This window comes from Xenopus laevis, chromosome 1S, assembly GCF_017654675.1.
Source record: "Xenopus laevis strain J_2021 chromosome 1S, Xenopus_laevis_v10.1, whole genome shotgun sequence".
NCBI classification, from domain to species: Eukaryota; Metazoa; Chordata; class Amphibia; order Anura; family Pipidae; genus Xenopus; species Xenopus laevis.
Window position 1 is genome coordinate 22,104,982 of NC_054372.1, and position 72,089 is coordinate 22,177,070.

Below are 72,089 nucleotides of genomic sequence, written 5' to 3' on the forward strand. Positions count from 1 at the left end.
AGAGAAGACACACTAGCAATTTTACATAACAAAATGTTTTATTTTCGTAAAATTACGAACTGTGCTTGTTTAAATGTGAAACTGAAAATGGCTTAAAATGTACTTTTTATATTAGCATTCTAAGTTTCCGTGGCTAAATGTGGACTGTGGTCCATATCATGTCACTTAAGCATAATTTCCCAGACTTCCTATTTCTTTACTCTTGGTTCCACCTCCCATACCTTTGATGTGCATTGGATCTTTTACTCTGTAACACTGTGGTTACTTTATTTCTGCTGTAATGATTGGTAAAGATCCAGTATGCAATTCATTATAAAGGGCTTATATGTGGACTGGTACACACATTTTATTTTCTCAGTTTCATTTCTACTGTTCAAAACAGAAACCTGTTTCTTTTAAATGCCAAATAAAAGGAACTCTCCTCTTTCACTACACCATGACGTACATGAAGACCTGCATTAGAATAAATGTGGTTAGTTTCACTGCATTCAGGGACTTTTGCATTCTATATCATCCTATACATTCCACACTGTGAAGTGATGTCTCTCCTACATACCATGTTTAATCTTTTTTTTTGTGTTCTTAATACTCAAGCCAGGCTAACTTTAACAAGAATTTAGCTTACCAATTTGATACTCTTATCCCATATGCTTTTGTTTAAAAACAAAAAAAAAAAAAACGACTGAAGGCGTGAGTTCGTATTCTGAATGATGCCAGCTGTTTGGCAAAGAATCTTGATATGGGGCAAAAGTACTTTGACCTTTTTAGTCGTAAGGCCATTTTTAAAGAAGAAAGAAAGCAGAGACAGTTTGTCTTAAAGGGACCCGGTCATGGGAAAAATGTTTTTTTTTCAAAATGAATCAGTTAATAGTGCTGCAACAGCAGAATTCTGCACTGAAATCCATTTCTCAAAAGAGCAAACAGATTTTTTTTATATTCAATTTTGAAATCTGACATGGGGCTAGACATTTTGTCAATTTCCCAGCTGCCCCTGGTCATGTGACTTGTGCCTGCGAGAGAGAAATGCTTTCTGGCAGGCTGCTGTTATTCCGTCTCAGTGGGACATGGGTTTTTACTATTGAGTGTTGTTCTTATATCTACCAGGCAGCTGTTATCTTGTGTTAGGGAGCTGCTATCTGGTTACTTTCCCATTGTTGTTTTGTTGGCTGCTGGGGGGGAAAAGGGAGGGGGGTGATATCACTCCAACTTGCAGTACAGCAGTAAAGAGTGACTGAAGTTTATCAGAGTACAAGTCACATGACTTGGGGCAGCTGGGAAATTGACAATATGTCTAGCCCCATGTCAGATTTCAAAATTGAATATAAAAAAATCTGTTCTTTTGAGAAATGGATTTCAGTGCAGAATTCTGCTGGAGCAGCTCTATTAACTGATTCATTTTGAAATTTTTTTTTTTCCCATGACAGTATCCCTTTAAGTCTACTAGAAAATCATGTAAACATTAAATAACCCCAATAGGCTGATTTTGTTTCCAATAAGGATTAACTATCTTAGTTGGGATCAAGTACAAGCTACTGTTTTATTATTACAGATAAAAGGGAAATCATATTTCCTTTGGATAAATTTCATTTTTATTTGGATGAAATTGAGTCTATGGTAGATGACCTTTCCATAATTCTGAGCTTTCTGGATTACCGGGTTACCTGAAAAATGCATGTCACACATCACACTGAGTAGTTCATGCCCATCTGATGGTCTTGCTGCTCATATCCCGGTGTGACTGCAAAAAAAAAAAAAGGTCTCTCCAGGACAAAACGGAATTGGGTTATCTTACTACAATGTTTTGTCCAGTGAATTATCGAGTGATACTGACAGAGTTCCCTTCATTGATCCATCAGTAACACTTTAATGTAATTAACAAAGAGATTAAACATCTTGTTGGGGAACTTTGCATCCCACACATGTAAAGTCCCTTCCCTCCCACTGTAATCTTTACCAGACATTTGTACTTTTTCTTAGCAGACAAGAGAAGCCTAATAGGATAAATGTTAGACAGAAGCATAGATTTTCCCCTTGAAAAACGGATATGCTTTCTTTTTTTTTCTTAATATTTTCAAGTTCAGAATTTAGTAAAGCTTTCGCTACTTTTTTAGGAATTAGGATGTTTGTTCTGATTCTTAGTTAATCTTTCCTGGCGTTCTTAATTTTGTTCCATATTTTGGATATTGTTCAGTAGGTGCATTATAATAATCTCGGAGAAAAGCTTTAAGCCAGCGTATACACCCGGATACCTTTATTATACATTTGTACAAACCAATGTGATTGGATGCATCTTGCTATTTAACATGGCATTTGTGCAGTATGGGGTTTATATAAACTCTTATCTAGAATGCCCAGTACCTGGGGTTTTCCTGATAAAGGATCTTTCTGTAATTCCGATCTCCATACATTATGGGGCAGATTTATTAAGGGTTGAATTGAAAATTCTAATTTTCAAATTTTTTTATGGTGAAAACTCTCAAATTTGAATTATCCAAATTCAATTTGAGTTTTAATTCGAATTTCGAGATTGATCATACGCTGCTCCTTTAAGATTTCAAATTTGACTATTTGCCACGAGTTCATAAATAAGTCAATGGGAGAGGTCTAGGGACCAATCTGGATGTTAATATCCTTCCTGACATTCAAGTTTTTTTCGGGAGAAAAAACTCGAATCTAGCTTAGTCTAATTTGATTCGAGTTTTTAAATCAGTAAGTTTTGCAAGTTTTAGTTATTCAATGTTATTATTAAATAATCCCCCAATCGAATTTTGAGTATTTTCGAATTTAAAGGAGTTTAAACTCGCTTGAATTCGAAATTCGACCTTTGATAAATGTGCCTCTAAGTATATTGAAACATAATTTAAACATTAAATAAACCCAATAGAATTGTTTTGTCTAAAATAAGGATTTATGATATCTTTGTTAGGATCAAGTACAAGGCAGTGTTTAATTATTACAGATAAAAAGTAAAACATTTTTTAATTATTTGATTAAACTGGCGTCTTTGGGAGATTGTCTTCCTGTAATTCGGAGCGTTCTGAATAATGGGTTTCCCGTATTGGATCCCATTCCTGTATTTGGTTCACTAGTTAAACGTTGTATTAAATATTCATGGAATCGTGGCTGCATTGCTGATAGATCAATGTTTTTATATGTTAGCAGCCATAGGTTGGCCCGAACCAAAAATTTCTGGAAACCACTGCTCTAGACTCATAAGAAAATAGGTTTTCTTATGTGCAAATACTTTCTGATTGATGAATTTTTTTTTGAACATTAATAAAAGCAGCTCTGGAAATCCCATACTGGTTTTTTTTACTTTGACTCTTTGCTTTTCCTCCTCCTCATCCATCTTTCTTTCTAACCTTGACTCAAAGTTTGGCTTCGCTAATGGTGAGTGGACCTGTGGGAGTTCATTACAGTCAAGAGGAAAGTTTCTGTTTTGGGATGTTGGATTTTACTTAGTTAAGACTGTTACCTCATCAATTACTGAGCTACCTATGCGCCATTCAGAAGAAAAAACTTGAGTGTAAGGGATTTTTAATATGCAAAAATTGTCAAATAAAAATGGGACAATTTCTCTCTAGTCCTATTATGAAATCTACACTTAATTCAGTACCCCCTCCCTCAGTTCATAACAAGGTTAAAGTAGTAAATATGGCTGTGGTTGTAACTGGAACCGAAACAGATAATTTGCATTTGCTCTCCCGTTTGGATGACAAAATGTCTGAACATATCATTTAAATGTGATCTGCAGGAATCGGTTAAGGTAAAACAACTGAATCTCAAGAAAATGCTGTTTTAGGCTTTTTGTGTCATTTTAAGATCCAGGTGTTTTCTTCTAGTGATTTTCATGGTGGAAGGCATTTTTTAGTTGTTTTTTTTTTATGAGAAGCGAGTTCATGCTATTGCCAAAACATCTCATGTGACAGTAACCTTAAAGGGGACCCGTCACCCAAAAAAAATATTCAATATCCTATTTTATCACATTAGTCAATCAAAATGAACTTTAATTACACTTTATAAATTATTTGAATCTTTTTTCCTTCAGTCTGGGATTTCAAAATTATAACAAGTAGGCAGGAGCCATTTTGTGGACACTGTTATTAAGACAAGCCTTGTGTCATCTCAGAATCTTATTTGTGCACCAGAATGGGGGACCTGATGTCCATCCCCATGCCCTGGTTACACAATTAAATGGTAAAGAGAACGGGGGGGGGGAGTTATGTGGAGAGCAGTAACATCTAGGAAGTGCTGAATGGAAAGTGAAAGTAATTGTCTGCCCTGCCTCTATGCCCAGGGGTGGCAGACAATATTTGATTGACAGCTGAGATTTTTAAATAGCTTACATCAGCTATGAATCTTTCTACCTTCCCATTTTTCCGTTTTTAGGCTGCTGGGGTTAAAGGGAGGGGGTGATATCACTTCAACTTGCAGTAAAGAGTGACTGAAGTTTATCAGAGCACAAGTCACATGACTTGGGGGCAGCTGGGAAACCGATATGTCTAGCCCCATGCCAGAATTCAAAATTTAAATATAAATACTCTTTTGAGAAATGGATTTCAGTGCAGAATTCTGCTGGAGCAGCACTATTAATTGATGCATTTAAAAAAAAACAAAAACCTTTTTTTCCCATGACAGTATCCATTTAAAGTGCCATTAATATAAAAGGAACCCTAAATGTAGCAAAAGTTTTTTTACAAAAAGGATTTATTTATTTTGTACAGTATTGATATAAACTGTGTGCTTCCTCTGCCTCAGCTTAATGTTTTTTCTTACTGCATACTGAACCAAGCTGTATGTCAGTGGTGCCTTACAATGAGGCAGCAGGGAGCATTGGAATGCCTAAATCTGCTTCATTAGATAGATTGGTAAACCTTTGTATGTGGGAGACCACCTAAAACAATGTAATTGTTGACCACTTCCTGGGTTATAGAACAGTCCTTTCAAAAGCAATAGCTTTCCCCTTGATGCAGCCAGGGAAGTGACCGGTGCAATTTTTCTGAACTGTTATTTTTATCACGTAATGTTTTAAAGAGTTAATAAAAAAAAAAGTACAGGTATGGGATCTATTATACGGAAACCTGTTATCCGAATTATGGTAAGGCTGTCCCCATAGACTTCATTTTATCCATATAATGCAAATATTTAAAAATGATTTCCTTTTTCTCTGTAATAATAAAACAGTTCCTTGTACAGATATGGGATCTGTTATCCAGAATCCCGTTATCCAGAAAACTCTGGATTAATGGATGGCTGTCTCCGTAGACTCCATTTTATCCAAATAATCTAAATTTTTAAAAATGGTTTCCTTTTTCTCTGTAATAATAAAACAGTAGCTCAACCCCAACCAATATATATAATTAATCCTTATTGAAAGCAAAACATTTAACATTGACATGATTTTCTAGTAGACTTAAGGTATGAAGATCCAAATAATATATAGAAGGATCCATTATCTGGAAAACCCCAGGTCCCGAGCATTTTAGATAACAGGTTCCATACCTGTACTTATGTAGTTGAGTGTACTGGAAATAAGAATAAATTAATAGCTGGTATTTATGTGTTATAAAGTGTTTTAAAAAAGTAATTTCCCCCCCCCCCCCGAATATTGTATGCATCATGAATATATTTATTAGCTCACAGATTGTTTTGCCAATGTTTTTGTCTCTAGGAGACGCCCCTGATGTTACTGTCAACTTAACCAAAGAACCCAACACGTAATATTGTCATTTACTTTTTTCAGCCTGCATTATGTGGTTGCTAAACCAATTTGTGGAAAGTAAATATTAAGTTTTCATACACCAATTTATGTGCTTCAACTGAAATGCTGCTTCTGCTCACCTTATTGCTGAATGTTTGTTACATAAATGTGCGTTGTCTCTTGAAAAGTTAGAAAAAAAATGTTTGCAAAAGATTTTGCAGTTTTTCAACTGTATACATGTTTTTCTCCGTGTTCCAGCAAAAACAAAATGTGACTTTGATAAATTTAAATAATTTTGTTTTTAATGGGGTTTTTTATTTTTCCTGTAAAAAATTTTTTAAATCTGTGAAAATGTGGTTCAAAATTAAAGGAGAAGGAAAGGCTAAAATGAAGTAAGTTTTATCAGAAAAGTCTATATAAATACACCAGTAAACTCTCAAAGTAATGCTGCTCTGATTCCTCTGAAACACCACATTTCTTTCTTTCTATTGTGTACACATGGGCTTCGGTATCAGACTTCCTGTTGTCAGCTTTAACCTGCAGGACTTGGGCTTGAGCATGCTCAGTTTGCCCCTCTCCCCATCCCCTTTCCCTCCTCCCCTCCCTGCTGTAATCTGAGCCCAGAGCTATGAGTGAACAGGGAGAAACTCAGGCAGGAAGTGATATTGCACCAAGCTAATATGGCAGCTGCTATCCTAAACAGTTTCAAGAGCTGTTTACTCAGGTATGGTAAAGCATTCTGCAGAATAAATAGTGTTATATAGTCTTATAGCTTGCACTGCTATGGCTAATCTATTGGACAATAAACTGCTTCTGTAGCTTCCCTTCTCCTTTAAAGGGGTTGTTCACCTTCCAAACACTTTTTTCAATTCAGTTGTTTTCAGATTGTTCCCCAGAAATATGATTTTTTTTTTTAATTACTTTGCATTATTTACTTTTTACGGTTTTTCCAAAATCTAAATTTAAAGAATGTTCATGTCTGTGGTGTGTCTGGCGGCTCAGTAATTCAGGTGCAGACTCTAAACTGTTACAATTTTTCAACTTTAAGTTGATATATTTCTCAGCAGCATCTCTGGAGTATTGGCAACTATTTTATCAAGTCTAACAGCTGCCTGTAATGAAACCCAGAGATTCTGCTCAGCAGAGACGAAGATAACAACATTTATCAACTAAATGTTTCTATTTAGAACAGTTTACTGGGTTCAGAAGGTGAAAAATTACACTTCACACTTCAATATTCTAAAACCGGTGACACATAAAGAATAGAAAGTCATTGGAAAAAGTCATTATTTCTGGTGATCTATAACTAGTTATTTGAAGGTGAACAACCCCTTTAACCACTAAATATCAAAATATTATTTTTTTTTTTATTGGCTGTGAGTTGAAAGGAGAACAAAACCTAAAATCACAGGGGGGTTCCATTGATCCTAGTTGCTCACCTCCTACCCTTGACTGGAACACCACCATTTCAAAAAACACTCAACCCAGTGTAAACTATGCCAAGCACAAAGATGCTGTCCCAGGAATCCCTTGTTTTGATTCTAGAAAGGCATATGCATGGTACAGAAATATAAGAAAATGATTTACTCTGCTTGTCCAGGGCAGGAGGGGGATCTGAAAGAAGCTGGCAGTATGGTGCTTAGCACAGTGTACTCCAGGGCCAGTGCATATTTTGGAAGAAATAAAGCACCAGCCCTTAGTGATGTGCTAGTCGACAAAAAGTTGACCCACACCCGTCCGTTCCCTACCCGCACTTCTATTTATAGACTCGCACCCAAGCTCCCATATCTGGCATCACAAAAGGGGGTGGCGCTGTCTATAGTCATGTTCTCAGATGGTTTCTATTTCATTTAAATCTTTTATTTGTGGTTTTTGAGTTATTTAGCTTTTTATTCAGCAGCTCTCCAGTTTGCAGTTTCAGCAATCTGGTTGCTAGGGTACAAATTCCCCTAGCAACCATGCATTGATTTGAACAAGGGAATGGAATTTGAATAGGAGAGGCCTGAATAGAAATAGGAGTATTCAATTAAAATGTAGCAATAACAATAAATACGTACACGTACACAGCATTTGTATTTTAAATCGGGTCAGTGACCCCTATTTGAAAGCTGCAAAGAATCCAAGGGAGAAGGCAAATAATTCAAAAATTATAAAAAAAAATAAAATAAATAATTATGAATTGAAAGGTTGCTTAGAGTTGGTCATTCTATAACATATTAAAAGTTAATTTAAAGGTGAACCACCCCTTTAACTGCAATAAAGTTAGTTTGTTATTGTGGTATAACAGTTGTATTAGTGGTGCCCTAATCTCTGTACAGTATACAGAAATAATGTTACTTTTTCAAATCCAATTTGTAAAGGAAGGCTGTAAACAAAAACAGCAAAGTTTTGACAAGTTTTGTAGTCGCCTGTATTAGTTCAATTGACCCATTGCTGCCCCGGGGCAACTGTCAGATGTCTTAAGTAAACATGACCTAGTGTCAGCTGCTAAATGCCACTTACCCTGACAGGACAGTGTTTTCACCCCTCTTGAAATCTAGAGTTCCTGAACTTTATGCAGTCATCTCCCCTTTCTTGTCTCTGTAATCGCCTTGGTTCTCAGTAAAGAGGAAATGCTTCCACCTACAATATGCGGTTCCATTTCTTACTTCACAAGTGCAACTAAACAGCATTTGAAATCTGACCTTGACACTTATGTATGAGGCAGGGCTGTGAGCAGGTTATGATGGACTGGAGGCTCCATACCTTGTTTAGAAATGGTTTCAGGTAGGAAAATGTTTTGCTGTTGGTTTTGATAATGATTTCTGTTAATAAGCTCTTATAGATTTCCCTTCAATCTTGGCACTGTGGTCAGAAAGTCTTTTTTTTATTCTTAATTTGAAGTTGTCCTTGCCTTTCCGCTTATCATTGGAAAAATCACTTTGTGGTACAGGTGTGGGACCTAATATCCAGAATGCTCGGGACTTGGGGCTTTCCGGATAACTGATATTTCCGTAATTGCGGTCTTCATACCTTAAGAGTTGTTCACCTTTCTGTTAACTTTTATTATGACGTAGAGAGTGATATTCTGAGACAATTTGCAATTGGTTTTCATTTTCTAATTTTTTTTGTGTTTTTCGAGTTATTTAACTAGGGTCCAAATTATCCTAGCAACCATGCACTGATGTGAATAAGAGACTGGGATATGAATCCGAGAGACCTGAATAGAAAGATGAGCAATAAAAAGTAGCAATAACATATGTGTAGCCTTACAGAGCATTCATTGTTTAGATGGGGTCAGTGACCCCCATTTGAAAGCTAGAAAAAGTCAGGAGAAAAGAGCAAATGATTCAAAAACTATAACAAATAAATAATAAAGACCATTTGTAAAGTTGATTAGAATTAGCCATTCTATAACATACTAAATGTTAACTCAAAGGTGAACGTCCCCTTTAAGTCTACTAGAAAATCATGTAAACATTAAAGGGGTTGTTCACCTTCAAACAACTAGTTGTATTCAGAGAGATCACCAGAAATAACAACTGTTTCCAATTACATTCTATTTCCTAGGTATGACTGTTTTTTAATATTGATGTGTAAAGTGTCATTTTTCATCTTCTAAGGGACACGGCCGACTTGGATGCGTTTCCGATTATCTGATACAAACGCTGCACGCTGCGTCTGCATCCGACAATTGTGTTGCATCGGACAAACGCTGCGACACCATGCGACTTTTCTATTAATTACTTTGTTTTCCTTCGCATCCGACTTGACACGGGAGTTTTGTTGGCCAGAGTCGGATCAGACGGAAACTCATCCAAGCCGCCGTGTAGTCCTACCCTTAAGCAGCTCTGGGAAGGGGGGTCGCCGACCCTGTAAACTGTTCTAAATTGATAAATTTAGTTGATACATTTGTTATCTTTGTCCCTGCTGAGCAGAATCTCTGGGTTTCATTAAAGACAGCTGTTAGAATTGATACACTAGTTGCTAATATTCTACAGACACTGCTGAGAAATGTATCAACTCATTGTTGCAAAATTGTAACAGTTTAGAGTCTGCACCTGAATTACTGATCTGCCAGACTGACTCGAACATTCAACTTAGATTTTGGAAAAACAGTAAAAAATAAATAATGGAAAGTAATTGAAAAAAGTATACTAAAAACAACTGAAATGAAAAAAGTGTTTGGAAGGTGAACAACCCCATTAAATAAACCAAATATACTGGTTCTGCTTCTAATAAGGATTTTTGTATCAAGTACAAGGTACTGTTTTATTATTACAGAGAAAAAGGAAATCATTTTTGAAAATGTAATTCAGATCTATGTGAAAAACAGGTTTGCAGATGATGGATCCCATAACTGTACTGTGCAATTTGACTAGTCCTCTCTTTTTTTTTTTTAATTACAGTTTTGCAAAGGAAGACCTTTATTAGCAGGTTTATTACCCTATTGCACAAACATTTTGCTTGGAATAATGCAACTGCAGATGTTGTGTACAGGGAATATTACCTCCTCTGTGTAATATCACTGCTGTTAAGAAGCCCCTTGCATTTTGCAGAAGCAGCTGATAGAGGGAGCTCAAAGCAGAACTATGAGGCCCCTTTATTGTGCTTATTAGTGCTCATGTTGACAAATGATGGTAAAACAGTGGAAATGTAAAACTATATGGGGCAAAATATCAAATCACTCTTCAGCAGACGTCATAAGATATAAGGCTTGTAATGTATGGTTTTTATTGTGATGTTAAGTTCTTGGAAATAAAATGGGTTTGAACTGATTTTGTAGCAGGGTTCGAGTTAATTTTTTATTGCTTGTTAATTGTTATCACAGTCTAGGTAGAGGAAAAGAGCATCACTACTGTAAAGCTAAATATATGTGTGTGTAAATATAACATTATATAAAAGTTATTTCTTATTTTCAAGCATTATAAGAACATTGATGTTTATTTTGTTTTAAAGTTGTAAACTTTAAATACTTCCATAGACCATGTCAGCCAGTTATATGTTACATACATCTTGTTCACCTTTGAGGTATGTTATAGAATGTCCAATTCCTAGCAACTTTGCAATAGGTCTAAATTATTTTATATTATTTTAGTTATTTGCCGTTCCAGCTTTCAAATGGGGGTCACTGACCCCATCTAAAAAACAAATGCTCTATAAGGCTACACATTTATTATTATTCCTTCTTTTTATTACTCATCTTTCTATTCAGGCCTTTCCTATTCAAATTCCAGTCTCTTATTCAAATCAATGCATGATTGCTGGGGTGATTTGGAGCCTAGCAACAAGATTGCTTAAATTGCAAACTGGAGAGCTGCTGAATAAAAAGCATACTAGCTCAAAAACCTAAAATAATAATAAAAAATAAATCCAATTGCAATTTGTATCCGAATATCACTGTCGACATCATACTAAAAGTTAATGTAAAGGAATTGTTCAGTGTAAAAATAAAAAGTGGGTAAATAGAATAGGCTGTGCAAAATAAAAAATCTAGTTAGCCAAAAATGTAATGTATAAAGGCTGGAGTGACTGGATGTGTAACATAATAGTCAGAACACTACTTCCTGCTTTGCAGCTCTCTTGGTTTCCACTGATCGGTTACCAGGCAGTAACCAATCAGTGACCTGAGGAGGGGCCACATGGGTCATAACTGTTGCTTTTGAATCTCAGCTGAATGCTGAGGATCAATTGCAAACTCACTGAACAGTTATGTCCCATGTGGCCCCCCTTAAAGTCACTGACTAACTCGAAGTTAGAGAGCTGAAAAGCAGGAAGATGGGTTCTGGCTATTATGTTACACATCCAGACACTCCAGCCTTTATACATTACATTTTTGGCTAACTGACTATATTAGAAACATTTTTTATTTTGCACAGCCTATCTATTTACCCAGTTTTTATTTTTATACTGAACTGTTTCTTTAAAGGTGAACAACCCCTTTTATTGAGTGTTTTCAATGGTTCCATTCTGTCGATGCTTCTATTCTCTGCCCTGGTGGTTCTGTCTTGTGTATCAATGTACCGTATTTACCCGAGTATAAGCCGAGTTTTTCAATAATATAATATTTTAGTTGTAATATTGGTGTGTAGGTGCATCTCAGGTCATTTTGCCTGGTCATGCGTTTTCAAAAAAAGCCAGCACTTTAGGATGGAACTGCTTTCTGGCAGGCTGTCTCCTATTCAATGTGAAGGTGTCGCAGTGGGACCTGAACTTTACTTTTGAGTGCTGTCCTTAGATCTACCAGGCAGCTGTTATTCGTTACTTTCCCATTGTTCTGTTGTTAGGCTGCTGAGGGGAAAGGGAGGGGGCGATATCACTCCAACTTGCAGTACAGCTTTAAAAAGTGATTGAAGTTTATCAGAACACAAGTCGCATGACTGGGGTCCGCTGGTAAATTGACAATATGTCTAGCCCCATGTCAGATTTCAAAATTAAATATAAAAAAATCAGTTTGCTCTTTTGACAACAGATTGCAGCAGAATTTTGCTGGAGCAACACTATTAACTGATGCGTTTTGAAAAAAACAACCCATTTTTTCCCATGACAGTATCCCTTTAAGAAGATATGCAGTTGGTAACCATACAAACTGAAGTTCATGTTTACCATGTAGAGGAACCAGTTTAGGATGCTAAAGGCTTGAGGGCCAGATTGTATTAAAAAAATGACTCCCAAAATATCTTTGAATGTCCCACAGGCCTCCAGTTGTACTTCATTTCTCTGGGGGAAGTCCTTGTTTTTTCTGTACAGCAGCTTATATTAAAAACTTAGATGTAGGGACAGCAAGTGTGACTTTTAGCAAGTGTGAGTAAGGAAATGATCTTACAGAAAATTAGTAAGTAGGATAAATATAAAACTGAGTTTTACACTTGGCTGGACTGCACTGTTGAGCAGTGACTATTTAGCAGAAGTTAAAAAAACGAGCATGGAGTGTTTATTTCCATTTTCAAAACCGCAAATATGTAAATCGTTGAATACGTTCAGTGATCAGTAAACCTGTCAAAAACATGTTGAGGGGCAGATTTAGCAGTTGTTTGCAGCCTTCCTGATATTCGATTTTTTTTTTTTTTTTCAGAGAAAAAACCAGAGTCAAATTTTTAAAATTCAAATCTAATTTGATTCAAAATCGGTTTGAGTTTTCAGGTCGAGTCCATTCATCCGAGTTATATGTTTATTTTTTTAATAAGTTGTGATTGGTCGAATTTGAAATCTGTGGCAGTTTTTAAAAGCTTGCATGAATTCGAACTTCGATAAATGTGTCTCTAATTTTGTTGATTAATTATTTTGCATGTAATTTCTGCTGTTTCATAGTCTGACAAGCATAATATATATTGCACGTTGTACTTCTGTGAAGGCAGATACTATCACCTGCCAATTGTATTTCAAGTAGTTCAAGCTGAGGGTTTGCCTGCACCCGAGGTCCTTCCAGGTGCAGACGGAGCATGAGCAGAGGGGCAGTGCATGAGTGGATTATTGGCCTGAGTTTATCCGCAACCCGCAATCCGCATTCATGTGGCCCTAGCCTAAACGAAGACCCTGGTCACACAGAGCGTTGGCTGCAATTTGTAGGTTCGTGGAGAGAACCAGATTCACTGGGGATCATTTATAAACGCTTTGCAAATTTGCCCCTGGGCAGTATCCCATAACAACCAGTGATTTTTTCAGCCAGCTGCAGATGGAACACTGAAAGCAATCATCTAATTGGTTACCATGGGTTACTGCCCAAGTGCAAATTTGCCCATTGTTTATAAATAACCCCCCAGTCTTCCACAGCTCCTTATAACTGCACTGAAAGGCACAGATTCTGCACGAGTGTGGCTATTCAGAGCGGCCCAGGCAAAATAGATTCACTCTCAAGCCCTAAATTCCTTACTGTTCAGATGAATCCCAATAGCTTTGCTTTACTAGTAGCAAATGTATGCTTCAGCCCAGTGTACTTCTTTGTAATATGTATCTTGAGATGTAAGAGAGAGAGATTAATATGGGTCCCATCAACCCATTGCCTTCGGTCAGTTGATAAGCCTCAATGTGGCTTGTTTGATTAGCAGTCAACACCTTTATTTTGCTTATTTATATAAATGTTATCCAGTATATAGATATATTCAGTGTATATATAGGTATAGATATTTAGATAGTGATGTGACAGACATGACATCAGAACTCACAGTTTATAACTGATGACATCAGAACTCACCGTTCATAAGGATATAATTTACAAGATATTGTGTATTTTATATATTTATATATATATATATATATATATATATATATATATATATATATATATATATATATATATATGTATAGTGAATAAAGTACCCCCTCTTGTAAATTATAAGGATATTATCAGTTACCGAGGCGTTTCATGACCATATAAAAATACGAGGCCAAAGGCCGAGTGTTTTTATACAAGTCATGGTACTCCGAGGTAACTTCTAATATCCTCATATTTTGCAACTGGGGGTATTTTATTTATTATAATACACAAGTTTTAGTGAGTCATGTGACAGAAATGACATCAGAACTCTCCGTTTATAACTGATGACATCAGAACTCACCATTTATAAGGATATAATTTACAAGATATTCATGGCTTTTGTGTAAAATATATATATATATATATATATATATATATATATATATATATATATATATATATATATATATATATATATATATATATAATACACAATATCTTGTAAATTATATCCTTATGAACGGTGAGTTCTGATGTCATCAGTTATAAACTGTGAGTTCTGATGTCATGTCTGTCACATCACTATCTAAATATCTATACCTATATATAAACTGAATATATCTATATACTGGATAACATTTATATAAATAAGCAAAATAAAGGTGTTGACTGTTAATCAAACAAGCCACATTGAGGCTTATCAACTGACCGAAGGCAATGGGTTGATATATATATATGCGCTGTTGGTGTCCGCACTCAGTATTTGCGAAGCAGAGGTGCACGATCAATATGTATGATACAGAATATTGAAGGATCACCACACTCTCTCCATTTCGTGAATTAAGTGTTTTTGTTGGTAACACAGCATTATATCCGATGTTTCGGTCACGGTAAATGCTTTGCATGTAATATTTCAACAAACAAGGGAAAGTTGAGCTCACCACTAATTTTTAAAACCATTAGGCGGGGGTGCAATGAGGCTGTGACCACAAAATACATATAGACAAATACAAGAGTCCTCTGCACTCAACCCATTATCAATATATTTAAGACAGAGACATTTTGTGCATACTGCTACTGAATAATGCCTTACCCTTTAAACAAAACAGGGATTGTTTGTCCATATATTGCAATATATTTAAGCTGGCCAACTATGTCAAAATCATCCCATATCTGGCCAGTCCTATGCTCAATTTTCATCTGATTCATTAAGAATTCTATTGCTTCATTATACATTTTACAAAGGGACTAAGTTTTACCTGCAACTTACTAGCTGCTTTCAAAGTAAAACTCCCAAACTTGGCTGCCCTTTTATTAGACACCAGTGGGATCACCTGACTATAGCTGGGAAGGGTGGGAGCTACAACATGGAGCTGGTCACTGCTCCTGTATAACTATAACAAACAAGGGAAAGTTGAGCTCACCACTAATTTTTAAAAACATTAGGCGGGGGTGCAATGAGGCTGTGACCACAAAATACATATAGACAAATGCATTATATATATATATATATATACACACATACACACACACACACACACACATTGCCGTTTCCTGCAGAACTGTATTTTTTGACAGGAGCAGCAGGACATCAAATGATAAATATTAAAGGTGTTGGTTCACCTTCAACTTTTTTTTCAGTTGGTTTCTGATTAATCACCAGATATAAAGACTTTTCTAATTACTTTCTAGTTTCTATTTGTCACCCTTTTTCTAAAATTGAAGTGTAAAGTTTCATTTTTTACCTTCTAAAGCAACTCTGGGGTGGAGGAGGTGTAGCCCACTCTTTAACTGTTTTAAAGGAACAGTAACACCAAAAGCGGAAAGTGTCTTAAAGGAAAACTATACCCCCCAAACAATGTAGGTCTCTATTAAAAGATACTGAGTAAAACAGCTCATGTGTAAAACCCTGCTTCATGTAAATGAACCATTATCATAATAATATACTTTTTTAGTAGTATGTGCCATTGGGTAATCATAAATAGAAAATTGCCATTTTAAAAAATAAGGGCCACCCCCTGAGATCGTAAGATTCACTGTGTACACATACAAACCACATGTAAGGTCACATGAGCCAATTAACAGACAGAGTTCTGCCTTTTGCTTCCTCACTTCTTCCTGTTACAGTTAGTGTTGTAGTATTTCTGGTCAGGTGATCTCTGAGGCAGCACAGATAGAGTCACGAAATGGTGGCTCAAGGCAAGAGATGTAAAAGGGCAATATTTATGTAAATATATATTCCAGTTTGGTAAGATTCTTTAATATGTCATTCAATTTGATATAAACTATCTGTTGCTTAAGTATTCATTTGGGGGGTATAGTTTTCCTTTAAGGGAATGACAATTTAATGTAGTGTCTCCCTGCACTGGTAAAACTGGTGTGTTTGCGTCAGAAACACAACTCATTATATTCAAGCACAGGATACACGATGGATAATGGATTAGTTCAGAAGACTCTCATTGTATACTACAGAGCTTATCTGTTATCTGCTGTGTATCCTGTGCCTTTTCTCAGTTTTCAGCTTTAAATGGCTGCCCCCATGGCTACACAGCAGCTTGTTTATATAAACTATAGTCGGGTTTTTAGCAGTGTAGCACAACAGTAAATCGTATTTTCATAACATTAAGGGGCAGATTTATCAAGGGTCTTATTGTAAATTAGAAATTAGAATTTTCAAGGTTTTTTATGGTCAAAATTGACTAGGGAGTTCGAATTCGATTCGAGTTTTTAAATAAAAACAAATTCGATTTTTGAGATTTATCATACTCTGGCTCTTTAAGAGCTAGAATTCGACTATTCGCCACCAAAAACCTGCAGAATTGGGAGAGGTACAGGGGATAATATGGAGTTGTTTGCAGCCTTCCTGACATTCAAATTTTTTTTCAGAGAAAATTGAAAATTCGATTCAAGTTTTTGGGTTAATTTAATTCATCCGAGTTTTAAAGATTCGACTTTTTTTTAAAAAAAATTCGATTGATTTTGTTTGTTTATGGGGAGTTTTTAAAAACTCCCATGAATTCGATCTTTGATGAATGTGCCTCTAAAAGACTTTCATTTTTTGGTGATACTGTACCTTTAAATTGATACATTTAGTTGATACATATGTTATCTTTGTCCCTGCTGAACAGAATTCATGAGTTTCATTACAAGCAGCTGTTGCTAATATTCCACAGGTAATGCCATGAATTGTATCAACTAATTGCATCAACTAAATGGAGCAAATTGTAACAGTTCAGATGCTCCTGTATTACATTGTAAACTTACATTTTGGGAAAACGATAAAAAAATTAAAGATGGGAAGCAATTGAAAAAAGGTTTTTGGTTATGGTGAAGAATCTGAAAACTCAACTCAACTGAATAAGGTGTTTATAAGGTGAACAACCCCTTTGATTGTACCTACATGTATTGTCCAACAGAATGACTTCATTACATTTGAGACAAAGACATTGTTGCAGGGTTAAAACTCTAAAAAGGCAGAATGTATGATAGACCCAGGTTGTGCTTGAGCAAGTTTGTTACAACACTTTGTGATGTTTCATTTGTTCATTAGAAAATGTTAAGGTAAATTGTCGGTTGTGAAGGCCCTGCGTCATCATAATCCAACATTGCTGCACTATACAGAAAGCTCTAGGCCACTTCTCATAGACTTCATTATAGTCAAATAATTAACATTTTAAAAAATAACTTCCCTTTTCTCCTTAAAGGGATCCTGTCATCGGAAAACGTTTTTTTTCTGAAACACATCAGTTAATAGTGCTACTCTAGCAGAATTCTGCACTGAAATCCATTTCTCAAAAGAGCAAACAGATTTTTTTATATATTCGATTTTGAAATCTGACATGGGGCTAGACATTTTGTCAATTTCCCAGCTGCCCCTGGTCATGTGACTTGTGCCTGCACTTTAGGAGAGAAATGCTTTCTGGCAGGCTGCTGTTTTTCCTTCTCAATGTAACTGAATGTGTCTCAGTGAGACATGGGTTTTTACATTGAGTGTTTTGTTCTTAGATCTACCAGGCAGCTGTTATCTTGTGTTAGTGAGCTGTTATCTGGTTACCTTCCCATTGTACTTTTGTTTGGCTGCTGGGGGGAGAAAGGGAGGGTTGATATCACTCCAAATTGCAGTACAGCAGTAAAGAGAGACTGAAGTTTATCAGAGCACAAGTAACATGACTGGGGGCAGCTGGGAAACTGACAAAATGTCTAGCCCCATGTCAGATTTCAAAATTTAATATAAACAAATCTGTTTTCCCTTTTGAGAAATGGATTTCAGTGCAAAATTCTGCTGGAGCAGCACTATTAACTAATGCGTTTTGAAAAAAAACATGTTTTCCCATGACAGTATCCCTTTAACACCCAAAAAGGAGGGAGTAGTAATGTTTAAATGCTTGTTGTGTGCTTTCCCTTTTAATAGAAATATAAGAAGTAGAAGCAGTTACAAGAATACATCCCAACTTCCATTTTTGAATGTCTGGTTTACTTAATCTGATGGCATTATAAATTTCACTTTAGAGAGATGAAAGATAGAAAGGGAAAAAAATTTAAAATCCTCAGAAGTACCAATAGTTTTTTGCCATGGCCCTTGCTTACACTGTACAAAAAAATCTGCTAATCTAAGTAGAACCCCCATTTTACATCCCCTGATTTTTTTCCCTCATTTTACATTGTTGTTTTGTGGTCCCACCTATATATTATGCATACTACATTTCCCTGATTTTAAATTTTCCTGGATTTTACACCTTTTTTTTTTCTGATCCCCTGAAAAACATAAAATGGGGGTTCTACTTTATAGAGGAAATAGAGACTCTGAAACTGCTGGAGCCTAGGAACGATAGGGGGTCCCAGGGGACTTCATAAGCAGTTTCAATGGGGCAGATTTATTGAGTCCAATAGTAAATTTGAATTTTCTATTTTTTTTTGGTCAAATCTCTAAAATTCGAATTTTAAATTATCCAAACTCGATTAGAATTTTAAATTAGAATTTAGAGATTTATCAAACCTATACCCTGGGAATAATTCAAATTCGACGATTCGCCACCTAAACCGCAATGAGTTCATGTATAAGTGAATGGTAGAGGTCCAGTGACCAATTTTAAGATGGAAATAGCCTTCCTGACATTCAAGTTTTTTTCTGAGAAAAAACCTCAAGTTCAAGTTAAGTCGAATTCGATTCGAGTTTTCGGGTCGGTAATATTAGTTTGTTTTAGCTATTCGATTTTATTCCTAAACAACCTCACAATCGAATTTCGAGTATATCTGAATTTATTAGGGTTAAAAAAAACTTGCATGTATTCGAAATTAGACCTTTGATAAATGAGCCTCCCTTTGTATAAGGAGAATATTTTAGGCTCAGGTTTTTTTGCTGTGGGACTAAAAGACTAGGGGGCCGATTCACTAACTTCGAGTGAAGGATTCGAAGTAAAAAAACTTCGAATTTCGAAGGTTTTTTTTTGGGCTACTTCGACTACGACTTCGAATCGAAGGATTTGAAGTAAAAATCATTCGACCATTCGATAGTCGAAGTACTGTCTCTTTAAAAAAAACTTCGACCCCCTAGTTCGCCATCTAAAAGCTACCGAAGTCAATGTTAGCCTATGGGGAAGGTCCCCATAGGCTTTCCTAACTTTTTTTGATCGAAGGATATTCCTTCGATCGTTAGATTTAAATCCTTCGACTTCGATATTCGAAGTCGAAGGATTTCAATTCCCAGTCCAATATCGAGGGTTAATTAACCCTCGATAATCGACCCTTAGTGAATCAGCCCCTAGTCTTTTTACTCCTGAAAATGTCATGTAGTGGTCACTCAATATTATAATTAACTAAATGGATCACAATATAAACACGGGGTTATTTATCAAATTGTGTCTATATCTAAAAAAAAAAAAACCCAGCTCCTAATGAATTCTATATATGGCACTCTTTCAGGTTAACAGTCTCTTTTTAGTAACTTTAGATGATTGCAGTGGACCTCTTTCAGGCAGCTTGGTGTCCAAGGTTACTGAAAATGTGTTTCAATGCTTCGGTTTTTATTGTCTTGTCATGGTTTTACACAGTCAACATTGATTTACTATTCAATGAATAAATAGAAAACCAGGGTGAGGCAGCGATTGCTTATGTTTTCCCATTCTCATGTAATTTTTATGTTTGTTTATAGGAAGTTTGGGGAGAGGCCTCAACCCAAACGTCTCACAAGGTAAGCTTTTAACCATTATCACACAAGTTCAGTATCCTCTTTAGCTGTTTAAATATATTTTGTTATTAAAGGGTTGATTGATCTTTATTTTAATTTATAGAGGTATGGAATCCGTTATCTGGAAGCCCCTAATCCATAAAGTTCCGAATTACGGAAAGGCTGCCTCCCATAGACTCCATTATAATCAATTTATCCAAATCTTTAAAAATTATTTCCTTTTTCTCCATAATAATAAAACAGTAGCTTGTACTTGATCCCAACTGAGATATAATTAATCCTTATTGGAACAAAACCAGCCTATTGGCTTTATTTAATGTTTACATGATTTTCTAGTAGACTGAAGATCCAAATTACAGAAAGATCTGTTATCCGGAATACCCCAGGTCCCGAGCATTGTGGATAACAGCTCCCATACATGTACTATGTTATAGAATGGCTTATTCTAAGTTGGTCTTCATTTTTCTTTTTTTATTTAATAGTTTTTTTAATTATTTGCCTTCTTTTGAGTTTTTCCCAGCTTTCAGGTGTGGGTCACTGACCTTATGTAAAAAAAATAAGTGCTCTGTAAGGCTTTAAATGTATTGTTATTGCTTTTTATTACTTATCTTTTGTGACTGGTGATGGAGGATCAAAATTCTTGTGAATTAAATGTGATGTCTGTCATATACAATATGTTCAGAATAATAGCAGTTCAACATCGCTAACCTGGTCAAGTCACTGTTTTTGGTAGAGATTATATTTCTACATGGTAAATAATTTAACTAGTAGGTGTAGTAGAGTAATAGAAACCCATCAGACCCAACAGTCATGACACGCTGCTGATTCTGTGTCACTGAATCATTCATTGAGGCTTGTTCAATATAATAGCAGTGTTTAAGATAATTTGTTCTAGATAATAGCAGTGTGGAGTTCAATTAGTGCGCTTATTCATTCTGTGAAAAAATAGGTTTCAATTACAGCCCTTATTTAAGGATGGAATGAACATATGTTGTCCATGCTGTTTATAGTGCGTTTTCTGCTTTGCTAAAATGATCTCAAATGCTTTAAAGTGGCTAACAAAACCTAAAAGACGTGTTAGAAAACTGAAAACTACCATTCGAATGGATAGAAGAATGGCAAAGACTCAAAGAAGATCAAAGACTGTGTAAAGTTACCTTTTATACTGTTACAATTAGAAGACACCTATGCGAGGCCAAGCTATCGGCAAGAAGCCCCTGCGAAATCCCATTGTTGGGAAAAAAAGACCTGCTGAAGAGCTTACAATTTGCCAAAGAACACATTGACTGGCCTAAAGAGAAATGGCACTACATTTTGTGGACTGATGAAAGCAAGATGGTTCTTTTTGGGTCTAGGGGCCACAGACAGTTTGTCAGGCGACCCCCAAACACGGAATTCAAGTCAAAGTACACTGTGAAGACTGTGAAGCATGGTGGCACAAGCATCATGATATGGGGATGATTCTCATACTTTGGTGTTGGGTCAATTTACTTTTAGAGGTCATGTTGTCTTAGAAGAGGAAATGCCCTTGAAATGGGGGTTTCAACAAGACAACAACCGGGAACACACCAGTAAAAGAGCAACATCTTGGTTTCAGACAAACAAGATTGAAATTATGGAGTGACCAGCCCAATCTCCGGACCTTAATCCAATAGAAAACGTATGGGGTGACATCAAAAATGCTCTTCCTAGGCAAAACCAAGAAATACAGAAGAATTGTGGAATGTAACAGGTGTCAGAAGTTGGTGGACTCCATGCAACACACATGTGCAGCAGTTCTCCGATACACTGCTTATACAATTCAATATTAGTTCATTCATTCAAAGGAAAGAAAAATATCAAGTTTATACAGTGAATGTTTGAGTTTGTAAAGAAGAATGCAGACACTGCTATTATTTGGAACAGTCTAATATTCCCTTTAACTTCACTTTCTGTAAAGGAAAAACCCACATTTTTATAGTCTTCTTAATTTTTTGATTTGGAATGGAATGTGCAGTGTTCTCAATGCATTTGTATGTATGGAAATAAAAGCTATCACAGGTATGGGACCTGTTATCCAGAATGCTTGGGACCTGAGCTATTCCGGATAATGGATCTTTCTGTAATTTGTCTCTTTGTATCTTAAGTCTACTAGAAAATCATGTCAACATTAAATAAACCCAATAGGCTGGTTTTGCTTCCAATAAGGATTAATTATATCTTAGTTTGGATCAAGTACAAGCTACTGTTTTATTATTACAGAGAAAAAGGTAATCATTTTTAAAAAAAATTGGATTTTTTTGGATAAAATGGATTCTATGGGAGACAACTGTTCAATAATTTGGAGCTTTCTGTATAATGGATTTCCGGATAATGGATCCCATACTATGTTAGCATTTTGAGCATTATTCACTTTTTTAAACCCACTTCTATTATTCTGAACACAACTGTATATACAGTATATATCTCAGTCCAGTAAGTCTTGTTGTGGAGCTTCCTGCTCCTTTCTGTAATTTTGATATGCATTTGTACTAAATAAAAAGTTCAATACTTTTTTGGTTGATTTTTGTAGAGAAGCATGTGTGTGTGTATATATACACACACATCAACTTTCATCGCTAATTAAAATATTATTTTTACATTAGTGTAGCTAATCTCACTCAGATCTTCTGTTTTCTTTTGATACAAACTGTATTTTGTTGTTGGGTTTGAAAACCTGCAAATGGCATATGATTGTATTTTCTGTGGTTTACGCCAATATACAGATTGATTACTAAATACACCCTGCATTTCATGAGTGTTTGTGGTTTACAAAGCTTTCTCACCCTGTAACAGGATTTATCACATCTATAAACCACAATACCACCTGCTTATTCAGTAAGACCGCCCTTAATGTTTGGTACCTGTTTTTCCTTCACCCAAAAGCTGTTCTTTTTTTTTATAGTGCAAGAAAATGTAATTTTATGCATATTTGCTGTAAAATTTAATTTGTATTAAAAAGCATTGTTTGGCTGATAACCCTGCGTTACTAGCTCAGACTCTTACAATAATGTTTAAAGACGTGAAGAAGAATAAACTTCTGCTGTATTATTTTAAGTAGAACCAGGGAACAGGACAGGATAAATGCAACCTTCAATTGCAGTACTGTGGAGTATAATAGGTGTTTATATTTATAAATCATTTTAAAACCATTATAATTTTATTTAATGTATATTGGAAAGTTGCATGCAACTATGTTTTCTATCGTGCAAAGGATCCTTCGCCCATTGGTGGAGGGCCCCTTTTAGAAAAGCTAACTTGCATTTAAAGGGTTAGTGACATGTTGTAGGTTTTAACAGTACTGTGTCACTCTGCCTGTATAAATCCTGTAGGTGCCCCCCACCAATCCCCTGAATATGTCTATCCTGAATATGTTTGGTTTAAATGCACTGTTCTGTTGTTTGTCAGGAAGTTAAGCGTTTAATGAGGCCCTTCTTCCTTCCTCCCTGATTGATGAAGTGTAAATTGTCATTGCACCCTTTACATTGGATTCTTTCATTTGACAGTAGGAGATGACAGTTAAACAAGCATGGAGGACAAACAAATATGCTAAAGTGAAACGGCCCAAACATAATGGAGCACAATTAGGTGCTTGATTGCAATAACAAATCACTCTTTGCCAAATTGGGCAATGTGTCTTCAGGAGTAAAATAGTTCCGCAGAGTCACACTGATTAGCTGATTTTCACTAATTAAAGGAAACTTTAATCCACCTTTGCATCCCAGTTAATAGATCATTAAAGAAGGCTGCTACAGAAATGTGATGGAGGTGCAGTTGTTCACACTGTATAATGAATGGTGGAGTCCAAACTCTTTACACGAGGCGGCCCATTTATCAAAGGTCGAATTTTGAATTCATTTGAGTTTTTTTTTTTAAAAAAAAACCCCATGAACTCAAAATTCAGCCAATCGAAATTTACTAATTCAAGAAAATCTAATTTGTTAAACTCGGGTGAATAGGATCAACCCGAAAACTCCACTCGTTTTTTGTCTGAAAAAAAACTCGAATGTCAGGAAGGCTGCAAACAATTCCAAATTGATCCCCCTGGACGTCTCCAATTTGGCAGGTTTTAGTAGGTGAATAGTCTGATTCAGGTTCTTAGAGTATGATAAATCTCAAAAATCAAATTCAAATTTTTTCAACAGCTGGAATCGAATTTGAATAACTCCCTAGTTGAATTTTGAATTCAACCCTTGATAAATCTTCCCCATAGTCTTGTAATCTTTTCCAGCTCTATGGGCATCAGCAACTCTCACTGAGGTCCTCAAACACCTCCTTTGTTTGAGCCACGATATACCTCCACAAATATGTGTGGCCAGGCTTTGCTGGATCCCAGTACTTTAAATAAAACAGGTCTCTCACTCACACCTGATTGTCATCCCACTGACCGAAAACACCAAACTTCAAATTATGGGATAATCCCAAATATACTTATTTTTGCCACATGCAGATATGTAATTGGAACCTTTTTTGTCAGTAAGTACATGACCAATTCTTTTTTTTGTTTTTTTAATTTGTTAAACTACGTTTCTTCATCTATTTTTAGGACTTCTTTGAAAATCAAATGATTTAGGTAAAATTCATATAAAAATATAGAACATTTTAAAAGGTTCAAAAACCTTCACGCACCACTGTACATAGCAGAGCTTATAACAAATACTGCAATAAAAGAGAGGGCTTTGATTTAGAAAAAATACTTTTTTACACATGCAGTATAAAAAATAAACAGTGTCAAATCATATTACAGGTATGGGATCCGTTATCTCCCCATTATCAGAAAGCTCCAAATTACTAGGCTCTATTTTATCCAAATAATCCAAATATTTGAAAATTATTTCCTTTTTCTCTGTGATAATAAAACAGTACCTTGTACTTAATCCAAACTTAAGATATAATTAATCCTTATTGGAATCAGAACCATCCTATTGGGTTTTATGTACTTTATGAATACTGTATATACTCGAGTATAAGCCGTCCTGAGTATAAGCCGAGGTACTAATTTTACCTCCAAAAACTGGGAAAGCTTATTGACTCGAGTATAAGCCTAGGGTGAGAAATGCAGCAGCTTCTGGTAAGTTTCAATCAAAAAATTGAGGGTTTCTGCTCCCATTGGAGATGCCGGTGACCATTCTTGGATGCCGGCGAATATTCTTGGAGACTATTCTTAGACGCCGACGACCGTTTTTGCGTTTGACCCGAATATAAGCCGAGGTAGAGTTTTTCAGCATATTTTGGGGGCTGAAAAACTCGGCTTATACTCTAGTATATATGGTAACCTAAAACCAAATTTATGGGTGTGCCTGTTGTATACAACTTACAGTTTTTAGCAAATATTTAAATTAATTTTTTAGTGCATATTTTTTATCTTATTAAAAGATTAGATATGTGTAAGAATGTATCTTTGTATATTTCGCCTGTAAGCTGGTAGTATTGTTCTGTCTGATTTGATATAAACTTGTGAAACTGAGAAACTTTAAGCCACAACACAGTTTTGTGTGTTTTCTGGGCGTATTTGGATATTAAAAGATCTCAAGGTGTGAAGATAAAAACAGAAATCAAGAGCATATTAAATCTACAAAGCCCATATATGATAAACACAAATAACACCCATCATGTTCACAAGCTATGGACAGTGTTGGAACAAAAAGAGAACATTTTTAATAATTTGAAAAAAAAAACCTCAAATGAATCTTGACATAAAAGGAAGTTAACTTTCCAAACACCTTTTCAGTTATTTTATAATAGCACAGGCATGGAATCCGTTATCTTGAAACCCATTATCCAGAATTAAGGGAAGGCTGACTCCATTTTATCCAAAATAATCCAAATTTCTAAAAATGCTTTCCCTTTTCTCTGTAATAATAAAACAGGACCTTTTATTTGATCCCAACTAAGATATAATGAATCCTTATTGGTAGCAGACTCAGATTATTGGGTTTATTTAGTGTTTACATGATTTTTTAGGTGACTCAAAAGTTTGAAGATCCAAATTATGGAAAGATCAGTTATCCGGAAAACTCCAGGTTCCAAGCATTCCAGGAAAATGTAAAATCAGGAAAATTTATTGTGCAAAATATATATGTGGGACCACAAAACTACAATGTAAAATGAGGGAAAACTTAAAGGGGAACTCCACACAAACATAACTGATGCTTTTTGAAAAGTAAACATAATTTCAAGCATCTTTGCAATAAACATGAATTTAGAAATATGCAGACTTTTCATGGTTTTTAATGGTTTCTGACAGTTCCCTAAGCCTAGCCCCATGCTCTCCTTCTGATCTGTCTGACTACTTTGCTGAGCTGACTGACTACTGTTACTTTGTATCAACAGCCATCTGTCCTCAGCCTGCATCTTCCAAACCCCACAATTCCCTGCAGTCGTGATTTCAATAAGGAAAGGAACTTCACAGTGCAATGCATTGTGGGTTATGTAGTTCCTGCATGCTGTCTGTAAGCTGTGGATAAGTTGTTACAATTTGTAACATCAGTGTTTAGTCCCTCCTTCCCTGCCAGGATTTCAAATGACGCAGAAATAGAAGAAATGTTAAACAGCTGGATTTCAGCATAGAAAAAGGCATTTATTCATACTTTTTGAAGAAATGGGTAACTGTGATGAGTATATTAGGGGTTTTTCTGTATTATGGGCCTCTTTATCAAATTTTGGTTTGGAAGCCAGAGTGCCCCTTTAAAATCAGGTGATGTAAAATTGAGGTTCCACTGTATTGTTATTCCTTTGAAACACGTTAATTTGTTGATATTGCTGTTTACATGGTTTTCTACTAAGATATGAAGATCCAAATTACAGTAAGATCAGTTATCCAGAAAATACCAGGTCCCAAGCACTCTGTATAACTGGTCCCATACCCATTTAATCTGATTGCTGTTGTCCCATTTAACCTAACTACCAGACAATGGTTTGAATGATGACTGGAAAATAAATAGAATGTGTAAATAAAAGGATAACAGTATAAAGCAAGATAGGAGCTTCACGCACACGTGCGTTATACAGTGTTATGCTCATTTATATTATGAGAAACACATATCAAATCACAATCATAACCACATAAGAAATATACACATATCAGCAGTTTGTAGTTGAAGGGCAGAGGTGCATGTAGGTTCTGTGCCTAGGCCCCCCCCCCTTCTTTTGGAAATTGTTGCATGTGCAGATGATCCAGCAATATTAGTGTATGTGCAGATGATAAAGCTATATTGGTGTATGTGCAGATGATAAAGCCATCACCAAATTCCTCCATAGAGATTCCTCCCTCCGTCTCTTCAGAACTAAACCCAAAGGCTACCTCATGGAGCACTCACACATCACTTGAACTGCAATGTCACCCACTATGGCCTGCAACACTTAATAGCCTTTTATTTGTGTCTGTAAGTTACCCTCCCATTTAAATTGTAAGCTCTACGGGGCAGCGTCCTCCATCTCTTATCTCCTACATCTCTTGTCTCCTACATCTATGCTCTTAAAGGGGTTGTTCACCTTAAGTTTTAGTATGATATAGATAGCGATATTCTTAGTCAATTTGTAATTGGTTTTACTTTTTTTATTGTTTGTGGTTTTTGAGTTATTTAGCTTTTTATTCAGCAGCTCTCTCTTTGCAGTTTCAGCAATCTGGTTGTTAGGGTCCAAATTACCCTAGCAACCATGCACTCATTTGAACAAGAGACTGAAATATGAATAGAAGAGGCCTGAATATAAAAATGAGTAATATAAAGTAGCAATAACAATAAATGTGTAGCCTTACAGAGCATTTGTTTTTAGATGGGGTCAGTGACCCCCATTTGAAAACTGGAAAGAAGTTTAAAAACCTTTATCAAATAAATAATGAAGACCAATTGAAAATTTACTTAGAATTAGCCATTCTATAACATTCTTAAAGTTAACTAAAAATTCAACCATCCCTTTAACATTTATTGTAACTGTACCTTGTATTCATTATTGTGTACTTATTTGTTGTTATTATTGCAATCACCCCCTGTGTTTTAAATGAATGATAATATAATCTATTGTTGCCCTGCACTGGTATAACTGGTACATTTGTTGCAGAAACACTACTATAGTTTATATAAACAAGCTGCTGTGTAGCCATGGGGGCAGCCATTGAAGCACAGGATACACAATAGGTAACAGCTAAGTTATGAGGAATCCAACTGTATACTACAGAGCTTATCTGTATCTGCTGTGTATCCTGTGCATTTTCTCCTTTTCAGCTGTAAAAGGCTGCCCCCATGGCTACACAGCAACTTGGCTTTATAAATGATTGTAGAGATTCTAAAGCAAATGCGTCAGTTTTACCAGTGCAACACAACAGTACATTATACTTGGTTCAACCTGCTGCAGTTGTCATTCCAAAGACCTGACCTGAGAATTTTACAGGCAATTTTATTTTTAAATAGCTTTGGTTGTCACATTAAAAGCCTGCAGGCACCACACTATATTTTGTGTACACATCCTGCACTCCTGTTTTTAATGTCAATTTTTTATTTAATTCGTAGGGAAGCAATGAGGAATTATTTGAAAGAAAGGGGGGATCAGACAGTACTTATCCTTCATGCTAAAGTTGCACAGAAGTCATATGGCAATGAAAAAAGGTATGTGTTTCATTTTAAATCCATCATACACCAACATTTTCTTTATTATGCAAAATAACAAATATTTGTGTATATAATATATGTTTATTTTCTTACAAGCATCATTTATAAATCTTAATGTTTTTGACAAGAAAGACGCTTTTTTTATGGCACAGCTCATAAAATATTAATAAATACAAGTGATGAGTTTAGTTTGATTAAGTCATGTGAAGGTGTGAAAGCTGAGACTTTGTTTTCCAACCAGACTTCAGTTATTAGCACTATTTTAAAGGGGTTGTTCATCTTTAAATTAATTTTTAGTATGGTTTAGAGAGTCACACTCTGAGACAACTTAAAATTGGTTTTTATTTGTGGTTTTTTTAGCTTTTTATGCAGCAGCTCTCCAGTTTGCAATTTCAACCATCTGGTTTCTAGGGTCCAAATTACCCTAGCAACTATGCATTGATTCGCGTAGGAGACTGGAATATGAATAGGAGAGGACTGAATAGAAAGACCATTAATAAAAAGTAGCAATAAATATAAATGTGTAGCCTCACAGAGCATTTGCTTTTTAGGTGGGGTCAGTAATTCAAATAATTCAAAACCTATAAAAAATAAATAATAAAGACCAATTGAAAAGTTGCTTAGAATTATCCATTCTGTAACATACTAAAAGTTAACTTCAAGGTGAACCACCCCTTTAACTAATAGTAATTTAATAGAGATTTTGCCATTTTCAGTAATTCTAAAAAGTGGCCATGAATAGAAGACAGAGTAAAATCAGCCAAGGGCATTGACATATTTGTCAACATATAGTAAGTAGGCTTTATTAGTCAAATCAAGTCCTTATCAACTGTCACTAGAAATACCAGGTTATCCAGGAAGTCATAATATCCATCTGACTAGCTTGATTTGCCTGAACTGAACCCCCTTAGCTTGTATCTAAATTCCACTAATTAAAATTTAAATGTTCAGATATACACTCTTGCCATACACCTTTCCATTAGTACAGGTATAGAATCTGTTATCCAGAAACTCGTTATCCAGAAAGCTCTGAATTACGGAAAGGCTTCTCCCATACACTCAATTTGATCCAAATAATCCAAATATTTAAAAATAATTTCCCTTTTCTCTGTAATAGAAAAACATTACCTTGTACTTGATCCCAACTAAGATATAATTAATCCTTATTGGAAGCAAAACCAGCCTATTGGGTTTATTTAATGTTTAAATGATTTTCTAGCAGACTTAAAAAAAAGATCCAAATTTTGGAAAGATCTGTTATCCGGGAAACTCCAGGTCCCGAGCATTCTGGATAACAGGTCCCATACCTGTACAATAAACTTATAGCCTATTATAAGTTTAGAATAGGCAGTATAGAAATGCTAATAATTCTGAAACCACGCAAAACCGGTAATGATGTCCATATGAAACATGGCTTCCAACATTATGCTTTTAGAAAATCGTATTCCCTGTATGTAATAAAAGGCACAAAGTTTGCCCAGGTGCAGTAACCCCATAGCAACCAATTAGATGTTTAAACAGATAATCAGTACATTTTGGGGCACATTTACCTAGGGTCGAATATCGAGGGTTAATTAACCCTCGATATTCGACCGTCGAAGTAAAATTCTTCAGCTTCAAATATTGAAGTCGAAGGATTTAGCGCTATTCCTACGATCAAACGAATAATCGATTAAATCCTTTGAATCGAACGATTCGAAGGATTTTAATCCATCGATCGAAGGATTTTCCTTCGATCAGAAAATTGTTAGGAAGCCTATGGGGACCTTCCCCATAGGATAACATTGGCCTCGGTAGGTTTTAGGTGGCGAACTAGGGTGTCAATGAATTTTTTAAAGAGACAGTACTTCGACTATCGAATGGTCGAATAGTCGAACGATTTTTAGTTTGAATCGTTCGATTCGAAGTATTAGTCGAAGGTCGAAGTAGCCATATTCGACCATTCGAAATTCAAAGTATTTTTTCTTCTATTCCTTCACTCCAACTAAGTAAATGGGCCCCTAATTCTTCTGAATGGTTGCTATAGGGGAATAGGCCAGTAGCAAACTTTGTGCTGCTTATTACATAACCCCTTAAATGTTAATTTGATTTATTGATGTCATCAATAGAAGAAATGATCCACTACACCACTGTTTTAATTCTACAGTTAAACTCCCCGGTGAGCAGTTCTGCAAAACAGGCTTGCCCTTCATAATCAATATGGATGTTGAGGGGTTGGACTGATTGGCTTCTTCTTTATTGAGTGATGCACTTATTTATTTGCATATAATACAAACTATATATGCAGTGTGTCAGAGCAAAGACTTATAAAAGCCGTTGTTAAGGATCCTGTGCACTGTTGATACTAACCAATTTTCAAGATTTTGGCTGCAGAAAACCAAAGGTGTAAATGGCTGACGTTGAAGTTTTGCAGGCTTTTTTAACCTTTCCTACCACATCCTGTAGTGGTATATATCTCCAATTAGCGCTTGTGAGGTTTCACTCAAAGTTGTATATTTGTACTAATGATGATTTTTGATATGGGCAGAGGAAGAAGGACATTGTTTTAAAATTGCCCAGCATGTTTCTGTACGTTTGCTTGCCAGAATTTATGTATGGGGTTAAAGGGTCCACAAATCATTTGCCTGTATATTTTATTCTTGTAACAAGATACATGAAAAGTTCCTTAGTTTAATTCAAAGCATGCCTTATTCATTTCTTTTAGGGTCCAGGGTGTGCTCTGTAAAGGAGAAGGAAAGCTACCGAAGCAGTTGAAGTTTATTGGCAATAGATTAGCTACAATAGTGCAAGCTATAACACTACACTTATTCTGCAGAATGCAGAACAGCTCTCTGTGTTTGTTTAGGATAGCAGCTGCCATATTAGCTTGGTATAACATCACTTCCTGCCCGAGTCGCTCCCTGTTCACTCATAGCTCTGGGCTCAGATTACAGCAGGAAGGGGGGTAAGGGGAGGGAGAGAGGAACAAACTGAGCATGCTCAAGCCCAAGCCCTGGAGGTTTAATCTGAAAACAGGAAGTCTGATACAGAAGCCCATCTATACACAATAGTAGGAAAGAATGCTTTGCGTCTTTTGACAGAGGACTCAGAGCAGCATTACTTTGAGGGTTTACTGGTGTATTTATATAGACATTTCTGATAAAGCTTACTTAATTTTAGCCTTTCCTTCTCCTTTAAAGGAACCGTTCAGCATAAAAAGAAAAACTGGGTAAATAGGCTGGGCAAAACATTCTAACATACTATAAAGGCTGGAGTGACTGGATGTCTAACATAACAGAACACTACTTCCTGCTTTTCAGATCTCTAACTCTGAGTTAGTCAGTGACTTTAAGGGGGCCCACATGGGACATAACTATTCAGTGAGTTTGCAATTGATACTCAGCATTCAGCTCAGATTGAAAAGCAACAGTTATGACCCATGTGGTCCCCCCTCAAGTCACTGATTGGTTACTGCCTGGTAACCAATCAGTGGAAACCAAGAGATCTGCAAAGCAGGAAGTAGTGTTCTGACTATTATGTTACACATCCAGTCACTCTATTTATACATTACATTTTTGTCTAACTATATTGGAATTTTTTTTATTTTGCACAGTTTTTATCTTTATAATGAACAATTCATTTAAAGGAGTAGGATATACAAATCCCCTGGTGCTGTTTAAAGTAGTAGGATAGGATATAAACAATTACCATAAATATTACCAGAGCATACAAAGTGTTTTGGAAGGCCTCGGTTAAAGGGGTTGTTCGACTTCCAAACATTTTTTTCAGTTCAGTTGACTTTTTTCAATTACTTTCCGTTTTTATTTTTTACTGTTTTTCCAAATTCTAAGTTTTTAAAGTTGAATGTTTGTGTCTCTGGTGTTTGAGTCTGGCAGCTCAGTAATTCAGGTGCAGACTCTAAACTATTACAATTTTGCAACATTTAGTTGATACATTTCTCAGTAGCATCTCTGGAGTATTAGCAACTATTGTATCAATTCTAACAGATGCCTGTAATGAAACCCAGAGATTCTACTCATCAGGGACAAAGATAAGAAATGTATCAACTAAATGTATCAATTTAGAACAGTTTACAGCAGGGATCCCCAACCTTTTGAAGCCGTGAGCAACATTCAGAAGTAAAAGGAGTTGGGGAGCAACACAAGCATGAAAAATGTTGTTGGGGTGCCAAATAAGTGCTGTGATTGGCCATTTGGTAGCTCCTATATGGATTGTCAACCTACATTGAGGCTCTGTTTGGCAGTGCACCTGGTTTTTATACAACCAAAACTTGCCTCCAAGCCTGGAATTCAAAAATAATCACCTGCTTTGAGGCCACTGGGAGCAACATCCAAAGGGTTGGAGAGCAACATGTTGCTCACGAGCTACTGGTTGGGGATCACTGGTTTACAGGGTCGGTGACTCCCCTCCCAGAGCTGCTTTAGAAGGTGAAAACGTCTACTCTCACAGCTGTTGTGCTGCAGTTGCTGAAGTCACTGGTTTAGTTTGTCAGTGGATAAGTTTGTGTTTTTTACAGACTTTTGCAGCTTTGAACACTTTTAGCTGCTAGTAATGGTCTGTGCTTATGGACCAAGGTAATTCCCCTGGCCTTGTGGCTCTTACCTATTAATTGACCTTCACAGTGTGAGCCTGCCCTTTTCACATTTAATCCAATTAGCCGGCAGCTATTAAAGAAAGAAAATGTGCCCCACAGACTGAATTCTTCAACATAAACTATAATATTAGCAGAGAATGGAAGTCAAAGACCCCCAGTTGAGCTGGTGAATACACAATGTTCTATAGTATGTATGCGTGTCCATCTGGTGTACTGGATATTTGGGTAATCAAAACCAACATGATGGTGCAGCATTGTAAGTAGCATATGCCAGTATCATATGCAAGACACACAAGATCGAGATGGCTCACTGGGGGTATGAACATATTTGAAACACCCTGTTTTTTAGGGCACACCAATCACTGTAGCAGCGCACTCCGGGATCTTTTAAGAATTGCTCGCTTGCAGGTTACGGATAAAAATAATCTTCATTATCACATCTTATGATCATGATGAGGTCTGACGCGTTTCGTGTCTACGCACTTCATCAGAGACCTCAACCCTCGACATGCACGTTAATTAAACCCAAAGTAACCCGCCCAAATGATTGATACATTAACCATTACAAGTTCATTTGTATAAAAAGAGACTTTACAATCGCAGCAATTAAAACTATTAACTTTATCAGATAAGTTGTAAAAAATTCAGTTCATGCATCTATGAAATTTCATGTTTTAATCAATATATCAATTCCATTATATTATGCTTCGTGATTTAATGTAAAGTTTACAACTTTTGTGATTTTAAGTATAATTTACAACTTTATGATATAAATCCCCTCTGGATAATTGTTCTTTAACCTTTTCCTTTAAATGTGGATTGTTTTGTGTAATGTACTTTCATAATGCCTGTCAATGTTAATGATATTAGGGATGCACCGAATCCACTTTTTGGGATTCGGCCGAATCCTTCATGAAAGATTCAACAAATCTATGCAAATTAGGGGCAGGGGAAGGAAAAAGGGGGGGAGAAATGTTTTTTACTTGTTTTGTGACAAAAAGTCATGTGATTTCCCTTCCCACCCCTATTTTACATATGCAAATTTCTATTCGGTTTACCCATGCACAAGGATTCTGCTGAATCCTGCTGAATCCTGCTGAAAAAGGCCAGATCCCGAACCTAATCCCTATACCTGTTTAGTACTGCCTTTAGTGATTCATAAGTAGTAAGCAGATTCTGTAAAAGAACTAGAATTAGTTATTGGTGCCAATTGGTTTATCCCTGTTATGGAGTTTGAGCATGTGCTTAGCTGCACCTCTAACTGAACTCTTTAAAGGGGGTTCTTCACCTTTAAATTAACTTTTAATATGATGTAGAGAGTGATATTCTGATACAATTTGCAATTGGTTTTCATTTTTTATTATTTGTGGTTTTTTAGTCGTTTCAGCTTTTTATTCAGCAGCTCTCCCGTTTGCAATTTCAGCAAATTGCTAGGTTCCAAATAACCCTAGCAACCATGCTTGGTTTGAATAAGAGACTGGAATATGACTAGGAGAGGGCCTGTATATAAACACAAGGAATAAAAAGTAGCAATAACTATAAATGTGTAGCCTTACAGAGCATTTGTTTTTAGGTGGGGTCAGTCACTCCCATTTGAAAACTGGAATGAGTAAAAAAAATTAATAAAAAACTATAAAAAAACATAATGAAGACCAAGTTGCTTTGAAATGGTCATTCTATAACATACTAAAAATAATTTAAAGGTGAACAACCCCTTTAACCAATCTCTCTTGACAGTAGTCGTGCAAAAGGATTGGAGACTGCAAGTGTAATACCACTTCATTAAAAGGTAGCAGGGAACTATATGGTAACTGTAGATTACGGAGTCTGACAACACAAGGGGAAGATAACTGGCTCACTACAAGGTAGTTAATAGAATCAGTGTGCTCTTTAATGTAATGGGGTTTCCAACATTCACGTCTGCATACATTTAAGTAAAAGAGAACAATATTAAGCAAAGCTTAATCTGATTTTAAAAGTTACTAGGAAGTATTTTGTTTACAGTATGTACTTTTAGTCAGTGAGAATGGTGCTGTAAAAAAATGCTTACTGCTTTGAAAATATTATAGGCACAAATTTTATATCACCATGGGGCTGTCTGTTTATTTCATCTAGTGTTACCCAGGAAATAATCAGTGGTCAGAAATCCCATTGTTGTGTTATATCAAACCGAGAAAAGGAGAAGGAAATAACAGCAGAAAAAAAACAAGTTCTTAGGAATTTCCAGGCAAACTGTCTTTAGAATAGTTTTTCACTATAGTTATCCTTTCACACGCTGATCTACCACCCTGATCTACCACGTCGGCATCTTATTGGCTTAATGAAACCAGCTGTCTGTCTTGCACTTTGACTCACTCCAATGATCTCTAATGTGATCCGTACATGAAATTTTCTACCTACAGTGATAGAGACCCTTTACCTTTTTTGGTCAGTGTCATAATTTTGCCAAGGATAACCTCGTTTTCTCCCTAATTTAAACAGCCTTTGCATTCTATACAGACCTGTACAATGCAAAGGCTATACGGAAGCAGGATTATTCTCCTTTGTCATTCCTGGTCAATCACTGTGGCAGCGCACTCCCGACCTCCACAGGAAAACTGCCAAAGTCAGTATTTAAGTTAAAAAAATATCCCCTTCTACCTATTTTTTGGCGTTGGAAATAGTATTGGATGTGCTTTGTCTTTGCTGCACAGAATAAATGCCCTAATGCAACCATAAAAGTGTCTTTATAGCATACAGGAATGGGATCCAAATTATGGAAAGCTTCATTTTCCGGAAAACCCCAGGTCCCGAGCATTCTGGATAATGGGTCCCATTCCTGTATAAATTACATTGTTAAACATTGCTTTAAGTGAATTCCGATGTTACAGTAATAGATGTGTTTTTTTTGTGCCTTTTCATACCAAATAAGGATTCAAAGCTCAGACAGGAGAAGTTCGGCTTTTCTTTGTGTGTCATTAGCTCAAATCATGTTTGTATGGCACATTACACAAGTCATCGTTTTCAAAGGAAAAGTAACCCCCCCCCCCCCACAAAAATGTAATCCGTGAACAGCCTCTTTGAATTTTTTAGATACCTGCCACTCTGGTTGTTAAAAGGTTAAATCAGTAAGGCTGCAGCATCCCCTTAATCACTTAGAATTCCTTCTCCTTCTCCAAACCCCCTCAGCTTAACCATTACAGTGCTCAACCCCAGCAGAACTTTTTATCAAAGTATGTTGTACTTGTGTAAACCTGCATTGCTCTATACAGCATACATGTGCTGTTTGCACATGTCAATGGTACTGATGATGGAGGGGTATATGCAATACAAATTATGTGGCTTAGGTGGGGAAGATATTGCCAACAGGCCAACCTCGTTTTCGGCTTGATAATTTACAATAACCTGTAAGCTTAGCTTCTCAACAGCTGCTCAGAGCCCACTGAGCATGTGAGTGTCGCAGACTATTTCCAAGATAGTGACCCCCTGTGACAAGTTTGAAGTCCTGGATCATTGCTGCAATTGACCAGCTGAAACTTTCGGCTGGTGCCTAAGTTCAGTATATAAAATATGGCATTTTAGCCATATTCATTTTTAAAGTTTAGTTCTCCTTTAAAGGGGACAACACCCCCCCCCCTTTCACATGCGTCTCCTCAGCCAGTTTAATCACACCCCCAGAGTTTTCCCCAGGCCATGGAATCGGAGCAACAGGGGTGATGGGCGAGCAGAAGAATACCCACTCAAAGCCAGAACCAAATTGGTTCCCACGGTGTGTATGCTTCTAATTAGGTAAACTCACAGGACCTGTGGGTCAGATGGGTTCAGGGTGTCTCTTTACATTGGGCAGGTACTAGTGGTGGGTCAGGATTGCAGGATCTCAGCCGCATTTAATTGATATAATTTTGTTTAATTGATTTATTTTTGTTTAATTGATTAGCTGGGCCCCCCATCTTTCTGAGAGCTGCTGACTTTGGGAAGGCATGGACGTTTAAGGGGCCCTGGCCACCAATTTTCTCATAATGTGGTGGGGCCCTGGCCACCAATTTTTCTTTTCTCATGTGGGGTCCTAGCCACCAATATTTTTTAATGGGGGGGCCCTGGCCACAAATGTTTTTTTTATGGGGGGCCCTGACCACCAATATCTTTTTATTTTTTATTAACATGTGGGAACCCTAGCCACCAAAACCAATATTGTTTTTTTACTGTGTGGTGGGGGGCGGACCTGTGGGGGTGGGGAGGGTGGACCTGTAGGTGGGGCTTACGGTGGGTGCAGCCCAGGGGGCCCTGGAAATTTTCTCGTATGGGGCCCTGCGATTTCTGATGGCGGTCCTGATGTCCGTGCTTTAGTGACTGCCAAATCCATTGTACTGCATTGTAAGACAGGTATGGGGCAAGCAAGCACCTACTGGGGGTGTAATTGACACAGTTGGGGGGGCAGAGTGTAAATAGAAGAGGGGAATTTATTTTTGTTCCATTAAATCCCTTCATGCTTTTGACCCATGCCACACTGCCTTTTTACTGTCAAAACGTGGCAGGGCAAGATTAGAATTCACTGGAAAACAAAGGGTTAAAGGGGAACTCCGGCTTCCAAACCAAACTTTGATAAAGAGGCCCACATAACACAGAAACCCCTAATACTCATCACCGTTATTGGTTTCTTCAAAAAGTATGAATAAATGCCATTTTCTATGCTGAAATCTATCTGTTTAACATTTCTTATCTTTCTGTATCATTTGAAATCCTGGCAGGGAAGGAGGGACTAAACACTGAAGTTACAAATTGTAACAACTTCTCCACAGCTTATAGATAGCAGGAACTACATAACCCACAATGCATTGCACTGTGATGTTCCTTTCCTTATTGCAATCACATGTGCAGGGCATTGTGGAGTTTGGAGGATGCAGGCTGAGGACAGATGGCTGTTGATACAAAGTAACAGTAGTCAGCCAGCTCAGCAAAGTAGTCAGAGATAGGGATGGGAGAATTTTATCGCCTTGGTTCGATACGGAAATGACACCCATAGACTTATATGGGGTTGCTTTAAAAAAAAAAAAACGTCACACGGCAAAAATTCCCCTCCCATACACTTTAATGGGCGTTGTTGACATTTCGCCAAAGCCTAGTCAGAGAGATCAAAAGGAGAGCAGGGGGCTCAACTTAGGGAACTGCTCCAAACCTTTAAAAATCATGAAAATCTGCTCATTTTTTAATTTTTTAATTTTAATAATGCAAAGTTGCTTGTAATTGTTTTTACTTTTCAAAAAGCTGAAGTTATGTTTTTTCGGAGTTCCCCTTTAAGCCTGTTTCACAAGAAATAAAGTCTTACTGGTCTGAGAACAGATCATTGAGTTCCATTACTATTTTAAGCAACTTGCTTTCTGTGTGTAGGCTACTGTGAATAAATGAGCTGCGCATATCATGTGAACAATTGTGCCATCTAGTGGTAGAGTTTAAGTAGATGTCCCAGTGTAGATACACGAAGAATAAAATTAGAGTACACATTGAAAAAATGATGGTGCTGGTCTGGGCAATTTCTGGAAAGGAAGGAACACGTCTGTGTAAAAAATCAATGCTTTGGTATTGGCAAACTTCTCCCCTTATAAAATGCTACTGGCATGGGGGAGGATCAAGCACATTTAAGCCAATGCCTTGGTATGGAGACACTGACCCCGAGACATGCAGTTACGGAGGGAGATGCCAACCCAGAAAAAACTTGTACAGAGATAAACAGATAGGACCACCATATGGGGTTTACCTTGACGTGGTACGGTGGCTTATCAATTTTATGATCCTAGTTCTGTAACTAAACACCAGTTGTGCAAAATACATGCATTAGCTCAAATACTTAATAATTTATTTGTGAAACAGGGGACCAGCAAAAGTGCCTTGCTCAATTTTTTCTTCTTCCCTTTTTTGTATGTTTGTAACTATTCTGGCCAGATCAGCCGCACTTTGTATTTTTATTTGGCCATCGAGTGTTCCCACAATTCCCCCTTTTTTGAAAAAATGAAGAGGCAACAGCATCTTGTCTTTCTACTCGTGAGCTCGTGCATACGGCCATTTTTTCCTGTGCTCCCCTGTGTTGCTCTTTCTTCCGTTCAGCAGCAGGGGAGCACAGGAGTAGAAACACTCCATTATTGGAATACCAAGCATACTCACATTTTTTGTGGCCAAAACTGTCAAATTTGACTAGTGAATTGATAAAATTCGATTAGAGTTTTTTTTTTGGTTTTTTTTTTATAAAAAATTTGATTTTCAAAATTTATCATACACTGACCATTTAAGAACTTAAATTCGACTATTCACCGCCTAAAACATGCCAAATTGCTGTTTTAGCATATGGAAGACGTCCTGGGATCAATTTGTAGTTGTTTGCAGTCTTCCTGACATTCAAATTTTTGTGCAGAAAAAACTCGAATTGAGTTTAAAAAAATCGAATCGAATTTGATTCGGGCTTTCGGGTCCACAGTATTCACTGGAATTTGAAAAATTCTATTTTTTTTTTTTTTTAAATCTTGATTCAAATTCCGAGTTCATGGGAGTTTCAATAAAAATAAAAAAAAACTCCCGTGAACGCAAAATTAGACCCTTGATAAATCTGCGCCTAGCTTTCATGCATAGTATGTAATAACTACAGGTATAGGATCTGTTATCCAGAAACCCCTTCTCCAGAAAGCTCCGAATTACAGAATGGCCATCTCCCATAGACTCCATTTTATCCATATAATCCAAACTTTAAAAAAAGGATTTCCTTTTATTCTATAATAATAATAAAACGAGAAAAAGATATAATTAATTCTTATTGGAAGAAGAACCAGCCTATTGGATGTATTCAATGTTTACATAATTTTCTAGTAGACATTAAAATCCAAATTACAGAAAGATCAATTATCCGGAAAGACCCAGGTCCCGAGGATTCTGGTCCCATACCTGTACTGAAAATTGCCTTCCTGACTGCTCAGTCATTTTAACTATGTCTTGCAGATTTTTTTGTCCCCCTCCCTGTGTCTATCTCATGGGCAGCGGATGGAAGAAAAAGAAAGAACAGATGGAGAGGGACGGCTGCTCAGAGCAGGAATCCCAGCCTTGTGCGTTCATTGGAATTGGAAACAGTGAGCAAGAAATGCAGCAGCTGAACCTGGAAGGAAAGGTATATTCTGAGAGCAGGGAAACAGACTTGCATAGTTTCTTGTCATGGGCAGAGAATCTGTCTAAGTGCTATTTGCAAGGTCCCCCCTCAGTCCTATGAAATCAAACAAAAAAATGCATTGCAACTTAAAGGGCTTGTTCACCTTCAAACAACTAGTTGTTTTCAGATAGATCTCCAGAAATAACAACTTTTTCCAATTACTTTCTATTTTCTATCTGTCACCGTTTTTCTAATATTGAAGTGTAAAGTGTCATTTTTCACCTTCTAAAGCAGCTCTGGAGGGGTGGTCGCCGACCCTGTAAACTGTTCTAAATTGATACAGTAAGGGGCAGTTTTATCAATGGTTGAATTTTGAGTTCATGGGAGTTATTTAAAACTCCCATAAACTCAAAATTCAACCGACTGCAAATTATTAAAAAAAAAAAAAAAAATTTTTGAACTCGAGTGAATAGGATCGACCCGCAAACTCAATTTGAATTGAATTAGATCCGAGTTTTTTCTCCAAAAAAACTTGAATGTCAGCAAGGCTGCAAACAACTCCAAATTTATCCCAGGACGTCCGCCATAGGCTAAAACAGCAATTCGTCAGGTTTAAGGTGGCGAATAGTTGAATTCTTAAAGTGTATGATAAATTTCGAAAATCGAATTTTAAATTTTAAAAAACTCAAATCAAATTTTAACAGTTCCCTAGTCGAATTTGACAGTTTTGGCCATAAAACAACTCGAAAATACGGATTTTCACTTCGACCCTTGATAAATCTGCTCCTTAGTTGAGCAGAATCCCTGAGTTTCATTACAGGCAGCTGTTAGAATTGATACAATAGTTGCTAATATTCCAGAGATGCTGCTGAGAAATGTATCAACTAAATGTTGCAAAATTGTAACAGTTTAGAATCTGCACTTGAATTACTGAGCTGCCAGACTCAAAACACCAGAGATCGGGACATTCAACTTTAAACTTAGATTTTGGAAAATCAGTAAAAAATAAATAATGTAAAGTTACTGAAATAATCTTTATTTCTGTGGAAGAATCTGAAAACAACTGAACTGAAAAAAAGTGTTTGGAAGGTGAACAACCCCTTTAATAGGAAAAAAAGTTTATTTACAGAAAAAAAAAGTTACAAAATAATTTTCCCTACGTGTTTCGAATGTGAACCGGAGACACGGGGAGAGAGAGGTATTAATATGTTCGCGTGCAGCTCGTTCTGCCGTACTTATTTATTTATTTTTTAATTTCTGTTCCCCTGATGATGACCGGTTCACGGTCGAAACGCGTAGGGCAAAGGATTTTCTGATTTACTGTAAATTAAATCTTTTTCTATTAAGAGTGTGCAATCCAACTTTGCATTTCTTTGATTACATACACATTGGAGACGTTTTTGGGCAGCCTCCTGTTGGACCAGCACCTTGAATTGATACTGAGTGTACTCCTTGTTACCTTTTTGTGGTCTATGAAATCAAACAGACAGATGCATCGTGTATGCAGTGTGCTGGGTGGATGTGTGAGCATCTTTGGTTGATATATCTTTCTTTCTCCACAGAACTATTGCACTGCCAAAACATTGTACATATCAGACTCAGACAAGAGAAAGCACTTCATGTTATCAGTAAAGATGTTCTATGGCAATAGTGACGACATCGGTGTGTTTTTAAGCAAGAGGATAAAGGTCATCTCCAAGCCATCGAAAAAGAAACAGTCACTGAAAAATGCAGACTGTAAGTACAACGTGATTGTCTTAATTAATCCACTTTCTGAACGGACTGTGGAGCGAACATTTCTGGTTATCTTTTTCACCCTCTGGGACACTCTGCACATTTTGACTTGTTACATATTTAAAGGGGAACTATTGTGAAAATGAAAATTTAATATAAGCTTCATCATACTGAGATAAGAAACTTTCTAAATACAATCAATAAAAAGTGCTGCATCGTTACTGAAATAATAAAGTTTATATTCACTATTCCTCTCTCAGCATCTGTTTCTCCTCATTTTCTTTTCATTCAGAAGTTGGGTGTCAGATAAACCAATATATCTTATAGGGGGCTTCCTTTAATAGCAGATGTATTAGAGCTCACTCTATTAACTGATTCCAGTATAAACAAAATCTAACTAAATAACTGCATTTTTTGCACAAATTCTGCATGTAGAGAGACATGATGTCTGGTGATTTTAATAGAGTGAGCTTGAATACATCTAGGAAAAAGAAGCACCCTATAAGATATATTGGATCTAACTGTCAATGAATATCTGACACCCAACTGCTGCATGAAGAGATAATGAAGAGAAACAGATGCTGAGAGAGGAGTAGTGAAGATAAACAATTTCAGAAATGGTACAGAATTTTTAATTGACTGTATTTAGAAAGTTTCTTATTTCAGTATGATGAAGCTTATATTACATTTACATTTTTCGCGATAGTTCCCCTTTAATAAGCTTATGTATTTATTTGTTTGCACACCTCCGTACAGCTGGTTTCATTCACAGCACAGCACCCTATGTACTAGGCTTAGGTATCCTTACACTGAACTTGTGTGCTATAATACAGCCATCTGCATTTGCTGCACCTTCATACATATATATATATATATATATATATATATATATATAGGGGTTGTTCACCTTCTAGCAATTTTTTTTTTATTTCAGTTGGTTTCAGATAATTCACCAGAAATATTCATTTTTTTTTTTTTTTTTTTTTTTCAATCACTTTCTATTTGTAACCATTTTTATACTATTGAAGGTTAAAGTTTAGTTTTTCACCTTATGTCTAAAGCAGCTCTAGAAGGGGGGATCACCAATTCTGTAAACTGTTCTAAATTGATACATTTAGTTGATACATTTCTTTTCTTTGGCCCTGCTGAGCAGAATCCCTGAGTTTCATTAAAAGGCACCTGTTGCCAAAAAAGCAAAAGGCTAAAAGAACCCGCACTCCGGTTGGGGGAGTTTTTGTGCCCTTAAAAGGCAGCTGTTAGAATTTATACAATAGTTGCTAATATTCCAATTGTATCAACTAAATGCAGCAAATTGTAACAGTTCAGAATCTGCTCCTGGATCACTGAGCTGCCAGACTGAAACACTAGAGACAGGAACATCTTTTTAACTTCAATTTTGGAAAAACAAATAAAAAATGGAAATCAAACTGGAAAACAAGTCTTTAAATCCCTAAATTGTAACTATTTGTATGACAGATAATTAGGGATGCACCAAATCCAGGATTTGGTTCGGGATTTGGCTAGGATTCTGCCTTTTTCAGCAGGATTTGGATTCGGCCAAATCCTTCTGCCTGACCGAACCGAATCCAAATCCTAATTTACATATGCAAATTATGGGCGGGGTGGGAAATCTTGTGACTTTTTGTCACAAAACAAGGAAGTAAAAAAGGTTTTCCCCTTCCCACCCCTAATTTGTATATGCAAATTAGGATTCAATTCAGTATTCGTACTAATCTTTCATGGAGGATTCGGGGGTTCGGACGAATCCCAAATAGAGAATTTGGTGCATCCCTACAGATAGTCAAAGCGCTAAACCACATTCATCTTCATATTCATTCGTAGACTATTTGATAACATATTCTGCAGGCATCCAGCAATAATTTGTATGCCAGACTGAAAAATAAATACCGTATATACTCGCGTATAAGCAGAGTTTTTCAGCACCCAAAACAAGCTGAAAAACGCCTCGGCTTATACGCGGGTCAGTTAAAAAAACGCGATTCTGACACGTTCCTATAAAAATCATAGGAACGTGTCAGTATGAAGAAAATGCTGCACATAAAATATTTCCTGCAAAGGCGCCCCCCCCGCAAATCCGCCCCCAGCCCTGTGCACCTTTCTCAGCCGAATCGGTTCCTGCACTGACTGATCTTCCGGGTTGCTTCACTGACGCAGGGCTGGGGGCGGAGCGATCCTTCCATTGGCCGATTACAGCCAATGGAAGGATCGCTCCGCCCCCAGCCCTGCTGGGGCCAACTCTAATATTGCCTGAAAAGTAGAAATAAAGAAAAAAATAATAATGGTTGACAGCTGTTAATTTCACCTGGCCCAAGTTTGTGTAAAAAATCTTTCCTTTGTTGGTCAAATTGGAAGCAGCAGCTGGCGGCAGGTATTGTTGCCAACCACCAACATGTATCTTTTCATTTCCCTGTTAATTCGGAGCTCTGCTGTGACATTATAAACGACTTCTGAGGAAATATAGGGAGCTGAGATGTGTAACTAAGACCACAGAAAGTTTTATTTTGTATCTAACAAAAGCAGCGGGCACAGGTAAAATGTTTGAGGGAACTATCCACCACACTGAGTCCAGCCCCTTCTAATTTAGTTACACAATCTGCTCGTCGCTCCCACAATGCAGCTAGGTAATACGCGTACGTTAAGTTGTGACGCCAGTCTCGCGTGATGACATTTGCGCGATTTTTAATAGACGGAAAAGGTTTGGAGTTTACAGCCTTGGAGAAGGTGTAAGTAGCGATTTGGGACTACGGGCAGTGTAAGGGAAAGCGGAGCTGTGCATTTATGTCACGTGGATTACAGGGTGAAGTTTAGCCCCAGGCTATCCAGTCGCCTCTATTGGGACGAAAACTGCTCTATATGTACACAAAGTGGCTTAGGGTAGAAAGATGCTGGCACCATAGCAATGGCCCTGTGCTCACACATCTGTAATTCAATGACAGCAGGGGGCAGGTAACCCGCTTTAACACCCCAAATTTTGCTGATCTGGCTGTAAATTCAGTCAATGTTCGTGCGTTTCTTAAATTATATTGGAAATACTCTATTGAAAGTGTCACATATCTTGCGTAGAGAATAGTTTTCCAGCATTCGTTGATGTCTATTCCTATGGCAAAGCCTTGCTGGGAGTTGTAGTTCAAGTTCAGCTGGAGAAATTGCTGGTTAGACAGTGCTGCGTTGCATGCTTATCTTTCCCTCTGGCCCAAAATGCAGTCAAGTTGTACTTGCTAATGGCTTCTGATTAGTGATGGGCAAATCTGACCCGTTTCTCTTCACCAAAAAAAAAAATATATATAGACACAGAGAGTCTTTAGCTTTATTTCTCACCCTAGGCTTATACGCGAGTCAATAAGTTTTCCCAGTTTTTGTAGGTAAAATTAGGTACCTCGGCTTATACACGGGTCGGCTTATACACGAGTATATACGGTACTGACCCAGAACGGAAGCACAACATAAGGCAATGAAAGCACACTGGGGGTTATTTATAAACACCGGGCAAATTTGCACCGGGCAGTAACCCATGGCAACCAATCAGATGATTGCTTTCAGTGTTCAACCTGCAGCTAGCTGAAAAAAAAGCTAATCACTGATTGGTTTCTATGGGTTACTGCCCAAAGGCAAATTTCTCCAGTGTTTATAACTGAGCCACAGTGTTTTACCCACGGTGCTTACAAAAGGAACTTAAGTAAAGTCTCTCTCTTTTTTTTGCTCCAGGCTATTCAGCCAGATAAACAAGCCACGTGCATTTTACTCGCGCTACATACAGCCTTGGATTGCTGATTATTCCATCTAAGCCTGGGAAGCTTTGTTTTTAGATAGCATTTTTTTACTTCAGCTATAAACTGTGTTTGAACGTATTGACCTATAGCAGCACTGTATTTGTCATTAGACAGGTCCTGGCACTTAGTGGCAGTTCCCATTGAATTTGGGGTGTTTTTTAAAGCTATTACACTAAGAGCTGGATCGACCTTGAATATTTAATTTTTTTTTATATGTATACCATTAAAGATTTGTCTATTCAGTTACATTGGTATGTTTTATATTCCAGTATGTATTGCATCAGGGACAAAAGTGGCACTATTTAACCGGCTGAGATCGCAGACAGTCAGTACAAGATATCTGCACGTAGAAGGCGGCAACTTCCACGCCAGCTCGCAACAGTGGGGAGCTTTCTACATTCACCTGTGTAAGTAGTTACTGCACCAAAGCTAAAATAGATTATGTGCTGAAATACAGCTTGTAGAATCAACCTTTCGCTAAAGCTGTGATTGAGTAAAGCCATTATTTAGGCCAAGGTGAGACTTAGCTCTGGTTCCGCTGCTCTCAGACTGCATCTTTTTCAGCTCTGTGCCCCATCCCTGTACAATGGAACCACTTCCGCTTGCGTGCAGGCACATGCAGCAGAGTGACAGTCAGTCCAACTATGTAAAAGCAGCCATTTTCAAGGCTGAGCTTCTCTCCACTCTGCTGTGTGTGACTGCATGCAAGCGGATCCATATATCTCAGCCTGAAAAATAAGCATGCTGAAAGGAGCAGAGCCAACGCTCTCTGCCCTTAGTCTTAAGGGATACTGTCACGGGAAAACACACACACACATATATAGATAGATAGATATATTACCCTCCTATTTCATTCTTTTCATTCGGATATTTATTAAGAGTTACATAAGAAATAGATGTTTAAATATAGCAAAATACATTTTCTCATAAATCAATATTTAAGTAATACTTTCCATGGAACAGAATGCTAACAATGGATTTATGGATTTAAACCATACTGGGCAAAAACATCACTAAAAGTAGACTTGTATTAGTAAAGTATGGGCACTCCTGGACTAGACATATTGTCAATTTCTCAGTTGCCCCCAGTCATGTGACTTGTACTCTGATAAACTTCAGTCACTCTTTACTGCTGTACTGCAAGTTGTAGTGATATCGCCCCCTCCCTTTCCCCCCAGCAGCCTAATAGAACAATTGGAAGGTAACCAGATAGCAGCTCCCTGACACAAGATAACCACACTTAATAGTAAAATCCAGGTCCCACTGCGACACATTCAGTTACATTGAGTAGCAGAAACAACAACCTGCCAGAAAGCAGTTCCATCCTAAAGTGCAGGCTCTTTCTGGAAACACATGACCAGGCAAAATGACCTGAAATGGCACCTACACACCAATATTACAACAACAAAAAATTACACTTGCTGGTTCAAGAATTTTATTACGTTGTAGAGTGAATTATTTGCAGTGTAATTTAGAAATAAAAGCTACACCATAAAAATCATGACCGAATCCTTTTAAGATAGAACATTTGTTGAGGGTTTGCCCCCGTCTGTATGAGCTCTAATAGTCCCAGCTGCATCCACAATTGATTTGGTGACTGAATCTTTCCTCCTCATTCTTGATTTTGTTTTCATCTTTAGTGGATGATGAAGAATCCGAAGGAGAGGAATTCACAGTGCGTGACGGTTACATTCACTATGGACAGACGGTGAAACTTGTATGTTCGGTAACTGGCATGGCACTCCCAAGACTGGTAAACTTTCTGTGTAATTTTAAATAGAAACAGATAACTATTTTAATATATTTATTTAAGTGGTGTCATAAAAAAAGTCAACACTAAGGGGCAGATTTAATAAGGGTCGAATTGAAAATTCAAATTAGAATTCTCAAATTTTTTCAAAACTGTCAAATTCAACTTGGGACTTATCTAAACTCGATTCAAGTTTTTTTTAAAAAATTCCAATTAGATTTTCGAAATTTATCATACTCTGGGCCTTTAAGAAATCGACTATTCGCCACCTAAAGCCTGCCGAATTACTGTTTAAGTCGGCGGGAGAGGTTTCGACTTTCGAGTTTTTTTCGGAGAAAAAACTCGAATTGAGTTTTTTCTAATTGAATTCGATTACAGTTTTCGTGTCGTTTAAATTGGTTTCAGTTTTAATAATTCGATTTTATTAATAGTCGAATTTGGATTCATTCAAATTTAAGGGAGTTTAAAAAACTCACAAGAATTCGAAATTCAACCCTTGATAAATGTGCCTCTATTATTTAGCAATCATTACTAAAGAGCATTGTCTGGTTTGTGGCATTTTCATATGACCAAAATGCGTTTTCCTGAGAAGCACCACATAAACCTTCATGCTAAATCTGTCACGGTGAAGGAAATGATTGTATTTGTGTCTTATTTTGTGCTGCGGTGTGTGATTTGACACAGAGTCAGCATTAATACAATATTTAGGATTTTATCCTACAAATGAAAAAGATGCATAGTTCAGATCCAGCCAAATACCTTAAATGATTTGAATAAATACCAAACCAAATCCTAACACTTAATTTCTCCAGAGTGACAAAGTATTGTGGGTACTAATAGAACGTGTCAATAAAGGCTCAAACTAAGTGTCTGACAAAAAATGTGGTATCTCTCTAAAACAAAGTTGAAATAAGGTGACACAGGCCTTAAAGTTTGCAGACTTTTCACAGTTTTTTTTAAGATGAAATAAAAATATAATTCTTGCAGATTATTCGCAAAGTGGATAAACAGACGGCATTGTTAGATGCAGATGATCCTGTGTCCCAGCTTCACAAATGTGCGTTCTATCTGAAGGATACAGAGAGAATGTACTTGTGCCTTTCTCAGGAAAGAATTATCCAGTTTCAAGTGAGTTGGTTTTTCATGTCTTTATCAATGCATGAAAGGGATTTGCATGCTAGTTGTATTGCTTTAAAGGAGTAGGAAACGTTCAAACAAAATAAGCTTTATCAGAAAGGTCTATATAAATACACCAGTAAGCCCTCAAAGTAATGTTGTTCTGAGTTCTCTGTCAAAAGAAACACCACATTGTGTACACATGGGCTTCTGTATCAGACTTCCTGTTTTCAGCTTAAACCTCCAGGGCTTGAGCATGCTCAGTTTGCTTCTCTCCCCCTCCCTTTTCCCTCCTCCCCTTCCTGCTGTAATCTGAGACCAGAGCTATGGAGTGGCTCAGGCAGGAAGTGATGTCACATCAAGCTAATATAGCAGCTGCTATCCTAAACAAACAGAGAGAGCTTCTAGAGCTGTTTACTCAGGTATGGTAAATCATTCTGCAGAATAAATATAGAGTTATAGCTTACATTATTGTGGCTAATCTATTGGCAATAAACTGTTTCAGTAGCTTTCCTTCTCCTTTAAGTGGTTGGTTATTGATATCGTTGTTGAAATAATTTCTTCCCTAGAGCTGGTCTTTGATGAAATCAAATATAGCTGATTCTACTGGTATTAGCCCTTGGGATTTTAAGGATGGAGCCCTTAACAGTACACAGATTGTATGAGTGTTCTCCAATTTTAGAGGTGATTGATTGCAATGCCATAGAACTAATAAGGACATACAACCAACAAATACTGCCATGCTTAAGTATTCACCTCCCTTGGACTCCTCCCACTAGGCCCCTCCTGCATTTAGCCATGATAGCTGCAGCTCCAGTGTTGTGATTGACATCAGAGGAAGACTTACAAAGGTCTCTGCGAGCTATTGCTGTTATTATAGTAAGGACAAGTATAATGCATATTTTTCAGTTTGCAAACACACTTAGAGGCACATTTATCAAAGGTCGAATTGTGAATTCATGTTAGTTTTAAAAAACTCTCCTAAACTCCCATAAATTCGACCAATAGAAGTGTATTTAAAAAATTTAATTTTTAAAACTCTGATGCATTAAATCGACCCCAAAAACTCAAAGTGAATACGATTTGAATTGAAAGAACTTGATTCGAATGTCAGGAAGGCTGCAAACAACTCGAAATTGATCCCTGGACATCTCCCATTGACTAAATTGCTGATTAAAACAGCAATTCGGCAAGTTTTAGGTGGTGAATAGTCGAATTTGAGTTCTTAAAGGGCCAGAGTATGATAAATCTCAAAAATCAAATTTAATTTTTTTTTAAAAAAACTTGAATCGAATTTGAATAACTCCCTAGTTGAATTTGATCATAAAAAAACTAATTCTAATTCCAAATTTTCAATTCAACCCTTGATACATGTGCCCCTTAAAGTGAAATAGGAATGTTTAACTCTAAGCTCACATTTGCTCAGCTCGTGCCAACCCTTAAAGGAACTGTAGTAACAGAAAATGTAAGTATGTAATGTAAGGAATGAACATATACTGTAGTGTTGGTAAAACTGGTGTATATTACACTATTGTTTTTTATAAACAACTGCTGTGTAGCCATGGGGGCAGCCATTCAAGCACAGGATATACCGTACAGATAATTTCTGAAGACTCCCATTGTTTACTACAAATCTTATCTGTTATCTACTGTGTATCCTGTGCCTTTTCTCCTTTTTCACCTCTGAATGGCTGCCCCCATGGCTACACAGCAGCTTGTTTATATAAACTATAAGCCATTCAAGCACAGGATACACAGTAGAGAACAGATAAGTACTACTATAGTTAGTTTATATAAAAACCTGCTGGGAGTCTTCAGAAATTATCTGTACTGTGTATCCTGTGCTTAAATGGCTTCCCCCATAGCTACACAGCAGCTTATTTATATATACTATAGTAGTATTTATCTGGTATCTGCTGTGTATCCTGTGCCTTTTCTCCTTTTTCAGCTTTGAATGGCTGCCCCCGTGGCTACACAGCAGCTTGTTTATATAAACTATAGTAGTACTTATCTGTTCTCTACTGTGTATCCTGTGCTTGAATGGCTTCCCCCATAGCTACACAGCAGCTTATTTATATAAACTGTAGCAGTACTTATGTTATCTGCTGTGTATTTTGTGCCTTTTCTCCTTCTTCAGCTTTGAATGGCTGCCCCCATGGCTACACAGCAGCTTGTTTATATAAACTATAGTAGAGTATCTGGAGCAAATACACCAGTTTTATCTTTACATAGGGACATAGATGCTCTGGCTGAAGTGACATCCATATAAATCTTTGGCACGCTTTTCAATTAATCAATGTAAGGCATTTCTTTATTATACTGACAGTTACATCATTATGTATATTTTAAATTCTGACACTTGCAAAGTATATAAACTGTTCACACATTGTGTTTTAGGCCACTCCGTGTCCCAAAGAACCAAATAAAGAGATGATTAACGACGGTGCCTCTTGGACAATCATTAGCACAGATAAGGCGGAATACACTTTCTATGAAGGCATGGGGCCAATAAATGCTCCAGTGACTCCAGTGCCTGTAGTGGAAAGCCTTCAGGTAAAGTAAACTGCATTTGTGTGGCCTTTAAATAAGATCTCTGAACCACTTCCATTGCTTGGATTCATTCAATATCAGCTCAAGGATATTATAGTATTGTTAAATTAAAGGTCCTTTGCCAGCGTTTTTCTGGGCATAACTCAAATGGCTTCTGTTTATTTTTTGAAGAAACCCTCTGTTTTAGAAAATGGCGTGCGCCTACTTTCTAATACTCAAATTCTTTATACTGCTAAAGCTGACCTTTTTGACCTATTAAAGTAAGTAAAAACTAATGATGCCTTCATTTAAAGGGGTGTTTAAAGGGGTTGTTCACCTTTACAATAACTTTTAGTACGATGTAGAGAGTGATATTCTGAGACAATTTGCAATTGGGTTTCATTCTATTTATTTGTGGTTTTTGAGTTATTTAGCTTTTTATTCAGCAGCTCTCCAGTTTGCAATTTCAGCAGTCTGGTAGCTATAGTCAAAATTACCTTGGCAACCTTGCACTGATTTCCATAAGAGATGGAATTTGAATAGGAGAGGGGCTGAATAGAAAGATGAGCAATAAAAAGTAGCAATAACTATACATTTGTAGCCTTACAGAGTATTTGTTTTTTTTAGATGGGGTCAGTGACCCCCATTTGAAATCTGGAAAGAGTCAGAATAAGAAGGCGAATAATAAAAAAAAAACACTATGAAAAAGAAAAAATGAAGACCAATTGAAATGTTACTTAGAGAAATGGCCATTCTATAACATACTAAAAGTTAACCACCCCTTTAACCTTTAAGTTAATTTTTAGTATGTTATAGAATGGACAATTCAAAGCAACTTTCCAGTTGGTCTTCATTATTTATTTGTTGTAGTTTTTGAATTATTTGCCTTTCTCTTCTAACTCTTTCCAGCTTTCAAATGGGGCCCACTGACCCCCATCTAAAAACAAATGCTCTGTAAGGCTACAAATGTATTGTCATTGCTACTTTTTATTACTCCTCGTTTTTTTCAGGCCTCCCCTATTCATATTCCAGTCATTTGTTCAAATCAATGCATTGTTGCTAGGTTAATTTGGACCCTAGCAACCAGATTGCTGAAACTGCAAACTGGAGAGCCGCTGAATAAAAAGCCAAATAAAGCAAGCACAATAAAAACCGATTGCAAATTGTCTCAAAATAGCCCTCTCTACATAATACTCAAAGGTGAACAACCCCTTTAAAGGAGAATTAAAGCTTAACTTAAGAAGTAGGTAGAAATGTTGTACATTATGTTTTGTGCTTCTGTACCAGCCCAAGGCAACCACAATCCTTTAGCAGTAAAGATTTGTGTCTCCAAAGATGCCCCAGTAGTTCCCCATCTTTTTTTCTGCTGATTTACTGCACATGCTCTGTGCTGCTGTCACTTACTGAGCTTAGGGACCCACTCACAATATACAGTACACATAGAATAGAAATGTCACAATATAAGGCTGATTAGTAATTAATACAGATAATTACTACATGGCAGCACAGAAACCAGTGCATCAGAATTTAATAATCAGCCCTGTAGCATCAGCTCATATTAGTAATTGCTGCTATTGACAAGCTGAAACTTTAGGCTGATGCAATAAGTTTAGTATATAAAATATGGCATTTTTAGCCATATTCATTTTTAGGGTTTAGTTCTCCTTTAAGCCACAGATTATCCAGTATTGGATAGAAATAACTTAGATGTCAACAGTAGTAAAATTAATAAAGGCAAACATAAGATTGTTTTCTTAGCTACTCCAAAGTAAAATACCTCCAGTTTTATTATTTCCTCTCGCCACTGATTCGTTAAAGAACTAATAGAGTTTTTTTTTTAATGTGTTTAGACCCTTTAAATACATATTACCTGCCACTGATTTCCTATCTGGGAGCTGACATATTTTAAGCTATTTCTATTTACACAAGCTGCTAATGATAGGCCATAGGTTACCTGATCATGAGATGATGATGATAATGATAAAAGTGACGTTCTGATGGATCCAAAGAGAAAATAAAGACATTTGAACCCCCCAATGGTTAAAGTTTACTTAAACTTCTCTTCAGTATCATTGAACAGTGTGTATTACTAATTATATAATGTTAGTGCATTCTATCATTTTCTTGTCCAGCTGAATGGTGGAGGAGACGTAGCAATGCTGGAGCTCACAGGACAGAATTTCACTCCAAATTTACGTGTTTGGTTTGGGGATGTGGAAGCTGAGACCATGTACAGGTACATGAATGTTTTTAAATATGACTTGGAGAGGCCCATTTAGGTTTTACTCTAATAAATTAGAGTATACTCTAAATTCGATTGGGTGGTTAATAGGGATGCACCAAATACACTATTTTGGATTCGGCCGAACCCCCGAATCCTTCGCGAAAGATTCAGCAGAATCCGAAGGGGAAAATATTTTTTTACTTCCTTGTTTTGTGACAAAAAGTCACGTTATTTTCCTCCCCACCCCTAATTTGCATATGCAAATTCGGTTAGGCTGGGCAGAAGGATTCGGCCGAATCCTGCTGAAAAAGGCTGAATCCTGGATTCTGTGCATCCCGAGTGGTTAAGAAAAATTTCAGAAAACTCGAACAAATATTACAGACTCGAAAACTTGAATCGAATTCTACTAAACTCGGATTGAGTTTTTTCTCTGAAAAAAACTCGAATGACAGGAAGGCTAAACCTCTTTAATGGATCACTGGACCTCTGCCACTGACCATTTGACCTATACGTGAACTCGGCAGGTTTTAGGTGGCGAATAGTTGAATTCCAATAATTCCCAGGGTAAAGGTTTGATGAATTCCAATTGAGTTTGGATTATTTCTAATTCAAATTTATGAGTTTTGACTAAAACGAAATCGAATTTACTATATGACCCTTGATAAATCTACCTCTTAAAGGAGAAGGAAAGCTACTGAAGCAGTTTATTGCCCATACACAATAGTGCAAGCTATAAGACTGTATTTATTCTGTAGAATGCTTTACCATACCTAAGTGAACAGCTCTAAAAGTTCTTTCTGTTTGTTTAGGATAGCAGCTGCCATTAGCTTGGTATGACATCATTTCCTGTCTGAGTCTCTCCCTGCTCATATGTAGCTTTGGGCTCAGATTACAGCAGGGAGAGGAGCAAACTGAGCATGCTCAAGCCCTGGAGGTTTAAGATGAAAACAGGAAGTCTGATACAGAAGTCCATGTGTACACAATAGAAGGAAATAAATTCAGTGTTACTTTTGACAGAGGACTCAGAGCAGCATTACTTTGAGGGTTTACTGGTATATTTATATAGACCTTTCTGATAAAGCTCACTTAGTTTTAGCCTTTCCTTCTCCTTTAAAGTGTAATATAAACAAGAGTCCTCTGCACTCAACCCATTATCAATATATTTAAGACAGCGACATTTTGTGCATACTGCTACTGAAAAATGCCTTACCCTTTAAACAAAACAGGGATTGTTTGTATATATATATGTGATATTATACATTAATATACATTATATATTATTATTATACATTAGATATTATACATTAATATTATTAGATTAAATATACGGTCATGGGAAAAAAATAATTTTTTCAAAATGCATCAGGTAATAGTGCTTCTCCAGCAGAATTCTGCATTGAAATCCATTTCTTGAAAGAGCAAACTGATTTTTTTATATTTAATTTTGAAATCTGACATGGGGCTAGACATATTGTCAGTTTCTCAGCTGCCCCAAGTCATGTGACTTGTGCTCTGATAAACTGCAGTCACTCTTTACTGCTGTCCTGCAAGTTGGAGTGATATCACCCCCCTCCCTTTCACCACCAGCAGCCTAACAGAACAATGGGAAGGTAACCAGATAGCAGCTCCCTGACACAAGATAACCACACTCAATAGAAAAATCCAGGTCCCACTGCGACACAATCAGTTATAATGTTGATCGGGAAGGTTCAGCTTTTCCGGCAACCGACCCATCAGAGGCCATTGCTCTTCGTTGTAATCCGATCATTCGTCCCTAGGGCCGAAAGTTCGGATTACCCCGATATAGCCCTGCCGTTGGGGGGCATATCAGGGAAAGATCCGCTCGTTTGGCAATGCCGCCAGACGAGCGGATCTCCTCGTGTATGGCCAGCTTAACAACAGATCTGGCAAGTTAACCAGATAGCTGTTATCTTGTGTTAGGGAGCTGCTATCTGGTAGATCTAAGAACAGCAGTAAAATCCAGGTCCCACTGCGACACATTCAGTTACATTGAGTAGGAGAAACTGACAGAAAGCAGTTCCATCCTAAAGTGTTCACTCTTTCTGAAAGCACATGACCAGGCAAAATGACCTGACATGGCTGCCTACACACAAATATAACAACTAAAAAAAAATACACTTGCTGGTTCAGGAATGACATTTTATATTGTAGAGTGAATTATTTGCAGTGTAAACAGTGTAATTTAGAAATAAAAACTACACCGTACAAATCATGACAATCCCTTTAAGAAACAGTACAAACAAAAAGATAAAACCATTGTGAACATGATCATTTATGAAAAAACCCAGGCCATGCTTCGAGCAAGATGGTTCCTGGAAAATCTGTGTCTATGGCTTAATACTGCGATTACTGAGATCTGTATCCTTGCAGGTGTGCAGAAAGCATGTTGTGCGTTGTTCCTGACATTTCCGCATTTCGAGAAGGTTGGAGATGGGTTCGTCAGCCAGTGCAGGTGCCTGTTACGTTGGTCCGAAACGACGGTGTAATCTATTCAACCAGCCTTACTTTCACATACACGCCAGAGCCCGGACCTAGACCACACTGCAGTGCAGCTGGAGCAATCCTACGAGCCAATTCAAGTCTCCTGGCATCCAATGAACCCAACACAAACAGCGAGGGAAGTTACACAAACATCAGCACAAATTCAGCCAATGTCACATCATCCACTGCAGCAGTAGTGTCCTAACCATAAACTTTGGACTTTTACATGGAAGGACATGTATAACGGACATTTGGTTTTTCATTTTTTTTTTTTTAAATGTGCTTTTCATGGGAAATAAAAAGGTTTCTCTTTTCTAGTTCACGTTGCCTGAACCATGTTACCTGCAAGTGCCGAGCAAAACGTAGAAGCCACAATAATAAAATGGAAAAAAAAAAAAATCTATTTTTGCTGCATTTTTACAAAAATGGGCATAAAATAGAAAATGTGGCTTGGGCTGAAACCTTCAGCAAGCTAGAGAAGCATGAAGATAACATAGTTTTTACGGACCAAGGAACTTGCATAAGCTTTAGTCAAAGGTACATTTTCACCATACCTTTTTTATATCACAACATATAGTACAACTTTTGTTACCAAATAGATTTTTTTTCTTTGCGCTCTAAAGTATGGTTAGGCCCCTCGAGCCTGCACGCACTCGTATAATCTAATTACCATACTCTTCCAGTTAAAAAAAATGATATATATATTTTGGTCAATGGCTGGAACTGTTCTTTTTTTTTTTTTTGTTTTGTTTGTGTTGTTTCGTTTTCTCTTTCTTAACCGAAGTCTTTTTTTATGAACTGAAAAATGTTTATTTCTGCATTGTAGAACCTTGTAAAGGCCAACGTATATTTTTTAAGACTATATGAAGAGTCTCTGCAAAAGCTTTAAAAAAAAAAAATGCCTCTACCTTGCCTGCAATACAAACTATGTATGTCTATAGTGCTGTGTTTAGTCATCGTCTGGTATATTCTGTTTTTCATTATTTGTTCTGGGTCTGTTTTTCAAATCCTCCCCCAGCAAGGAAAGTTTCACGGATATGTTACACTTAATTTGCTGTGAAATTATCTGCATTGCCCATCCCAGTTCCATTAGTATGATCTGAGGAGGGGCAGTGCTAGGCATTTTAGGCATGTTTTTTAGAGCACCCGTTATAATGCTGTTTCTGCTGTGCGTATCCATGCATAATAAACACTAACAAATGCCCTGAACAGGGAGCCTAACCCTCCCCCCAAGCACATTTGCAGTTACATCAATTTATTTGATATTCTTCAGTTTATACAAATTAATTTTATAATGAATGAAACTGTTTGCCCCCCTGTTGTTCTGTACTTGGCCCCTGATGCAGTAATCACCTCCTGAGGTTTCTTTGCTCAATTCTAACATGACAGCAGTAGGCTGGGCACCTATGCACAACAGTCTTGGAGCGGTGGCGTTACCTTGTCATTCATTCATTATATTAGCGGTGTTAAAACTGCTAATATCATGAAAAAAAGTGCACTACCAGAAAGTATTAATTAGGTGGTGTGAATGCGGGGGGCCTATGTCCTTTTAAAGTAAATCTTTGAAATAAGTGAATGTAAAATGAGTGCTGTTCTAAGAACTGTTGCAATTTACATTCATTGTTTATTTTTTATTTTATTCCAAGACCAGTCTGACCACCAAGTAGTCAAGGAAGTTGTCAGGAGAAAGAAAGAGGCTGCTCTGATTTTCTTCTGCTTTGGGGAAAAAAATGAGAAACGTTTCTCAAATCTTTCCTAAGCAGAAGAACATCAGAGCAGACTCATTCTTTCTGCTAAAAAAATAGAAACCTTTCTCAAATCTTTCCTAAGAGGAACATCAGAGCAGCCTCTTTCTTTCTCCTAAAAAAAAATTAGAAACCTTTCTCAAATCTTTCCTAAGCAGAAGAACATCAGAGCAGACTTTCTTTCTGCTAAAAAAAATAGAAACCTTTCTCAAATCTTTCCTAAGAAAAGGAACACCAGAGCAGCCTTTTTCTTTCTCCTAATAAAATAAAAACTGACCAGCAGGTGGTGCTGGTGTAACAAAATTCATTCATATTAGCAGCACATGTATCCCTTAATATCTTGAAATAAAAAGAAAATAGACAATGAATGTAAATTGCAAAATTTCTTAGAATAGCACTCTTTTTACTTTTTTACATTCACTCATTTTAAAGGTTCACTTATCCTTTAACAGTTCAAACCTTTCTAGAAGCTGGCAAGAAACACCTGTGCCTGCTTGAGACAACTTGTTTGAGACTGGCAAGTGCCCGGAACTCCATCTCTTTAGGTTTCATAATATCTAGCATCTTCAGTTCGGTTAACTATAGGTTTGTAGTTTAGAATAGTAGAACATATTCTCTTATTGTGCTGTTATCTGTCCTCGCTCCATTGCATCCATGATGCAGAACTGAAATGTTTGCAACCAGTCACAGACTGAGAACAGGCATCTTGTGGCATAGGGGTGGTCCATATCCTCTACCCAATAAGTGTCGAGCCCATTCCTGTCATTGGTTGTGTTACTTGCATGTTTGTAACATAGCAGTAACTGCCTTTGGTTCTCCTGCTGAATTTTTCACAAAATCTGAATGCACTAGAAGCCCAGGCTTTATTCTAAGCTCATTAAGTGTAACATATTTTTCCTTAAACATTTTCAGTGGTTTATTACATTGAAGAGGTTAAAAGGGTGGCTCACCTTTAACTTAACTTTTAGTAATTATAGAATGACCGATTCTAAGCGACTTTTCAATTGGCCTTTATTTTTTTTTTATTTATTTTTTTTTTTTTTATAGTTTTTGAATTATTTGCCTTTTTCTTCTGACACTTTCCAGTTTTCAAATGGGGGTCACTGACCCCATCTAAAAACAAATGCTCTGTAAGGCTACACATTTATTGTTATTGCTACTTTTTATTACTCATCTTTCTATTCAGGCCTCTCCTATTCATATTCCAGTGTCTTATGTATATCGACGCATGATTGCTAGGGTAATTTGGACCCTAGCAACCAGATGGCTGTAATCGCAAACTGGAGAGCTGCTGAATAAAAAGCTAAATAACTCAAAAACCAGAAATAATAAAAATTGAAAACCAATTGCAAATTGTCTCAAAATACCACTCTCTACATCATACTAAATGTTAATTTAACGGTGAACAACCCTTTAAAAAAAATAAATAAATATATATATATATATATATATATATATATATATATATATATATATATATAAAAGAGACTACTCTTGGTCCTTGCGTACCTAAAAAACGTACATTAAAAAAAAAATCATGGCATTTAAACAATCACATTCATTTCTTTTTTTTTTATTCATGTTGGAAACAAATATGGATCTTGTATTTAATTTCTTCGCCGTCAGAATTCATTTTAAATGTTTGAGGTTCTGATGAAGTTTTTAAATCTTGTATATATCTTGTATTAAGTGTAAGTTAAGTGTTTTTATTATAATTATTATTATTTGTTTTTTTGTTCCAAATGATGTTTTCTTTTTCCACAGGACTTAAAATCACAAGACCCATGCCGATAATTGGAATGTTGAGGTTTTGCTTAGTGCCAGGGCAGTTTTTCATAGGTTAGTTTTAATGAATGGCGTGTGTCTATTGGATAGTTCTCTTTTTTGCTGCGGCTGTTACAAGTTTTGTGCTAAGAAGCTCCTGATACCTTGAATGCCATCATTTCAGATGGCCCAGATTTTATTGTTACAGATGAAAGTAGAAAAGTAGATTGCACCGCTGCTTTTCATACATTCTGATCAGAAGCTTGACTCTGTCTTTCAGCTGGTGAGAACAAGCAGAAATATCACTAGGTTTAAACAGGGGGTTGGGTCTGCTCAGGGTGCCTTGTGTTCTCTTGACTATTTCTGAGAAAACATAAATGATCACTGGCCTCCCTGGATGTTGACAAACCCATCCTTAGGGCAGACACACGTGGAGATTCGGGGAGATTTAGTCAACTGGTGACAAATCGCCTCTTCTTCGGGCGACTAATCTCCCCGAACTGCCCATTTCGATTCTAGCCGGCAGGATGGCACTCGGAGCTCTAGGTTTTCCAAAGTCACCCGAGATTTCCTCGAGGCATCTTTGGACGACTTTGGAAAACAAAGCGCTCCAAGTGCCATCCCGCCGGCGATTTGCATTGTAGCCGGTGGGAAGGCAGTTCGGGGAGATTAGTCATCTGATGAAGAGGGAATTTGTCGCTGGCCTAGTAAATCTCCCCAAATATCCATGTGTGGCCTCACAAGGAAACTTCGGATGACTTTGGAAAACGAAACGCTCAGATTGCCTTCCCGCCGGCGATTTACATTGTAGCCAGCGGGAAGGCAATTCGGGCAGATTATAGTCGCACAAAGAAGAGGCGATTTGTTGCCGGCCGAGTAAATCTCCCCGAATCTCCACGTGTTGCCTCACACGGAAAATTCTGGTGACTTTGGAAAACATAGCGCTCTGAGTACCATCTTGCCAGCGATTTACATTGTAGCAGGCGGGAAGGCAGTTAGGGGAGATTATTCGCCCGAAGAAGAGGCGTTTTCTCACCGGCCGGCTAAATCTCCCCGAATCTCCACGTGAGGCCTCACAAGGAAACTTTGGCTGACTTCGGAAAAGGAAGCGTTCCAAGTGCCATCCCGCCAGCATTTTCATTCTAGCTGGAGGGAAGGCAGTTCGGGGAGATTAGTCGCCCCCGAAGAAGAGGAGATTTGTCGCCGTGCGATAATCTGCCAGTGGGTCTCTGCTGAAACCTAGTAGTATTCGGGAAAATAAATTTGAAATTAAATGCTCAGTACTCAGAAAGTACTCAGGAGAGCACACATACATTAAATGGAAGCATATACAGTAGTTGTAAAATGAAAGTAGGACTTAGATCACTGTCCATTCTCCTGTAAGTTCCTCCATTTCCCTAGCACCAGTAACATCAGGGACAGTTTTTGGATTATGTAGATTCATTCTAAGTGGGAATTGGTTTCCCCTAAATTTGTCTCACCAGAGGCAGGTGTTGACCACACGTCGAGATATATATCGTATACATATATAGAAATGCCAACAGTATTCGTCCTTGATCCATCTGTAAGTAGTTGTATATCTTAAATGTCACCCATTGTCTCCAACTTGGTTGTAAGAAATTTTGTATAAAAAAAAAAAAAGCGAAATCAAAAAAAAAAATTGTATTTCAGTGTATGTAGATCTGAGCCTAAAATTTTGCTAGCCCGCGTAGCATCATGTGCCTTCCAGGTTTACTTTTTTGTAACATTAACCAGCAAATGTTTTCTGTGCTCAAAGAGCATTTTCTATGTGTCACAAAAGTCCCTTTTTTGTTTTAATTGCAAATGAATTAATTATTTGTATTTGCTGATTCATTGGCTTTTTTTTTTGCTCAGCCCAGCCAAACACTATATAACCATGTACTCAGTTGTGTAAAATCTCAAATGATAACAAAAGTACCCTGAAAACTGGGACACTGTTTCCGCCCTCCTGAAATTGTTGCTTTATTTTTCTGTTTGCCTTTGTAACGTCTTGTATTTTTATATGCCATTTGTATAGAAACTGAAGCTGTTTTTCCGCTTTTAGAAACAAACTGCTTTTGCCTCATCTCCGTCACTGACCAAGAACCGAATTCATTGTGGCCTTATTATCTCGGTTTTCCTTGTACATTGTTTACTGGAATTAATCTGTTTCCTTGTCTTGGCTGTCTTTCCCATGTGCTCGTATTGAATGTTTTGTGACGTCCTGTGCCGTGTCACTGTTTCCATCCCTCATTTTTTTTGTCTCTCTCTAAATCATGGGAATGAAATTCGCAGTTACCAAAGTATCATTTAAGCATTTAACGGTAGTTGCATATATGGTGGAGTTAGGTCGGTGGAGCTGGAAGGGACAACCTTATATCTTGGTTAAAAGTGAAATATCAATGTTGATTTTTTTTTCAGTAAATGTAAATTGTGGGGGGTCTAGACGCAATTATTGGGGGTGGTGATTTATGAGTGAGCTAAAGGAACCTACTGCCTATGTTTGAGCTTTGTAGCATCAAAGGTGATGTCACAATAGAGAGATGTGCCGCCAAGAGCGTAACTAATGACATATCCCAGGCTGCTTCTTAGAGATTGGTGCCTTGGAGTCTAGGCATCCATATGCATATCAAGCTTCCAGCTTTTTTTAGATGCTGAGGAGTCTAAAGCCATACCTAAAGAGGTCCATCCTGAAGTCGACCTCAAGTAAACTGAAGAACGCCAGTTTGCTCTTCTAGAAGCCCACGTTATAGTAAATGTGAACATGTTCTCCTAGATATTCTTGGAACTATAGCTCAACTGAGTGATGGAATCATGTATATCCGCAAATGTATCTGTCCAATGTCCCAAGGCAGCTATAAGTGTAGCCCGGGGAAGGTGCCTCCAACATAATTATCCCATGTGATATTTCCATTAATAGAAAGTACCTAAGTATTCTTTGGGTGCATAGGTCCATCCAGTAGCCATGTGGCTTTTAAATACAAGCTCCAGTAAGAGCTGGCATACTATTGGTATTCTTATAAATCATCAAATACCCCACACCTTCAGTTTTATATGATAACATGAGCCCAAAATATTTCCATTTAAACCCAGAAGACCAGACTAAAGGTGGCCATACACTGGCAGATTAAAGCTACCGATATCGGACGTTTAGACTGATTTGGCAGCTTATCTGCCCGTTTGTGGGGTCCTCCAGAAAGGAGGCCAAAAATCGGGCAGATACTGATCGGGCATTTTTTTTCTTGTCTTGCGTCCTGTTGTCGCCCATGCGCAGCATTTTAATCCGATCGTTCGACTCCATGGCCATACGTTCTGATTCGCCTGATATCGCCCTGCCATTAGCGGGCATATCCAGGTCGCCGCAGATCTAATAGTCTATGGCCACCTTAAGTCTGAGCTTCACGTCTGTCTCCAGCCTCCAGTTTTGTTGATAATGTAAGTTCCTGAACACTACAAAACCACCATGTGCTTTGCATCCATTTCTGTTTTCTGAATGATTGCTAGATCTCTAGTCTTCCCTGTGCTGTTTTTTGCTTCAGCTTTTCGTCTGTCCCTTTAGACACCTGTACAGATTAGCCGTGGTATGTTTTCCACTGTTACAGTTAGATACGTCTGCTGCTCCACCGCCATAGTCCACTGTACTGTAACAATGTGCAGCTGTTTCTTTGTGGAGGACTGAATTTGTCACCTGATGTATCCATACCTGTTTCAGAAGTCGTACAACAAAATGGGGACACGTTTTTGTTCTCCTTTCAATATTTTCTACACTGCATTTGCACTGCTGCTGGAATTGTCTAGGAATCCAGGTATTTCTTTCTCATTAAGGGCAATGACTCGTTTACTTTGATACCTTGTCGGACAGCAAAGCTTTATAAAGGGAATATGTACCCAGTTTCAATGATTTTATTTTCCTTGCTGTGTGCACGACTCTCAAAAGACATTAAAGGAACAGTAACGCCAAAAAACAAGTTTTTTTTTTTTTAAAGTAATGAAAAAATAATGTACTGTTGTGCTTCACTGGTAAAACTAGTGTGTTTGCTTCAAAAACTCTACAGTCATTTATATAAACAAGCTGCTGTGTAGTCATGGAGGCCAGATACTCTATTCTCCTGCTCTCCCTGTCCACCACCATCAAATGCCGACTTCCGGGTTCTTCTTTTATAGACACTGCACCTGCTTGCCCCACCCCTTTTGTGACATCGGTGGGGCGGTTCAGCGCCGGTCTATAAAAGGAACCCGGCGGGTGCGGGTCGCACATCACTAATGGGGCAGACATTCAAGCTAGAAAAGGCACAGGACACACAGCAGATAACAGATAAGCTCTGTAGTATATAATGGGATTTTATCAGCACTTATCTGTTATCTACTGTGTATCCTGTGCTTGAATGGCTGCCCCCATGGCTACACAGCAGCTTGTTTATATAAACTATAGTAGTACTTATCTGTATCTACTGTGTATCCTGTGCTTGAATGGCTGCCCCCATGACTACACAGCAGCTTGTTTATATAAACTATAGTAGTACTTATCTGTTATCTACTGTGTATCCTGTGCTTGAATGGCTGCCCCCATGACTACACAGCAGCTTGTTTATATAAACTATAGTAGTACTTATCTGTTATCTACTGTGTATCCTTTGCTTGAATGGCTGCCCCCATGGTTACACAGCAGCTTGTTTATATAAACTATAGTAGTAATTATCTGTTATCTACTGTGTATCCTGTGCTTGAATGGCTGCCCCCATGGTTACACAGCAGCTTGTTTATATAAACTATAGTAGTACTTATCTGTTATCTACTGTGTATCCTGTGCTTGAATGGCTGCCCCCATGGCTACACAGCAGCTTGTTTATATAAACTATAGTTGTGTTTTTGAAGCAAACACACCAGTTTTACCAGTGCAGGGCAATTGTACATTATATGGTCCTTCCTTTAAACCATTTTAATTTGTTGGTGTTACTGTTCCATTAAATTGCCTCTCGTGTTGTTGCTGTCGCCCTATGCCCATTCACATGTATACCAGCAAACAATATGGCAACTTCTATTTTTTTTTTTCTTTAGCTGCAATATTAAGGCAAATTTTCTGCAAATAAAAAGAAAGTCTTGGATCTCTGGTATATTTCCCCCTGTAAAATGAAGATGTGCGTAGGCTTGGGCAAATTTGACCCGTTTCGTTTCGCCAAAAATTTCTGTAATGCGCAACGCCATAGAAGTTTATGGGCGTCATTTCCTCGGCAAAACAAGGCGAAAAAAATCGCCAATCCCTAGATGTGCAGAAATCTGTCAACGACCGGATGCATACCAAATAATTCTGCATTTCAATGCAGCTGTTTATTGTGAGTATTGAACAAATGTAATATGCCTTTCTCTGTGCCAGATTTATTGCCTTTTGTTGTAAACTCTTCATCGTGGGATTGAATGGCAGCTTCATTGAACAACTGAATTCTTGTCTTACTTGTTTTTCAGATCGTGTGTGTTTGAGGTTTCTTTTAAATGCATTTTAGGGATTCTTGCAATTGTAGCACATATTTGTTCTGTTATGAAACCAGTTTATTTTTCAGACCATAAAGGGGTATTATGTACTGATGTGCCACCTGGTTTCTTAGCAATAAAATAGAAAATTCAGCCACTTTTTACCATTTTTTTTTTAAAACCTGCTCAGTTGCTGTTTTCATCAATAGAAGACAAAACTTTTTTCTGCAGAATGGGCAGTTTCAATAAATAAAAAGTGAAATGCAAACCATTTCCAGTGTTCGATTATTTATCAGGTTAAATAGAATGTCGGTTGATCTCCATAAGCTGACACCTTCCTTTGGTCGGGTGCTCAGTGAGCAGCCATATTGCCTGTGCACCAGTATTATTCCCAAACACGTGAGTGACTGATATCATAAGGAATAACACAATAGGTACTACAGGTATTGGATCGGTTATCCAGAAACCCATTATCCTGAAAGCTCTGAAAAGGCCATGTCCCGTAGATGCCATTTTATTATCCAAATAATCCAAATTTTTAAAAATGATTTCCCTTTTCTCTGTAATAATAAAACAGTAGCTTGTACTTGATCCATACTGAGATATAATTCATCCTTATTGGAAGCAAAACCAGCCTATTGGTTTTATTTAATGTTTACATGATTTTCTAATAGACTTAAAGTGGACCTGTCATCAAAAAGCTGTATAATGAAAGTCCTTTTCAAATTTTTTATTAAAGCATTCATAGCTGTTGTAAACTCATTTAAAAATATCAGGTGTCAATCAAATATTGTCTGCCCCCTCCTTTATGCCTTAGAGGCGGGGCAGACCGTTACTTTCACTTTCCATTCAGCTCTTCCTAGATGTCACTGCTCTCCCCACATTCCCCCGTTCTCTTCACCATTTAATTGTGTAACCAGGACATGGGGATGGACATCAGGCCAGATGATACAAGTCTTGCCTTAATAACAGTGTCCACAAAATGGCTGCTGCCTGCTGGCTATAATTATTAATTCCCAGACTGAAGGAAACAAGATTCAAATAATTTATATAGTGTAATTAAAGTTCATTTTGCTGGACTAATGTGATAAAATAGGATATGGAATAATTTTTTTGGTCGACGGGTCCCCTTTAAGGTATGAAGATCCAACTGCTATATTTGGGCAAACACCGTCCATATCCTGCATGCAATCGTGGACATAAATATTGGATTTCCTTCTAAATGATGCACCAGTTTCACCAAAATAATAAGAATATTGCATTGGCAAATGTTTTTATTTGCAGTAGAACAAAACAAACTGAGGGAAAAATGACTAAATCTTGCTTTATTCCATGCATACATCCTTATATTGGTTGGCCAAAATTATCGACACCTTTTAGAAGTTCTACTTTCTTTTGTATGTATACTTCAATGTGATGAGTTATTTGTGCCTGCAATATAAGAAGCAAATTGTCTGAGTGCACCACCAGAAAAGAAAGAAAATCGGAGAAGTGTTCAAAAGAACTGAGACAGAAAATTGGAAGAAAGAATGGTGTTTAGGCTATAGGTCCAAATTGGAAGAAAGAATGGTGTTTAGGCTATAGGTCCATCTCCAGAGGCATTAAAGGAGAACTAAAGCTTAACTAAAGAAGTAGCTAGAATTGTTGTACATTGTTTTGTACTCTGTACTAGCCCTTTAGCAGTAAACACCTGTGTCTCCAAAGATGCCCCAATAGCTCCCCATCTTCTTTTCTGCTGATTCACTGCACATTGCTCTGTGCTGCTGTCACTTACTGAGCTTAGGGACCCACTCACAATATACAGTACACATAGAATAGAAATGTCACAATATAAGGCTGATTAGTAATTAATACACATAATTACTACATGACAGCACAGATACCAGTGTAATTAGCATCAGAATTTAATAATCAGCAAACCTGTAGCATCAGCTTATATTACAGGGGAACCTCATTTTCTAGTTGATAATTAGTGACGAGCCCTAAGCTTAGCTTCTCAACAGCCAATCAGAGCCCACTGAGCATGTGAGTGTCACAGACACTTTCCAAGATGGTGACCCCCTGTGACAAGTTTGAAGTCCTGGATCATTGCTGCTATTGACAAGCTTTAGTCTGGTGCAATAAGTTCAGTATATAAAATATGTCATTTTTAGCTATATTTACTTTAGTTGTCATTTAAATGCCATAGGCCAGTATTGTGCAAATAAGATGTAGAGCAGAATTTCTGTGCATGAAGAGCAGCCACTAGATGGCGCTATGTATATATTATAAGTGACTCCTGTCTGGCCCTGTGAGACCCATTAATCATGTTGTTCTCTGTGAAGTTCCTGTCTAATCCAAAGACACCAGATAAACAACCTTCCCATGGTATTTTTATTTTTTTTAGAATAAAGGATTTATTAAGGCGCACAGCATGTAAAGCTCTGAGTGTGAGACGTGTGAGATAAAGAGTGAAGGTCAGGCAGGTGCACAGAATCACATGGATGTTGGAACAAGCTGAAAAAACCCCACAAATATTGATTCACTTTCAAGTGCTGAGCAAGGACATAAGTGACCAAATATTTTCAAGTCTTTCTGCATTTCTGGGAATGAATCGGGTTGGTGCTGTCCCGGGAACCAATAGATACACAGCGGGACTTCTGCTACTTGAACTCATGCCCCTAAGCACCCCCCAACCCTCACATGAGTTAAAGAAACACTTCATTGCAGACAATTGGGTCTGTGATACCAGAGATCGTTATACTGTACATTTATCTTTTAGATTGTAAGCTCATGTGTTGGTTATTGGTTGGTTTGAATTGTTAATACACCCATTTATTGTACAAAGCTGTGGAATATGTTGGTGTTTCTCTATATACAGTCATATAGCTGTTTGCAAGCTGATGTTATGCTGTATGTTTTTATTGTACCTTTTGATTTAGCTTTGCTGGCACACTTCCCCTTGATTGCCATCATAGAAAGTAGGGCTTCCAGGTAGGGAGTTGTGGGCAATATAGAATTGCCTGGATGCTATACTTATTCAATCGGGGGTCCACTTCTGATTTCTGTGAATCAATAACCAAGCCAATGGGACTTGCCCCAGTTTACAGGCAGTCCATATGCAAAACAATTTATATCAAAAGATATATGTCCCAAAGCTTTTCTTTAGTAAAAATTATTTTTTATTCAAATTCATGTTAAAAATTGGATACATACTGACCCCACATGGCCCACCTTACGCGTTTTGTACCCTCCGGCACTTAGTCCTAGGTGTCTCTGTGCCTGGATGCACCTCGGGTGAAGTAAGAATACCTACGGCTGCACAATTTTGCAAAGACCAAGCTTAGAAACTTCAGTTGGCCTCTCTCTGTGTGCTGTGCCTAGTTTGATAGTTGGAAACTGAACAGGTGACAAGCCTGGGTATTATACATGGAGCTGGCCCCAGGATACTATTACAGAAATCCGTGGGGAAAATGCCTTTACTCAGCCTCCCCAACTACAATACTCACACTGTGGCTGCATAGACATCCTTATGTTGTTTAATCGCTTTCGTTTTGCCAAAAATTCGCCGCCGGCAAAATGTCGGTGACGCCCATTAAATCTATGGGCGTCAAAACAATTTTGTTGCACGGCGAATTGTTTTTTGTCGCACAACGCCATACAAGTCTAAAAAATTCGCCCATCCCTATTCACAGCATCATTCTCACTGCACAAACCACATGTGCTTCAGCTCTCACACGGCAGTAACTCTCCCTCCCCAGGCAGAACCAGGTGAAGAGATATTTTGGCAGATTTCATGTCCTGTTTGTTGTTTTCAATAGGTCAATAACTATAGAGCCTGACACATGTTTCTCCTACACTAATGCTTCTGACTTCAGACCACATCAGCAGGTATGAAGCTGCCCATGTATGGGGGCCAACAAGATTGCCTGGCAAGGTATGGGGCAGATATCTTACGGACAGGTTTAAAAATCCCATTGGGTAAGGACCAGCCTTCAGCTGTGTGGGAAATGCTGAGAGTTGTAGTGCAACAACCACTGGAGAACTAAAGATAATATATTAATTTATCCCCCCCCTCTGCATATGGGTCTCAGCTTTCCTGTACTGAATGAGGCCCCCATGTAGTTAAAGGAAAACTATGTAGGTCTCTGTAAAAATATATTCCATAAAACAGCTCCTATGTAAAACCCTGCTTTGTGTAAATAAACCATTTTCATAATATTATACTTTTTTTAAATAGAAAATTGCCATTTTAAATTCACAAAATGGTGGTTCAAGGCAAGAGATGTAAAAGGGCAATATTTACTTAAATACATACAGTATAACAGTTTAGTAAGATTCTTTAATATGCCTCTTAATATGATATAAAAAAAAAATCTGTTGCTTAAGTATTCATTTTGGAGGTAAAGTTTCCCTTTACCACTGGCCCTGCCAACTTCATGGTACTACTTCTATCATAAGAAAGAGTCAAATGATATAACGCAGTTCTTTGATGTGTATAGTACACTGTAGAATCAATGACATCTCTATTGAGGCCATCACTTTGCACTAATGTTATGTTTAGGCACCTCATTCATTGGCTGTTGATTTGATATGCCTTGGACTAAGCACAAATAGGGCTCATTTGTCAACACTGAGCAAATTTTCACTTGGGCAGTAGGGATGTAGCGAACGGCGGAAAAAATGTTCGCGAACATATTCGCGAACTTGCGTCAAAAATGCGAACGGTTTGCGAACGTCGCGAACCCCATAGACTTCAATGGGAAGGCGAATTTTAAAAGCCAGAAAAGACATTTCTGGCCAGAAAAATGATTTTAAAGTTGTTTAAAGGGTGCAACGACCTGGACAGTGGCATGCCAGAGGGGGATCAAGGGCAAAAATGTATCTGAAAAATACATTGTTGACACAGCGCTGCGTTTTGTGCTGTAAAGGGCAGAAATCACACTACGTCACTCAGGTGATGTTTCTGGACACGGAATGTGAAAAAGCTCACACAGCTAGGTGGCACTTGGTTAAAGACTGGGCAAACAATGCCTGCAAGGGCAACGTATACAGTAGTGGGTACGGAATATATTATTGCTGCTGTAAAAACATCACTCAGGTGATGTTTACGGACACGGAATTATTATTGTTATTTAGACAGAATGTGAAAAAGCTCACACAGCTAGGTGGCACTTGCATACCTCCCAACTGTCCCTCTTTTGACCACTCAACCCCCTGTCCCTCTTTTCTACTGGTCCCTCTTTTCTCTGAACTGAACAGCCAGAAAAAAAACAGTTTCTAACTTAATTAGCTTTTGGCAGAGAGCTCAGAACAGCTAACAGGTGCAAATAAGATACTTTGTAACAATTTTGACTCTGGTTGGTGCTGGTAGTGGTGAACTACTAGGAGGAGCAGCACACCAGTCCCTCTTTTCTCTGAACTGAACAGCCAGAAAAAAAACAGTTTCTAACTTAATTAGCTTTTGGCAGAGAGCTCAGAACAGCTAACAGGTGCAAATAAGATACTTTGTAACAATTTTGACTCTGGTTGGTGCTGGTAGTGGTGAACTACTAGGAGGAGCAGCACACCAGTCCCACTCCCCAACACAGCTAGACTAATAGCACTGGGCTCTTATAGTAGCAAAGTAAAAAAACAAAAAAGAAAATAAAAGCAGTCCTTACAAGGACTATTGGGTTATTACAGCAGTCAGCAGATGAGATCAGAAGCAGTGCCCACAGCAGCTACATACAGAGCACTGCAGTAGAAGGTAGATTACTAGTCAGCAAAGCTAACTAACCTAAACTCACTGTCCCTCAAATCCCTGCAGAGTTCTGTCCCTACAATACAGAGCAGTATCAAGTAGATTACTAGCCAGCAAAGTTACTATCAACTGTCCCTCAAATCACTAACAGCTCTCTCCCTACACTAGCTCTTCCAAGCACACACAGGCAGAATGAAAAAACGCTGCAGGGCTTCAGTTTATATATGGAAGGGGAGTGGTCCAGGGGGTGTGGGGGTGGTCCAGGAGGGAGAGCTTCCTGATTGGTTGCCATGTATCTGCTGCTCTGGGGTGAGAGGGCAAAAATAAGCACCAGCTAAGGCGAACCCAAATTGGCGAACATTCGGCGGACGCGAACGGTCGATGTTCGCGCGAATTAGTTCGCGGGTGAACAGTCCGCGACATCCCTATTGGGCAGTAACCCATGGAAACCAATAAAAACATTTTTTGTCTTCACCTGGCTGATTGGTTGATATGGGTAACTACCCAATACAGTACTCAACACAAAAACTCATACAACACTACAGTTCCAGGGCTCAGACAAACTTTATCACAATGCAGTCAGTCTCAATAGCACATACACATTTGGGGGGTTATTTATCAAGTAAAAAAAGCCAGACCAAACTAGAAGCCACAATTTGACCTTATTTGTAATTGAAAAAACTGATTTTTCAGGTTTTATGCTCAAATTTTTCGAGAAATTGCTCGAACTTTTACAGGACCCCGACAGCTTGGAGATGAAGTATTTTCGGATTCAGAGTTTTTCCCACTAAAAATTCAGATTTTCTAGTAAAAAAAAAAAAAAAATTGCATTTTTTGAGGTTTAGGCATTTGGACATTAATAAATAGCCCCCATGAAGTTTTCCATCCAAAATAAATGTTTATATTAAAGAATTTATACTTTTATTCATATAGTTTAAGCATCTTTCCAATACACATTCATTAAAAAATATTAACTGGTTTTAAAGTTATTTGTCAAGCCGTGTATGTTTATCCCTTTTCTGTTCTCCGGGTCTAAATTTTAAAACAGGAGTCAGGCCTCCTCCCGGTCTGGTAATCAGCTGGCTTGCAGTATTGTTTCAGGAGTCAGAGCCAGGGGTGCAGAGAATAGGCAGTTCTTTCATCAGCACTTACATTTACAGATATGTTCAACGCCTCTGAAACTCTCTAATGAATATATATTGAAAAGTTGCTTATAACGACATTTACATTCCAAAATTATTTTTTTTGGGTGGAGATATCAAGTTGTCTGCAGAAACCATTTCTTTAGCCACCTATGAAATGCACTTAAAGGGATACTGTCATGGGAAAAAAACATATTTTCAAAATGAA

At 37.5% G+C, this 72,089-nt stretch overlaps 1 protein-coding gene across 1 annotated transcript; it reads left to right on the top strand.

The window, feature by feature from the left end:
• Positions 1-20,027: 20,027 nt before the first annotated feature.
• Positions 20,028-56,953, top strand: rbpj.S (recombination signal binding protein for immunoglobulin kappa J region S homeolog; the record flags this gene model as incomplete). The annotated part of the gene is given in 10 exon segments (NM_001090878.1): positions 20,028-20,067; positions 28,593-28,688; positions 40,249-40,414; positions 41,956-42,130; positions 46,188-46,325; positions 47,559-47,671; positions 48,656-48,796; positions 51,182-51,337; positions 53,446-53,549; positions 55,929-56,953. Coding segments are annotated over 10 exon segments (1,445 nt in total), but the record flags the coding sequence as incomplete, so codon positions are not given.
• Between the last annotated feature and the right edge of the window lie 15,136 nt (positions 56,954-72,089).